The sequence below is a fragment of the Tachypleus tridentatus genome, chromosome 11 (assembly GCF_004210375.1).
Source record: "Tachypleus tridentatus isolate NWPU-2018 chromosome 11, ASM421037v1, whole genome shotgun sequence".
NCBI lineage: Eukaryota > Metazoa > Arthropoda > Merostomata > Xiphosura > Limulidae > Tachypleus > Tachypleus tridentatus.
This window is the reverse complement of record NC_134835.1, coordinates 60,490,061-60,552,198: the sequence shown is the minus strand read 5'-3', so window position 1 is coordinate 60,552,198 and position 62,138 is coordinate 60,490,061. Positions and strand designations below refer to the sequence as shown.

The 62,138-nt window shown below is 31.9% G+C and overlaps 1 protein-coding gene and 1 long non-coding RNA gene across 3 annotated transcripts; one reads left to right on the top strand and one right to left on the bottom strand.

The window, feature by feature from the left end:
* Window positions 1-2,302: 2,302 nt before the first annotated feature.
* Window positions 2,303-19,305, top strand: LOC143232253 (uncharacterized). The gene is made up of 2 exons (XR_013017466.1): window positions 2,303-2,481; window positions 17,700-19,305. It is a non-coding gene; the product is annotated as an uncharacterized LOC143232253 (long non-coding RNA).
* Window positions 13,291-56,288, bottom strand: IntS6 (integrator complex subunit 6). 2 transcript variants are annotated; one of them, XM_076467419.1, is made up of 14 exons: window positions 56,037-56,288; window positions 44,750-44,827; window positions 41,308-41,538; window positions 39,563-39,743; window positions 36,929-37,069; window positions 25,971-26,191; window positions 23,412-23,564; window positions 22,746-22,878; window positions 21,841-21,935; window positions 21,336-21,446; window positions 17,559-17,907; window positions 16,821-16,957; window positions 15,585-15,836; window positions 13,291-13,430 (listed from the first exon to the last, which is right to left on the bottom strand). In XM_076467419.1, exons 1-14 carry the CDS (start codon window positions 56,151-56,153, stop codon window positions 13,422-13,424), a joined length of 2,208 nt encoding a protein of 735 aa, XP_076323534.1. In that variant the 5' UTR covers window positions 56,154-56,288; the 3' UTR covers window positions 13,291-13,421. The 2 variants fall into 2 exon arrangements, with proteins under 2 accessions (XP_076323534.1, XP_076323535.1); XM_076467420.1 differs by having other exon boundaries at window positions 56,208-56,277.
* Between the last annotated feature and the right edge of the window lie 5,850 nt (window positions 56,289-62,138).

Below are 62,138 nucleotides of genomic sequence, written 5' to 3'. Positions count from 1 at the left end.
AAAATATGAAAATATATATTATCAAAAATATTACAGCAAAGAGAAAGGTTTAACGTATGTGATGTTAAATTTATTACGGTATAAAACATAAATATAAAAATATATTTTATCAAAATATTACAGCAAAGAGAAAGGTTTAACATATGCGATGTTAAATTTATTACTTTAAATATATTGCTTTTCAAATGAATAGTTATCAAATAATTAGCTTTAAGAAAATCAATATTTTCATGACAAACAAAAAATCAACAAATGGACAGAAAAGGAACGTGGAAGTTATCAGACAACTTTACATGTTTAATATATTAATTGTTGTTAATTTTGTATAAGTTTTGTTTTGTGTACTGCAAGGCATCTTAAAGTTAATTGAAAACACAAATACATCAAGTTTGAGAAAGAAGCCAAGATATATTTATATATCACAAAGTGATATGACTTTAAGACATACCTATTGTGGTAAACACTATGTACAAACTGATGTGTTGATTTATTTATACATACTAATATAATTGAGATAATTTACTTTCTCCTAAAATACTAATGGCTAGAAATTAAAAACAATTTCTAAGTAAAGTAAAATGCTAAAAAAAAGTATCTTTCTCCAACATTTATCTTTTACTTAAGTTGAAAAATATTATTCACAAATGGAAAATTTGAACATTATATATATATATATTGCAAAAAAATAAAATTCAGTAACACAATTCTCTGAAAATAAACATTTCCTTTATTTATAAATTGTTGAAATGTTCCACACTATAAAAAACAAACAACAAATGTGTAAATTATCAATACTTATCCTTTATTAGATTTTATTTTGTATCTACCGGGTTCCATTGTTATGCGATGTATCATTACTTATGTTCACAAAATTTTATATATTAACTATCATTTCTATTTCTTTTTATTGATAAAATTACAACTGTATAACATCTGAGTAGTCAGGTGTTAGTAATGTTTACTTGGTTTATTGAGGATGATATGCTAGTAGGATATTACATATTCCACAAATAATATTTAAAAAATTCAGGTCCAGTTACATCACATTATTAGGAACATACAAGAAAGTTTCTTTTTACAAGAAAACAAAAAGGCTATAAAATTCATTGGTATTCACAAAATATATTTTTCTAAATTTCTTTCTTTGCAACATAGGCAATCAGTAATATTTTTTTGTTTGAAGTAAAAAATATATTAGGTAACACTTAGGAACTGCAAATTTTAGTACTACAAACATGAAAATAAACGTTTCAGTTATAAAGCATTTCTTTAAAATGGAAAAAGCCAAAGCATTTTTATGCTACCAATGTTACAAAGGTTAAAAAGTGAAATTAGCAATTTTTTTCAAACATTCAATGAAATTACACCATGAACTTCAATAATACAAGCTGCTATCAACTAGGCTACTTCTGCATAAAATGTGAAACTAGAATACTGTAACATTAACATACATAATCACCTATTAACTAAGCCCATTATGCATTAGTGGTGGGCACATGAGCACATGCCACAATCATTTACATAGTGTCATTCAACAAGCTATTATGTAAATGAAGTGCATTACTAACTATTTATTTTACCCTATAATGCAGATTCAGAGACAGTTTGTGGTAGAGAGGAGAATAGATATACAAGGATACTGAAAGAAGTTGCAGACATGCACCTAAGTTATACAAATACAATATGCAAACTGCACTATGGATAAAATTATCATTACTTTTCACATGATCATCTTGCATTATGACTTGTCAGAATCTGAGTCAGACTGAGATGACAATTCACACACACATCTTAAGCATGAGTACTTTGGTAACACATTTGATATTTTTATGTACAACAGATTTGTACATATTCATAAAAACTGTCACATTTCAAGGAGAGATGTAGTAAATTTGAAATTATAGTCCACATACCTTCTTCAATATGAGATCTGTCCATGGCATATTTGGTTGTTTTTTTTTTCTTCTCTTCATGTTTTTAAATTTCCTTCATACCAACAGGAAACTAACTTCTAAAATGCTATTATTAAATACAGTGAATTCATAAGAAGAACATGTGTCATCTTAATTACATGACAAGTTACCTCATCAGTAATGCACAACATTAATAAAGTGTTTGCAAATAATGATCTTATTCCAATTCAAAACTTGAGCATCATTTAGAATGAAAACAATTTTTACATTACTTATCATAGTAATTTACAAAGATTTAGTCATTTTAATCCTAACTTTAAGGAAATTATAACTCAGTATGTTCTGCAGTTGAGAGAAGCAGTACTAGTTTTCAAATTAATAAAGGGTGTTGAAAAGTCTCACTTTTATTCTCTTAGGATCCTACACACTCTTCTAATCTTAAAACTGAAACCTCTCTAAATTACACAGATTTGATGTAGAGAATTACATCCTGTACAACTGTAATGCTGCACAAAACATGATCAACAACCTGTGATATCAGTGATGCACACTAAAACCAGCTAGAAAGGTAAGACTTATCAAATTGTTTAAAACTTTTGTATCATTTAGTACGTTTTTAAACCTTATTCTGTTATAAAATTGTACCAAACATATATTAAATCTATTATTTTCTAACTATATTTAAACATAATTTACCCACAATACTTGGGCATTATGACATTAAAACTTTCAGAACAACAAAAGAAAAGAATCATTGACACTTGTTCATTTTTCCTTTTCCCACCAACCATACTCAACCAAATTGCAAAAGGTTAAGAAAAACTTGGTATATAGTATTTAGTTTTTGCTTTAAAAATCACATAATTTGTCTTAGTTTTTCTATCATTTTTTATAATGTGAAATGTTTAAACTCATTTTGTGAACATTTTAAAAAATTTAAAATAATTATATAATTTTGTACTTGAATACAATTTTTTTAAATTGTTGATTGGAAAACTTCATCATACATATCTAGTCAATTTCAACTTGTTTGATATTCATCAACACATACCTTTTTTTATACTGCCTGCAATAATAGCCACTTGTGGTTACTAACTGTTAAAAACATTGCAAAAGTTAACAAAAGATTTATCAAAATGACATTAGGTCAGGAGAGATCACAATATTTTTGCTAACAATATTCTTGGTTGAAATCCATTTATAAATAAGTTTCCTTTATTTAATAAATAATAAATTATCTTTTATGTTTGTTATTTGAATTCAACAAGCTTTGCAATAATATTCAATAAACAGAAATTTGATGTTCTGGAGATATTTGCCTAAACCTAACTAGTCATACCTAATGTTTTGTCATAAAGAAAATTTACATACTTTTCAAACAAATATAATTTAACACAAAAACATTTTTTGTACGTTATCAAACTTAAAATCAAGAACTGATATTGTAATAAAATATGGTGACATAGGAGATGTCACTGTAATCTAGGGTTTGCAATTCTTTATAACTGAAGCTGATAAATGTTATCTAATACCACTTTTCCATCTACCCATAACTGATGATAAAACTTAAGTATGTAACTTCAAAGTATTAACACTACAAATTTGTCGAAGAACGAAACCTACCATCTAAAGTTCATATTATCATCCTACACTACCAATTTCTTTTCCTTCCCGAGATTTAAAAACTTGACAGTTCACTAAGAATTATTGAACATATAGCTGCTAAACATAAATGATCTCTAGTTTAATTATTAATTATTGGCATCAGATGTTTTCACAATATAAGCCTTTTATCTATGCATCAGAATCTGTCATTTTTTTTGAAACCTTTGTAATCTACTGCACATTAGTGAGGACTGCAAAAATTTGCAATAGATTTCATAAACATAGAAGGTATATAATCAGTATAAATTTTAACATTTTGATTCCAAATTACTTTTACAACAACAAGCATAATTTGTCAAATCTTAAAATAGTCACTCTGAGGTCTGCACTAATTGTTCACTGCCTGAACAAATGCAAAGAGCAGCAACTTATTCACACATTAAGAATCCTTTTTCATTTGGCTGATGAAAAACCTTCATTTCTGTGATAATTCTTACCCTGTTATGCATTTCCTATCCATAGTTTACGTACTTTAGTTTTTTTATATATAACTCTGTATTTATTTGTACTTGGAATTTTATTTAATAATTCTAGGTAATACTTTTTAAATTAGACTTTACCTATGTTTCCACTTTTTATGTATCTTTATTTCTTGTTCTACAGCACCTCATACTATGTTCTCCCTTTAATACATATGTAGATTACTAACTAAATATTTTAATGTACTTTGGTTCACAACTGTATATGTAAACAACAGTTGATGAAGGGCTTATGTTTGAAACGTTATTAAATAAATCACCTTCTAAATTAACAGATTTCTAATGTTATCATTCTTAAAACTTGGAGTTTTATGTATGTGGTTTTTCTCTTCAGTTTTTTTCAAATGCTATAACTAAAAATACTATATAGACAGGCCAATCTATATCAGTTATGCCAGTAACCACAGAATGTGTCTATAATGTTTGTAAAGATAAATTGTACTTTTCGAGTTGCAATGGTGGTAAACATGGGAGGATTTTTTTTATTATGTTTGATGAATCTTGTCTCAAATTTTCTTTGGTTTCTTTAATATAGAATTCTGGACACTCATTACACACTATTTTAGAAACAACATTGATACTTTGTGATTAAACCTAAGTTTTATTTTGTAAGAACATCATTTTGGGCCAGATTTTCGAGTAAGCTTTAAGTCAACAGAAGTATTATAGCAAGTTTTCCCCAAGTGTGAATTACATTTGAACTGATTTCAGAGATAAATGTTAAACTGTAGTGTAATGTTGTTGTATGGTGTCAATTTTATTCACGAGTTTGAAGTTTTTGTTGTGGTAGTTGTGTGAAATATTTTGAGCAATAGTTGGTGGAAATTCATTATTGTGAATGAAGGATTGCTTTATAAAGTTGACTTCTTTATCTACACAGCCAGTTGATTAAAGACTTAAGCTGTATTTACGAGGTTTATTACTGATTTTTTATTTGGATTTGTGGGCAGAATTCCAAGGGATGTAAAGACCTCTGTGGGCAATTTTTCATGGGAATTTTGGTTTTGAATTGTGTGTTGAATTTAATAATGTTAGTTATGAAAAATTCACTGATTGCTATTTTAACATTCAATTATGAATTTAATGTTCAGATGAATGGAGTTTATGTATTCAGTAAAAGTATCACTGACATACCTGTGCTAGTATAGGAGAAGATAAAGTGCAGAATATATGGTTTGTGGTTTGATATCAGTCATAAATATTAAATTCAACACATAATTCAAAACTAAAATACATTGAAAAATCACATACACACACACACACACACACAGGCCTCTACATCTTGTGGAAGTCTGCCCATGAATCCAAACAAAAATTGAATATACTAAAACACTCTACATAAACACAGCTTCATGACTGCTGTAAATTAATATCGTTACTGAATAAAAATTATATAGAATCATACCAAACCAACATCATTTATAAAATAATGTGGAAAAAACTGTCTAGAATTCTGCATCTGAGAAATCATGAGAAAAATTATGTTCACCAAGTATATAAAAAAACAAAACCTTTATATGTTTATCACCACTGCAACTCAGAAGATTACAGTATACTTAAACAAAATACTGAAATATCAACTGAAGCAAACATCGACAAATGCAAAATAAAAGGTTACCTTAATTAAACAAATTCAGCATAATGGGTTATCAAGAAACCTTTACTAAGCTGTCAAGCAACGCCTGGTCATGTGACCTCTATTATATACTGTATCTACACATTTCTATTAAGAAGTTAGCACACAGGATCACATATGCAAGTTGTAATGGTTTTTAAATGAGACCCAAAAATCAAGCACTTTCAAATAGTTCACTATTCCTTAGAATTATCCTGAAAAAGAATAATGAACTATTCAAGTGTTTTAGGTTTGGGTCTTATTTGAAAAATATCTATATTCACGTCTTTGTAAACTAACTGTACTTGATGATGATGTTAGCTTGTTGAAGCAGTTAGGTTTGTAATAAAGATGTTAGCTTGTTGAAGCAGTTAGGTTTGTAATAAAGTTTTGTTCACTACTTATTTAAGCCATCTCCAAGCTTTATTAAATAGTGGGTTCCTCATTAAAAAAAAAAGGAATTATTATGGCAATTACTTGAAGCCATTACCATCTTAACTCTATTGTACTTTGCAATTATCTTTAAAATTTATGAAATGGATGTAAAAATCCTCAAAAGTAGAAACAATATTTCCTTCCTCAAACAATGCTACCCTGAAAAGTTAATTTCCAACTTTGTAAAAGTCACAATATTCAAACTCCGAGACTAGTTTACTGGCATTAACCAAAACATGCAAAAAAAAACCCACAAAAAAACAACTAAAAACCCTTTCTAAAATTTAATTTGAATTTCAAATATCAAGAACTATTAACTAGAGTATAACCAAGAATTAGAGCACCAACTTGTCTGCTAGCTCAAACCAGATGAGTACAACAATACACAAGGTGTCAACCAAACAAACTGTCTTGAATCAAGAGAAATCTTTACAGATCAGATCAGTCACTACAGTGACACTGAACTACAACTTCTGAACAAAGGCCTCAACTTTACTGTCAATCACAAGACAATTTCCTACCTAAAATCAAAGACTAGGTCAGAAGACTAGTGATTCACAATACATAAAAAAACAAATGAAAACCTCCATTTCAAATAGAATCAAACAACAAAATGAAATCCAGAAACAGACTTTTTTGATATATTATGTTGAGGAATAATTCGTGAGCGTTTTAAAATGATTTCATTCAAGCATTACATGCAAGACTATACAATACTTCAATGCATGAACACATTATACCCAAAACATTTATTATGATACTTTATTTCATGTAATACCTAGGTATATAGTATGCATTGTTTTAAACGAAATTGCAAGAAATTAAATGCAAAAAGCAGATGGTGTCGAAAATGCTCGATTTTGTCCACTTGACATTCCATTTAATGAGCTGAAAATGAAAGCAAAATTAAAGACATATGAAAATCAAACACACCATCTATTAGAGCAAAAAATTATCTACCAAATGACATGAAATATTTTGCAAAAGCATTTCATTTATGAATATATTTTTTTAACTTGAAAAAACGCTCACGAATTATTCCTCAACCCAATATTATGAAATGCAGTTCTTAAATTCCTCAATATTGCAATTTAAAGCAGATGGTGTCGAAAATGCTCGATTTTGTCCACTTGACATTCCATTTAATGAGCTGAAAATGAAAGCAAAAATTAAAGACATATGAAAATCAAACACACCATCTATTAGAGCAAAAGCATTTCATTTATGAATATATTTTTTTAACTTGAAAAAACGCTCACGAATTATTCCTCAACCCAATATTATGAAATGCAGTTCTTAAATTCCTCAATATTGCAATTTAAGCAACTTTAAATAATCTTCTAACAACACCATTAATGTAGTTAACCAAACCCACAAACTATAGGCCAATCTTACAAGCAATGAGATAAAATGCATCTATAATCTAAAAAGAAACACTAACATTAGAATTATAAAAGTTGACAAAGCAAATTTACTGCAATCGTGAATAATACAGAATATATCAATATAATGAATAACATCCTTCCACATACAAAAATTAAAACTCATCCCAAATAACCTGACATATAAATGTATATGAGAAACAATTAAACAGAACCCTGTTACAACTGAATAAAGATAAGTTACTTACTAAAGATCTTTATTTTTATTTGAGGATAACTGATTCATACACACCACAATTCTATGGTATTGCTAAACCACACAAATAGGATTGCTCTATACAACTATGCTCATGGCAGGTACATTGCTTGGGCCCTTATGCCTTACATATATTCTGAAAGTTCCTTTTTTAAAGATGACTCATTTTATAAACACATCAAACCAACTAAACCCTAAAGCCTTAACAGCTAGCTCTAATGTGTTACTTTTCGACAAAGTTCTAGTCAAAGAAGCTTGTAATGTTGTACTCACCCTCTTCTACAATGTTCCCAATCTATAATTCACATCACCAATACATGGTTTCTTTCTTAGAACTTACAACAACAAATATTAAATTTATTTACAATAAGAAAATCTGTCTCCAAATAGGTGGTTTAAGCATGAACAACCCTGTTTCATCTGTTCTAGCCAACATATTTATGACCAAGATTGAAACACATGCCATACAATATGCAATTTATTCTCCCTCATACTGGCACAGATATGTTGATGATACTTTTGATTGTTTCACTTCTATTGAACACAAACTCTATTCACCTGAACATTAAATTCGTTACTAAACATGAAGAAGTTATTTTTTATTCACCTCAATATTATTAGATCTGACATACAGCTCAAAACCAAAATTCACATGAAAAATCATCTACACAGGTCTCTACATACCCTAGAATTCCACCTATGAAACTAAACAAAAGTTAATGTACTAAAAAAACCTCATAAACACAGCTTCAAGTCTTTAATCAACTGGCTATGTATATCAATTTGATAAAGCAATCTTTTATTCACACCAACAAATTTTCACCAACTATTGCTCAATTTTCACAGAACTACCAGAACAAAAACCTCTAAAGTTATCTTAAAAAACAAAACTGACACTAAAATATGAAAAAATATATCATGCACTGGAGTTTACTGTTAAACCCTAAAATCAGTTCAAAAATAATTCACTCCTGAGGAAAACTTGCTATTAAACATAACATTCCTGTTAACTTCATGTTCACTCAAAATGCAGCTGTAACTGTAAGTCATTACCGAATAAAATTATGTAGAAACACACTATACCAATGTCATTTATAAAATAATGTGCAATAGCTTTCCAGAATTCTACATGGGAGAAATCAGAAGAAAAATGAAAACAAGATTCACCAACACAAAAAAAACACCCTCCTATATTTACTTCAACTGGAACTCAAAAAATCAGTTTACCTATACAAAACACCAATTTAGAAAGAAAAGAGCCAAACATAAACAAATGCTAAAATAAAGGAAGCTGTCTGTCTTGATTGAACAAAACAGCCTTACTCTAAACAAATTCAATGTGTAATCAAGATACCTTTACTGAGCTGTTAAGCAATCTTTGTTTACGTAACCTCTTCGACTGTGTGTGTATATATATATATATTGTATGTTCATGTATACTACTTGTACCTGATGATGATGAGAGTTCGTTGAAATGTTTTACACCCCCATAATGTTTCTTTTACTATCCGTTCAAGCTGTCTCTATACTTTACAATCCATACTCTATATAAGCTGACCTCTAAAATGGATAATTTGGCAAAGTATGTTGCAACCAAAGAAAAAGTGTGTACCAAGCAGGAAATAATTTCTTTTTTGTAGATTTTTTTACAAATGTAATATTGCAAATATTACAAAACTATATAGACATAAAAACTGGACACAATTTAATTTGGAAAATCTATAGGTTTGCCATAAAACCAAAAAATCACTTCTCACATAACTTTATTTACTCTATGTACCATCTTATAACCTGCTATGTATAATAGTAGTTAAACTTTACCTACCTTTAAGAGCTGTGAATCTTTAGTGTATTTTTTATTGCAAGCTATGTAAACCAAATATGCAAAACATAAGTCTGTGAAGAGAAAGACAATGATGTAGGAAACCAACACTGACGATCACATTCTCGATGGAAGGTACCTTTCAGCAAATATAAACCAATTCAACAATAATGAAGGATGGTCTACCTTTTCTTAGGTTGTTTAGCTGCTTTAATTCTAATTGATACGTTTAATTTCATTAATAATAAACACTCATATTTCATGCCAGAATACAAAGGAATGAACACTTCGCACAAAACTAATACACAAAACTTCAGAGCTTCACAAAAAATTAGGATATTTTTGTTTTTGAGTAAGATGAAATTGGCATTTCCAGAATGACAGGTTTTGGTATAAATAACAGTTTAGTCTTAAATTTAGGTGTTGCAACTAAAACAAAGTGTAAATCTTAAAACATTACAGCCTCTGAATAAATAAATGCCACACTATCTTGTTACCTTTACATATAACTTGTTTCATACATTGTTGTACAATAATGGTTTAATGCAAAAACCTAAGATATATTTTTCAACAAACCAATTCTAAACAAAGATAACATAAGTACACTGATATTTATATTCTGCAATGAACTAATAAAAATTACTTTTGAACCCTTGTTTTGCCCACTTTTATTTGTATAAATGGACACCTGTGACAGATGAATATCCTATATTGTTGACTAGTTTATTTCAACTTGTCCTAAACAAATAAGATATACTGGCTTTTTAATTTCAACCAACATACTTAAGAAATAACACCTTGCGTTGTCCAACTTAAAATCAAGAACTAATAACATGATAAAATCTGCCAGTGTCTGGAAACATATACATAATCAGGCATACAAGCAGTGCTTTAGTGTTAAATAAAGAAGTGCTGGAACACATTTAACCATATAAGGTGGGTTATTTTCAATATAATGATGGTACAGAACTCTGCTAAACAAAATAAAAGTACAGCAACACTGCATCCACCACAGCAGCTAGCAGTGCTCAAAGCAGCAAACAGATACAAATAGATCTTTTTTATTTCATTATTTGCCTTTATAAAAGTAACTTAATAAACTGAAATTTTAGAAAAGTTGAAAACTGTAAGTAAAATTAAAAATGCAAATTGTCTAATTTACTATATAGAAGCAATCTCTCTGTTTCACAAAAAAATGGCCTTCACAAAATATCAACCAAAATTTCTTTTCATTTAATCAAGACAAATTTTTACTCAGAATTTTTTTTATTTTACATTTCCTTTTATTACCAGCACCCCTACCCCTCATAGAAAATAACAACACTGATTGATGGAAAACAAAATGTTTGACAACAGACATATTGACTAATAGCTTTAACATCTGCTTGACATAAAATAGTTATTGTTCATCTTACTCTTTTAGTAATTAAGTTTTACTAGTTTTCAAGCAAGAATTCTGTAACATGTAGTTCATGTGGCATATATGAATGTGATGAAATCCTGGGTAGGCTAGTAGGATCACTACTAGAAATAACACTTGTGACTATATAAGTTACAACATACATGTTACAAATCACAGTTTAATTATAAATTAAAACAAAATATTGTATGCAAAGTTTTTAGTTGTGTTAGTTTTGTAAGCTCGTCAATACACCTACTTCTCTCATTTAACTGTAAGCATAATATACTCTGAAGGTTACAGGAATTATCTTGATCACCATGATTTACTATAGAAGTAACTGTCACAGCCACCTTTGATCTTCAGTGTCTTCCATGTTCTTTATCTTGCAAACATAGGCCACATTGTGACTTTGTAATATTTATTCTACTCTGTCATTATATTATTTATTTAGCTTAAACTTTAGCAAGTCACCTAGTGTGGCTTAGCTGAGGGATAAACGAACTATTCCTGGAAAATGGAGACGAGATGTTGTATGAAGCAAGCAATGTTCTTTCAAAGTCTTCAAGCAATTTAATTAAACTTTTTCTTTTGAACCTTCCTGCTTCATGAATCACCTCACGCACCATGAAAAGTTTAGTTGGCATACCTACATTGAAGTTATTCAGATGACTAAAGACACCACTAAAATCTGAAAAAAAAACCACAAAGAAGCAAAACACATTTAAATATTACACTTAACAAATAAAAAAATAAGTTTATCTCTAACATCTTGCATAAACAATCTTTTTATTTTATATTCTTTTTGTAATTTCAAACGTTAACTGGTTTCCAACAGATTTAAAATTTAATAAAAAGAGTAAATATATCATTTAATCTCCCTAATAGAACAATATATACTCTTCAAAAAAAGAAATGCAAAAGGCAAAATATGAGACAAATTGTTAAAAATGTTTATTCTGGGTAGTTCTGTATGACATGTGTGAAACTTTGCACATTTACTGCTGAACATCCAAAGTCTGCAAAGGCGAAGTCCACGGTCACTAGGTGAAGTTTAACGTCACTCAACGTCAATAACGAGTATGCCCCCCTTGAGCATCAATAACTGCTTGGCATCTCCTGCCCATGGAAGCGATGAGATGACGAATCACATCCTGTGGAATGGCTGTCCACTCAGCCTGCAAAGCTGCTGCAAGCTGAGGTAGAGTCTGCGGTTGAGATTGTCGCTGTCGCAGACGTCGGTCCAACTCGTCCCAAAGATGTTCGATGGGATTTAAATCTGGTGATCTGGAGAGCCAGGGAAGAACGTTGATGTTGTGGTGTCTCAAGAAGACAGTGGTGAGTCGGGCTGTGTGAGGACGGGCGTTGTCGTGTTGAAAAAGGTCGCTGACGTTCACCATGATGGGTTGCACATAGGGCCTAAGAATCTCGTCGACGGTTGCATACGGTCTGATCGGAAATCCTACGCAGCCCTGGTATGGTTGAGGCAGTAGACGTCGCAGTGGTGGTCCTATCCCGAAGATGACGTAACCGAATGTTGTTGCGATCTTGTGCGGGCGTGGTCACACGAGGTCTGCCAGATCGTGGACGGTCACGAGTTGATCCATGTTGTTGGTGACGATTCCATAGCCTTGTGATGGTGCTTGGGTGAACATTCACAGCTCTGGCAACATCTGATCGATATTCGCCTGCTTCCAAGTGACCAATGGCGTTGTTGCATTGTGCTTCAGTCAGTCTTGGCGTAACTGTATTGTGTGTCGGTGGCTTAACACTGAGCTATGGAAACCGAGAACCCGTCACTTTTATAGGGATTTTGCACATGTTGCACTTGCAGAACATGCAGATCTCTCAAACAAATTTATTGGACATGCATGCGTTTTGGCAAAAAATCCGATGTTTTCCTCTGTTTTCAAAGTGCACAACTTTTATTGTCATTTTGGTCTGACAATCAGTACCTTAACACGTGTAACATCACATACTCTGAGCTTGTAACATTATTACATATATTTCTCTTAAAAATAACAAAAATATCCCTTTTGCGTTTCTTGTTTTGAAGAGTATATATAAATTTCAGAAATGTGTAAAACAAATTAAATCATTGAGGTCATAAATATTTAGAATTCTTAGAGGTCAATTAACAGATCAATATTGATTAGAATAATCAATTTTATATACGATTTACAATTTTATTTTTCTATATCTAAAATAGTCATTCACTGATATTTTTCAATAACAAAATATGTACCTCTTCCAGGTTTTCTAACTTCTTTGAACAACTTAGCTCTTAACAGAGAATTTTTCTCAGCAGTTTTGGTATCATAATAGTTATGAACATTCCCATTCCTTTGACATACTGGGATCTCCTCATTTTCTTTAATACTCATTAGATCGATATGATTTGTAACATAGTTTCTCAGTACTGTCGGTGACTCCTGTGAGACAACAACTTCTTCATCTACAAATACTTTAGTAAAGGAAAAAGTAATATTTACATATAGAAAACCAAAAACATTTTTTTATTCAAACAGATATTAAAATCACTAATGACCACCATAAATGTTGGGACAAAAAACATTGAAACTTGCTATATCAGTAAGGCTGAAACTGCATGCACTTGAATAATGACAGAAAAAAAATTTCCTCAAAAACCTCCCCCAAAATGGGAAAAAAAGTAGAAAAACAAAAGAAAAGTAGCTCCAAGACTTTCTCTACAAGTGTTACATTGAACTAGACAGTTACTCCACACTTCACCTCTGTTTGTGAATACTCTGCTTAAATGACAGTTTTGTCAGACTTTTTTTAAGTAATTGGATTTTCAAAAACTGATTCAACAATTTTAGAGTAAAAAATCTATATCTGTTGATCTTTTACTTTTACTAAACAATTTTCAAATCTGTTAGATATTTTAAAAAATAATATTTGAAAACGTAAGCTCTCAACTGTTTGTATTTTTAAGTTTGATGAACTTCATTTAACAACAGAAATATCAAAAGGTTTTTAATAATACATGATACATCTATGTATCACAGTTTTTCTTCCAAAACGTTTCAATATTATATATATATATATACATATATATATATATTTCTCTGATATGAATATACATGATACATGTTGTAATTCAAAACTGTACACCATAGAAAGATAAAATTAAAACCTGACAGTCACAGCCTCCATTAGGCTAACAATAACTTTGGAAATGCCTTGTCACATTAATTCTTTAAGAACCTAATTTTATCTCCTCTTTACTTATCTTGACATTAATTATACAATTACATAATTTTTGAAATTTTCTGTAACAGTAACTTTAACTGTTAAAAAAAAGTGTAGCCATGGAAAGATATGTTATACTGGTCACATGAGAGTTAGCTGCATTTGGTTTGTTTTGAATTTTGTGCAAAGCTACATGAGGACTACCTGTGCTAGCTGTTCCTAATTTAGGAGTGTAAGACTAGAGAAAAGACAGCTAGTCATCACCATCCAATATCAAATGTTGGCCTACTCTTTTACTAATGAATAGTGGGATTGACCATACCATTATAATGTCCCCACAGCTGAAAGGGTAAGCATTTTTGGTGTGACAGGGTTTCAAACCTGCAACCCTCAGATTACAAGTTGAGTGCCTTAACCACCTGGCCATACTTAGTAATGCAAAGAGTTTAAAAAATATACATAATATTCTTGTACAGAAGTGGTAAACAAATCTCTATGGATTAGTGCTTATAGAGGAAGGGTCATGATTTACACTAATAAGTAGCATTTAGATGTTTATACAATAGTGTTATACTTTTCATTTTCAAATAAACTAATTTAATTATTGCTGTAGCTATTTTAAAAGGTAAGCATCATTAGTTGTTCAAATCACAAAGTTATAAAATAATTGATATAAATAAGAGAAAGACAAGGAAAGCAATTCCTAGGAAATTATAGTTTTAAAGCAAACAAACTTATGGTTTGGTCCAAAAGGGTTATTAAAATATTTATTTCATTTGTAATCTTCCTAAAAAACAGGATAAAGAAATTAACCTGAACCAACTTTGACATTAGTAAATATGGTAACCTTATAAATGTCAAATTACGTGTGCATCATTCAAGTATTAAAAAGCTACAATATAGTGCACATAAAGGGTATTGATTATAATATAAAGTACATATGAACAATAATATTTAAGTTATTTACCACAAGTAATAATGAGAGTTTTAGATTTTCCAACAGAGAAATGTCAAATTTGAATGATCTACAGGAAAAAGCACTTTTATATATAGGTTATATATATTTATAAAAAATACTTGAATGAAATGGGTAAACTATGACATTCCACTACATTAAGAATTTCATTTTACAGTATTCTGTTTACTATTTATTTCACACTTTTTTAACAATGAAAATAAATTAAACACATGGATAATATATATCACATAATGAACCTTCTACACATTTCATAAATATGATACTGCTGTTAATTTGTATTTTAACTGGAAGTGAGAGCCTAACTGAAAAGATACTGTTACTATTATTAAAACATTTTGAAAAAATGTAAACAGTTAATGCAAAATTATTTAAGACATTTCTATCCTAAAATATATTTTTCAAAACAATAAAATCAAACTCGACTACCTTGTTTAATCTCTTGTTTTTGATCTGAAGTTTTCTTTTCATGGGCATCAATGACAGGACTAGCAAAATAATTTCCATACTGCAGTGGTGAAGGACTTTTGGTCGCTTAAAACAAAAATCTTTAGGTAGAGGTCCTGGTTTTCTTTTTGGTTTTGGGGCACCAAATACTCCATCAGTTAGTCGCTTGATTCCTCTAGCTTGTGGGCTTCCACCTCCAACTAGGTCAATGTCAGCTTCATCAACCATCATACGCTATCAAATAAGAGTAACTTTACTGTATGAAATTCTACTTACATTAATATAAGCTTCAACAATTTTTCATTTGCATGTTTTTTTTTTCTTATAGCAAAGCCACATTAGGCTATCTGCTGAGTCCACTGAGGGGAATCAAATCCCTGATTTGAGCATTATAAATCTGTAGGACTTACTGCTGTGCCAGCAGAGGACTTTTCATAGCAAATGAAAGTCAGCAAAACACTGATGAAACATCATTGATCATTACATGCTAAGACAAAAATGCTTGGTGATCACCAATGATTATCATAAACCATAAAACTAAAACAGGAATTATATGTACATGAAGCCTAAAATCTCAACAACAACAACAAAAAAAAAAACACTTTCCTGTCACCTCACTGATCCTATGCAAAAATGACTAATTATAAAGTTTTTCCAATGCCCCACAAATTAATTTCTCAACTGACAACAATGAAAAATTCCTCTTTCAATAATCTTTTTAATTTCATTAAATTATTGCATTAATGTACCACCATAATGTGCAGGGTGAAGGTCTGATTTGTTAGCTGGTGTACCGTGTCAACACTATCAGTGAATCAAAGCTGAGCTTCCATCCAGACAGTGTCATACATTTAATTGTGGTGGCTAAAATGTTGGCTGTTGTCTTTAAACAGCCACAGGCTAAAAGAAATGAGAATATTTATAAATATGATAAAATATGTAAGTCATTAAAAGCATGAAAGCTAATAAGCGTGATTAACAATGATACCCTGTCAGAGAGAAATGCAATAAATATAACATATTATACATCATCAATAACAGAAATACCAATAAGTATGAACAATTATTTACTACCACAGAACAAAAACATGAAAGACCATTTCATGCTATAAGAGGTGAAAAACAATAAACAACCATCATGTTTAATTTCCAAGATCATTTTGAAACGGATTTTCAACATAATAGTTTTTGAGCAGCTTCACATTTATAGCATATCACCTTTTCAATTTTGAAAGGATTTCCAAACATATGTTGTCGGACAGGAGTTGACTCAACTTCTCTTAATGGCGTTGGCATTCTTTTTAAATATTCCTGATAATTCCCCATTTGTCCAACAGGCAAACTGTGTAGTTGATCTGTAAAAATATAAAGCAGTTTAATCTGGCTCAAAGTTGCCCAATGTGGCTTTGCTATGAGAAAAAACACACACTAGCTCAAAGTTATTACACCTATAATTTACAGAATATTAATATTTTTAATACATAACTGACTTGACACATATACAAAAACTCTGGAACAAGAAATGCTTGAATGAGATCAAAAGAAATCAATATTACTCTTACAAATTAAAGTTATTGGAAGATATTCTTGCTCTGAGATTTACAAAAAATTAAGCACCCAGCACAGTTGCTGTAAACATAAAAAATTGAACAAAAAGTACCAAATGGTTTAATGAGTCACTTTCAGTCACTCAACTTCTTAGCAGACATTTAGATTTCAAACACTCACATACATACTTCTTAATAAAATGTATTAACACTCCTACGAAAAGTGGGGCCTAATAGGCCCCACTTTTCGTAGGAGTGTTAAGCAATTATTAAAGACCCACTGGTGCAAACAGTTAATTTTTATTGAACACTATACTACAGTAAGAGTATTTGAAATTTTTCCTTTTATAATGCTCACACAATATGCAAATTAAAATGTAAAGTTTATGTTGAAGTAAACAAAACATACCTGCATCTTGTAATGTCAAACGTGATAATGTAGTCTGAAGGAAATTTCCTCTCATTCGTGTAATTTGGTCAAGCAGACTTATCCGGGAGATGTCAAATGGATTCCTATAACTTTCAGTTTTCATTTCCTTATCTTTTACAGCCAAATTAAAATCAGTGAAATCATTGAGTTCTGAAATCAGACTGGAGAATCTACTTGCTAGACAAGGATTTGATGTTAAGCAAAGATCAGATAGCTTTTGTATATGCGAACTAGGACGATGGATTCCAAGACTGATCCGGACACTTTCTGTGCTGACTTGTTTGTTTGATGCAACCATTAACAATATTTTTTCATATTCTGATTTGGCCTGTTGAAAATATGTTTAATAATGAAACTTGCAATGAGTTTTTTTTCCCTAATTTACTTCCCTTACTTCTTTTCAGATTAATTACAACTGAACTAAAATGATATAATTAACATTCATAGTACAAATAAACTGTACCTATGACGACACAGTACATATTACTGTGATCAGGCATATGTTGTACGAGTTAAACACAACAAAGTTATGAAAAATTATAACTCAAGACTACAGTTACATCCATTGTATATATAAGCAAATTTCAATGTTGACCTTCTTTAGTGGAAAAAAACAGTTTAAAATTTAGAAAGAGCAAGTTGTTTAGTTTTAATAACTATAATATTTTCTATGTGAATATCAACATCTAACAAGTAAGCCACTAAGGTTTAAACTGACCAACAAGAAGGTCCAGGTGTTTTTCTTCTATAAATTTAAAGAGTAGAGATTTTTAAGAAACATTCAGATAAAGACCAATCCTCAAACTGTTTGGAGGTAGGATGTTTTTGTCATTATTTTATATGTTCTGTTTTATGGTTAATTATTAATATTACATTTAATCCTTTCTACTATATGTTTTAAGTTTTTATTAAAGATGTGGTGATACAGCAATACAAGTATTGTTTTGTGAAGCTGTGATATGGTTATATCGATAAGTTGTTCTGATACAGGTTATGCATCTATAAAAAATTTGGCAAGCTTTTAGTAAACGTTATAATTCTTTTGTACAGAGAAAATCTGAACTTCTAACAAAGTAGTTTTGTTAATGGCACTTGAAATTATTTTAGAAAAAAATCAAAGTAAATAAATCCAAGATTTTTTTTCCAGCTATATTTTTGTGTTGCAGCAATAATAAGCATGGGGTGAACATATACTCAATTAGATTTTATTTAGATCTCTACCAGTCTACCCTCAAGTTCTAATTCTTTAAGCAAGGATTAAAGTACCTTAATCTACAAGACCTTGGGCAAGATCAAATACATCAATCAAAGTACAAAACTGTAATTAGATCTGGAATCAGTCAAGAGGTGACAGAGCTATGAACCACTATGACACAGCTGGAATGTTAAAGCAACACCAAGCATTTTGAAAGTCTTTAAAAATAGTTTTTTTCTTGGTATCTTGACCCACAGAAACTTTATTATCTATTAGAAGGGCTTATTCTCTAAATATTCTGGACTAGAATGAATACAACATTTTTTATATATATGCTCTCTTCCTATATCCAGTCGTGAAAACGTTTAGTATCAAGTCTCTCTCTCTCTTTTTTTTTTTTTTTTTGGTACAAGTTTTAAGTTGTTTCTGGTTTCCTGCACTCAGGAATTACAGAAATATTAAATGTTTCCCAGTAAAGAAGTTATCTTGGGATGCATTCTACTGGTGTATTATAATAAAGAAGTTTTATCCTTTCTTGGACATCTTCTGGTATTACTGTGTGTGTTGTCCTTTGACACTACTCTATCATTGATCACTTCTGACACCATCTTATTGCAGATTAACTTTATGATGATGCCATATTTGCATCTTACTTTTCCTTCAGTGCTAGTTAATTCTATCAGGAATTAAACCATTTAAATATAACAATTTCTTGTTTATTATTATATCAATGATATATAAGAATATTAGAATTAAATTAATTTTGGTTCTTACTGGCAGTATGTTTTCCTATGCTTCTTTGTCTGTTTATTCTTTTCCTCTTGCATATTCCAGTCTGTTTTCATTTTCATTGAGTGCCTTGTCTCTCATGAATCTTTCTATCAGGTCATCCATTAAATATCCAATTTTAGGTTCAGAAAAAGAGAAAGGATTTCAAATACTTTTAATGTTATTTAATCACTACTCTATGTTCCATTATTATTAATTACTTTCTGCCAATGATTCACAAGCTTCTGAATGCCACTTCTATAAAATTCTTGGGGTTTGAAGGAAAAATTGTAGAGAGGGTAGTTTTGACATCTTCATGTGTTCCAAGCTCTTTTCCATCAAGATAGTTCTGCAAACTTCGAAATAGATGGTAATCAGATGGGGCAAGATCTGGAGAATAAGGAGGATCTGGAAGTTTTTCCCAAGTCTAGCTCTTCAATCCTTACAGATGTGATCCTTGCTGTATGGGAACATGCATTACCCTAGTGTAATGCAACACCTCTAAGATTGATCAAAGCAGGCCTCTTTTTTCAGTGCAACATTCAAGCACTCTGTTGACAACAGAAGTTTGATGTAATCATATTATTGAGTAGCAGCAATGCAAAGTGGATCACATCAACAATATCCCACCAAATGCTTAACAAGACTTTCCTGGGATGTAGTTTCTACTGCACTATTGCCTTTTTTAAACTCATAAAGCATTATATGCCTAATGTGCTCCTCAGACACATCCATCTTCATAAGGGTTTATTTGATTAATGAACTAAAAAAGTGGAGTTGGGTTAGTTTATTTTATTTGTCTGAACATTTTTATACATGTCCTACTACATATTTTAATCATTAAAGCCTTCTACAAAGACAGAAATGATGATGCACTTTCTGTATTAAATTTTCAGACATTACTTATGGGATGGCCTCATACAAATCATGCCAAACATAACTGTTTGTTTTCCTTATATCCGATTAAAACATTTCATATTCACCCAAGTTCTTGTAGCTTCCAAGTCCACTGAGTGTGGAAAGGAGACCACTCCTCCAATAATTCTCTAACCACTCAGTGCTGAAATTTCAATCCCAACAGGTTCTTACATCAAACTTCATAGCAAAGTTTTTGTTTGTTTTTTTTATCTTCAAGGCTACCTTTTGATGAGTTGCACTAAAAAAAAAATTTAATATTTTCTAGGTTGCCTTCACTGGGAATCTGACAATAAAGAATTTGGATTATCTTTTAAGATGTTTTCTGTTGGTACATAGCACTAAATGCATCATACTACTTCATGAAATTCCTTCTTCTGTTACACTGCAATGAAGTTTAAATACGGAGTATCTTTTTTTCTTCTTCTACTATAAAGAAACTTTAGTATTTTCTAGTGCGCATACTTTTCATTTATCTAACACTAAGTAATAACTCCAAACATACCTCCTCCTTCTCATATTCTGCACTAAATTTTATTTATTTTTTGGCATGCTCTTATTTAACTGATACCTTATAATAAATGACTTCAAAATCCTTTACCACTTTTATTTTCCTGCCATTTTGCTCACACACAACAAAATGTTTCAACATTGCCTAGCAAGCTTTTCCTTCCAATACTTTACATTAAAAGAATTAGTAATCATTCTAGTATCATTCTTTTCCATGTATCAAACACTAACAAACTTTTTTAAGGAATTCATAGAACACAACATATGAGTGTACTCTTATGAGTTTTGTCTTTTAAGATTCCTCCCATATACTTTTGAAGCAAATTATTATTAATACATAGTAAGTTTAGAGAAAGAAAGTAAGTTACCTGATTTTTAAGTCTCTTCAGGTAATTAAGAATACTGTAACTAAGACAGTTTTCCATGTTTTCTGGAACCAAGCTAGGGGCTCCCATTCGTTGCAATGCCCTCTTTAGTGGCTAAGAATAATTTAACCAATAAACACAGATTTGTTTATTAAAAACACAAAAACATATTAGAAAACACCAGCAAATGTAATCAACTGACTGCAATAAATATATTAAATAAACCAATTTATTAAGTTTCTAATATTGCAAAGCAAAAAGTTTATTCTTAAAACATGCACTGGACCTGTTCCTTAATTTCAAAATGCAGAATGCTGAAATGGTTTGATATTTTAAAGCAATTTATGAACCTTTTGCAAAGCAATATATAGAAAAAACAAAGGAAAAAAAGAACAGTAAAGTGCAATAAAAACTAATAATGAAACAAAAGAACTGCAAATATTAATTACTTAAAATAAATGATAAGAAACATTAGCATAGTCCCAATAAGCAGAGAAACATAACTTACAGCTGCATAATAAAGTGGCATGTCTTTTAAATAGCTTTCAAAATTCTGTTTCCATTCCTTAGGAGCCTTACATCTGTGAACCTTGAAAAATTCATCTAAGAAATTAGAAAAAAAAAATTTTAGCTTAACATTTCAACATTTAGTCTTGCAAATCAAATAATATAATTAAAAAAATGAAATAACTAAGGAAGATCTTTAAATCCAAATTCAGCATTTCTTTCAAATAATTTTAATACAAGCTTATGGAAAACAAACATTTAACTTGGAAATGCAGACATTAACTCTATCACCCACAAGACTTTTATTAGAAAACATACCTGTAGAAAGGAAGTCAATAGCAGTTATTGCATGTAATTCATTAATCAAAATACATAATTTCACATTATGCATATTCATGGTTCTTAACAAAAACAAACCGTTAAGAAAGAAAATTTGATTTACCAATAAAAAAAAATTATGGTGATAATTACCAATAATATACCACACACACACACAGAGAAATATGACAGTCACAGGTAAAGTACTTATAGAACTGGAAAGAAAATAACATATTACATAAACTATTAGATCACCAATATAACTAATCTGCAGATTAAACTGACCAATTTTTTTTTTACAAAAAGCAGTATCTACTAATCACTTTCCTTTTGTATATTAAATTTCACAAAAACTCAATATTTTTACTGTGAAATTTTTTTACACTAAATAATACGATTTTCTAAGTGCAAAGCATAATGTAATGAAATACCAATTTCATGGTTTGGTTGACACACACACACACACACACACACACACACACACACACACACACACACACACACACATGCACTATCAAATTATTATAAAGAATGTTTGAGAAAATTCCTGAAATATAAAGTAATATTGCAATAAATGTTACTTCTTACCTAACAATGGGAGAAGAGTGGGATAGTTATATGGCAGAACAAAGAGATTGACACATGTCAATGTGGTACTGGCTTTTAGATAACCAAAAGTGTGACCAAGCTCACTGCTTTTGTGACTGCCACTTACATACACCTGAAAAGGACCAGAATCAGAAGTCAATATAAAACAGGCTAGGATAACTTTATTACCAGTAATTCACATTTTTAGTGGTTCATACATATAATCTAAATTTCAACTATGAGAGGTAATTTAAACTGAAAACTTAGAATTAACTAAAGTTAATACATCTGTAACATAACCATACTTACTAACAACTAAGCTAAAACACGTTTAATATTTTGAATTCGGCAGGTTAAAATACAAAAACGTTCCAGTTCAATGAAATTACATTAATGTTTATCTTTCGAAAATAAATTTTAAAAATTACATTTAAGTATATTTAATGTGTATCATATATACATTTATTTTTTGTATTGTATGAAGACTTTGTACAAAATTATTTATACAAAATAGGAACAAAAGGCACTCATTATTTGAATACTTTCTTACACATAAAACAATACGGTGAACTAAAATATTCAGTTTAACATTTGGCAATAACTGTCATATTTATATATAAATGTTTATATTTAGCCCACTTTTTAATAATGATAAGCACTGCTAACCTGCCATGCAACAGTTGGTTGTTTTCTGGAGAGTATGAACTGAGTTAAAGGACTAGGTTCAAGTTCATATTTATCAAATGGAAGGTTGTCAATGACCATTGGTTCTGAATTTGTACATGTAAATTTGAAGACTGGATGAGCTGTCCTTGGAGGCTGAAGGAAACAATTATAAAAATCAATGCTGCATTAATGATCGTATTGTTTCTTGTGTGTGAAACTAATGTTTAATATAAGCATTCAAACAGTGATATAATTGGTTATCAGGGCGTAACTCTTATTTTAAAACAATTTTCCAGGACATTCCATCCACTTAAATGTTATAATCTTGCATCCTCTCCCTTATGTCTACCCCATCTTCATATTGCTTCATTTTTAAAATTATATTTAACTTAAAACATTTCAATTAAGTTAGTTGCTCAATAAAGTAGTTTAAGGTTATTAAATCAGATAAGGCATTTCATAAAGTCACAGTTTTCCATGATATTTCAAGGCCTGGAAGTTATAATTTTCTTGTACTGAAAAGGTATTTCCAACAGGTACTTAATTCCTTTCACAAAATTAGCTATTGTTCACTGCTGCTATCTGTATGCAATTTTGTTTTTCACATGCCACAAGTTTGGGTTTAACTGTGTTATGCATGCAAATCATCATGTGACATTCCTTCACCAATGGCAGTGTGAGACACCCTCCTGATGCATGTGAATCTCTATTTGATTCTACTCAACTATCACTAAGTTTGGGTAGAATGTGGAAGCACCAGTTTTCAGTGGGAAGAAAGGGTGGAAAGTGTAAGTAGAGATAAGTGCCTATTGGAAAATTGTAACTGCCAGTACAGTACATTAAATAGATGGAGAGACCAGTGCGAGAGAAAGAAAGAAACATTTGAAGAACACAATAAAAGAGCAGATCCTCACAGTAGGGGGATCATATTTGGAACACTGCACCAATTCTGTACCAGGTATCTCCAGTATGAAAAAGAGGTGTCACAAACATGAGCAGAAACTGGGGAAACATCCAAAAGGGAAAGAACAATAGTTGGAAAGGGATCCAAACTGCACACACCATTAGAATCTCAATCCAATATTGTCCCTTAATGTGGGTGAGAGTAAAAGGATATGCTTTTAGGTGTAGAGTGAGTGTAGCATGATGAATCATACATGGCTAATCAAATGCATCTAAAATCCAGCTGCCAGGAACCAACATTCACACAGGGAGGATGATCATATTTCCAGTAAATCAACTACAATATAAAACCCAGCAACTGACAACTGAAATATATGTGGGAGTAGAAAAGAGGATCATATGGCTTTTACCTCAAGTTCAGTTGATTGGAGATTTTCAGGGAATGAAACAGCAGAAAAAGAACCAACAATGAGAAGCCATGAATGCAATTAAGACAGCTTAGAGCAGGTATGGGACCTATAACACCAACCAGATCCAACTGGGATTAAAGAGAGGAGATGGAAGGAAATTAAAAGCAAAAAAAATGAAGAACCTGCCCCATAAACCATCAAAGTAGAGGATAGGGAAAAAAAAAATTGATCAAGGACAAAAAGGACAGATTGAGCTGAAGCAGATAAGAAAAAAAAAATTGTATCAGCCAAAAAGGATCATTCAGAAAAACCTGGCACAGAGTAGCAAGGATTAATGAAATCACTTAAGAAAGATGGTGAAAGGGATGAGAAAAAAAATGGTATTTTCAGGTCTCAGTCTGGTCTGAATGTATTGACAGCCAAGAAAAGCAAATGAGGAACTGAAAACAGACATAAAGAACTGAAACAAGCTCAAAGAGCAAGGCACAAAATTAGTACCCAATCCCCATAGTGAACAAACTTAAGACAGTATCATGAAGGAGAAAAATAGGAACTTGGACATAAGGTAGCAAAATGTGAACTGTTGGTATCCTCAGTTCCAGAGAAAAATCCCACCATAGTAAGACCAAAGACAATATAAAGATAATAGAAAGAACCAGCAAGTGACTAAGGTTGAACAAATCAATCACAGAACTCTAATCTGTATTGAAAATACACAAATAATGAAAGATTCTGAGATTCATGACAGTTAAATGAAGGAAATATGCAGAATGTTGGAACATGAAAGCAGAATGTGATGCCCAAAGAAATAAACGAGCAATCAAAAAAAGAAAAAGAAAAAGTTAAATGTAGCAATTCAGATAACTCATGTGATGCTAAAGTGACAATTGTAACACCCCATGGTTATAGACACAGGAAACATGTGAAAAAACATATACACTTGTATACAAAAATCCTATACAATTAAGCAAAAAAAACAAAAAAAATGTTTGTTTTCATACTAGATGGGGTTACTGTGTGAATTTAATCAAACAAAACATTTCAAGGTTTTGATAAAAGAGAATGAAATGGTTAGTACATTTAAACAGTTGCCACAAACTAAAAATAACAGCAATAGATAAAGAAATTGAATATTCAACAAAACTGTGTACAATCTTTAAACAATTTTATATATTTCTATTTAAGTCATTTTTGGAGTGGGAACAGGTTAGAAATCCAGCAAATATATATTTTTAAAATTCCTAACCAAAGCTGGACTGTTGAGATCTGGCCAAAATGACTCTGGAATTGGCCAATGACCAACTGAGTAGCCTTTCTGTGCAGAACGCTGGACATAAATCAGTTTATGGCAACTTTGCCAGGCTGTACTTGTAATGGAATGAAGTGTTTGTTGTCCAAACCCATTCTGTCCTACAGCTGGTACCCTATGGTTTGGTGATTCATTTACTTGCTTATCTTCTGTTGTTTCTGAAATGATAATTCAAGAGTTAAATTTAGACTTCAAAATAAATAATGTTAACATTAAAATAAACTACCAATGTGATACACACATCAGATATAAAACATACTTTTATATTCATACATATGTATATAAATTGGAAGAATAAAAACAAACAAACTGGTCATTCAGTAAAAAATGTAAATCATATTCTTTATTCTAAAAGTTTGGGTTAATTATTTTTCTCTGAATATGCTTCTTTACTGAAAATAATTTTAAAACAAAAATATTTTCTGATGACATTCTACTATCCTTCAAGTGCAACAGTGCAAAGAAAATAAAGGATATTTTATACCAAGAAGTAACTAATGTAATGTATTTCATAGACATGCCATTAGTATTGACATTCTCCATGACTGAAAATGTATTTGCACAAGATACTCACCTCTTAATATAGAACAGCTTGATCTTTCATGCAACTGCCTAAAAGATTTGTGAGCCAACCCTCACCTAAGAATCATGTAATATGAAATGTAATGGTGCACGATGACATCATCGTGCAATAATAATCCTCCACCAATGGGTGAGCAGTGTAACCTCCTTGCACAATAACTCCCCCCAAAATACTCACATTCAAAGTAACTTTTTTATTAGATAAGACAAAAAATAAAGTGCACCGGAAGTAGTGAGGACAAGCAACAAGTTGTGCAAAAGTTAATACCTATCAGAAATGCATTTTCATGGAAGGAAAACATTGACTTCTGAGCTGATATCTCACCTCTTGACACAGAATAGCTAAAATCCCTCAATGAAATAGCAGAGGGGCCAGTGTAAACAAAAATGAACTCTCTTCCATTTAACCTAGACTATAACAGCCAATGTAGGGACTCCACAGGGCACACTCATGGCAAACTGCATCTTGGGTGGCCCAGGGCATACTCTTCACCCAGAAATAATAGGAGGGGGTGGGAACAAAAGAGTCCCAGTGGTTGCAGGGATGGGCAGATTTTTTTGCATGGCTAACCAAGCACCTACAACACAAATGGTCAGTGAGCCAAGAAAGGTAGTGTGGATAGGGCACAATCAGACCATACTGTGTATGTCTTACATCCTGCTGTAGGAGGAGAGCACAATAGCTATTTGAGGGTTGACCCAATCTACAAAGAGGGTGCTACAACCATTACCCTACTTCCCATCATATTGTGCTGTACATAATCAGCAAAGAACTCTTCAAGGTTCACCACCCCAGAAGCTAAGAACTAGTACACAACAAGAATCTCCTGTACTCCAACTGAAGAATGGAAAGGGGTAGGATTGATATTAGGAAGATCTGGAGAAGCACCCAGATCCCCATAGGATACTTGCCAGAAAGGTTTTCCACTAAATACAGTTTTGAAAAGCCAGAAAATGAGCAAAAAAGTGGGCAGTCACTTCCTTGATTGCAGATTTTCCACAACAGTCTATGAAATGATACAGCCTGGATTGGGCTGTTCAGTAAGTTTAATAACACCATGAAGAGATCTCTAGTGGACTTATGAATTACTCTATACCAACAATGAGCACTGACAGAGCTAGGGTGGATAGGTTGAATGCTTTCCATTACTTCTGTCTCAATGCAGATTTTAGAAGACAAATATACTCCAAGAGGTTACATCAACCACTTAGTGGGATCCTATAAGAGGAGGGTGATGGAAAAAAATGTTATTGACCTTTCTGAAGACAGTGTGTAGATTAAAGAATAGTGACCAGATACAGTTGAAGTCCTGCAAGATATGAAACAACCAGACTTACAAAAATAATGAAGGATGAATTTATGCAGATTCATTAACATGCCAACATGAAAGATCATGTTCATAGGTTAGCAAAAATGAGACAGTCAACAAATGTGATATGAGGAAGTGTGAAAATGCCTGCAAGCATTAATACTGACAGAAGAACACACCAATTGGAAGAGCTGGTAAATCAGTCCAGAAAGAGTAGGAGGCAATGAGTCCCTAGACAAAGATGGAACTGAAGGCAGTAAAGAAAGAAAAAATGAAAGGAACCCTGAAAAATAGATGCTTATACCAAACAACTCTACACTACCTGAACAAGACACACACAAAAATAACAGAGTCTGAACAAGCATGGAAAGAATAATAACCTTTCTGAGCAGCTGCAGTCTCAGGAAGAAGAGTCTAGTATGGGTAGAAGAGTAAATAAGCAAGATGAAAGAGTGTGTGAGAAGTATTGATAGCAATTGAAAGTAACCTCAGCAACAGGAAGGAAGGATATCTTCAGAGAAAGATGGTATAAAGAATGGGAAGTTAACAGCTCAAACTGAGCATCTAAATCCATATCAAGGTCCAACTCAGACATGGGAGTCAGATAAGGGACAAGTGAAGAAGCAAGGATTTGAATAAAGTGGAGAGTTTAAGAAAAATACACCCAGCAGTAAAGGGAAAGGCAAAATATAGTTGACAAAGGTGCTCAATAACCAGCTAAAGTGGAAACCAACAATCCATGATCAAATAATTATGTACAAAAGGCAGAGAAGTGAGGCACAGTACAAGAGCCCAGAAGAAGGGAGTGATAGATGATCCAACATAAAAACCTTGCCACTTTCATTAATAGATGGACACAAAGTTTAAGGATGACAGGAGTGGAATAAAAAAGAAATGATCATAATGTCTGGCCCAACAGGAAATGGATTGGAATATACCACATATGAAGATGAAAGGATGACATATCTTGGTACAAAAGAGGTATGTGAGGTTTAAGCATGAGAAAGGGGAAATGGGGCAAAAAAGAGGGATATGGATGCCAGTTGACAAAACTGGGGAAATCAGGGCTGTGTAAGCCAAATAAGTACAACCAGAACTTAAAAAGGAGTATGATGATCAAGGTGATAGCACAAGGGAAGAGACAAAGAGGAAGATAGGCACAAAGAAAAAGGGCTAAAAGATGAGAAAATTGGACCATAAGAATGGAAGTTTGGTAGTGAGAGGAGTGGGCAAAGGCATTAATGAGGTATGCCCAACTCAGAGCAAACCCAATGAAAGTCTTGAGGGCAGAGAGACCATTACATGGGTAAGATTTAGCCCAACTGAGAGAAGTAATCTACCACCAAGTTCAGATCTCCCAGCACATGTCAAGCTATGAGATGTACACTGTGTGAATAAGCCCAAATTGCAAAAGAGTTCATAAGAAAAGGGAGGAAATGGGAACTTGTCCATGAAACTGCAAGAAGTTGGAGTATGCTGATGTACATTCAATAGTCCTTTAGAGTCCACATACCTGAAGTCATGTCACTATTTAGAGATGAACCCCTGTTTTAGAGAAGCATCTGTGAAAAGATGCAAATCCAATCTGAGCTGCATACTGTGGTATTGCCACAGTCAAGCCACCAAGGCAAGTTCTTGATGAGAACTAGTAACTACACTATCAAGGGCAATGGATCCCAAGAAATATTCCACTGGAGGAGGTGCATGCAATCATGGCCTACAGGATTGGCATTTTTAGCAAAGTTAGAGTCCTCAAAAGCAAAAGAACTATGCTCACATAGGGCATAAATAATAAGTGTAAATCTTGGTACTAAGACATTTCATAGCTTACAGATAAAGAATGTTAAATCAGACCAAGAAGAGTTGAAGAACATGCCCAGGTGTATCAAATATTGGGTAGGTGAGAAAAGACTTGGAATGCTTGACTATTCATCCCAGCAGAGTAGTATTTTGCAGAAGAATGAAAGTATGAGTAAAGGAGTTCCCATGAAAAAGGGTGAGAAGCTATTCTGTGTGTAAAAGTGAGGCTTTGTCTTGAAATTCAAACATTTTCTTTAAGAATTATCACTGACAAAATGAAAATACAAGATATTAGAAGACTGCTTTTTATTTCAGCAATAAATTATTTTTCACACACAAAAACCTAATGCAATGTGAGTCAAAATTGCATCATGCAACAACTTTGTTGAATTATTATAAAAATGTAAATATAACATGTTACAGGAACAAAGCACAGCCAATTGAGCTTGAGCATCTTTTAATGTTTAAAGTAAAGTATAACCAAGTAAGCAAAACTTCATGTTAGATGAACTTCAAACAAATACAAACATTCAACTGGTGCTTGTAAAAAGTTTCTAAACAACCAATGAATAATGTATTACATAATAAATTCATTATTATAGAAACTTGTATTATAAATATTTAGCCATTTACTGTTAACGTAATTCATGTATGGGTTGTTTGAAAACACTAATAACTTAGTTGTATTGATAATTTTTTTGTACACTTGTACAATAATCAATTAAGATAACAGAATGGTCTAACAGCATTCTCACACTTTCATAAGAATTTTTAGAAGTTTCTAGGAAAACAATACAATATTTCCCATAAATTCTGTGATAAAACTGTTTTCAGCACTACAAATTAAAGAATCAAATTGTATGAAATATTGTAGAATTTACAGCTTTACTGTGGAGATGAAAAATGTCTTTTATAACGTTCTCAAAAGGTTAATAAAAATTATGTGAACTCTAATTCCAAAACACAATTGGAATATTTCACTGGAATGAATCCAGATGTATTTTTATACTAGAAATCTCAATTTATTCTAAATATTCTTTTCATACAAACTAATAATTACAACATTATCCATTTTGCAATCTCTGAAGAGATACAAGATAATGTTTTAAAATTAAAATGCCACCTTGATATTAGGCATTGCTGATTTACATACTGGCATCAATAATACTGCAAATAAATAGTTTTTCTTATTAAATTTTGGCTGCTGTAAATAAAGTTCAGATGATGAAACTAATAATGAAGTAAAAAAAACAAAAAATTTACATAAGCAGAAAATAAAATATAGTCTTCAAATAATATTCTTACACTTCTAATATGAAAACTGTAAGAAAATTTAAAATTTATGCAGTTTATGTGACTTTTTATCACTATTAGAATTAAAGAGATTCTCCTTTCCCAGGAAATGACAGTGAGCAATGCATATCATATTTGTCTTCTAGACAGAGAGAAACTGATGTCAAAGAAAAAATAAAAAACATATTTTTCATAATTCTTTATTCAACAATCAATTTACCAACAATAGTAGCAGCTTTTTTTTTAGCAACAGAACTATCAACATGAAAAAATAATGTTTCTAAATTGTTTTGCCTTTAAAATAACTTCCATTTTAAGCACAACAAAATAGTGGTAGGCCATTATTATATTTGTATTTACTTCAGTGAACCTATCATACAAACTTAGATTTATAAAATGCATATTAAATAAGCAGTTAGCTAAACAATTCAGTTAATGTAGATTTGTAGTACTGAGTTTCACTTATTCTATATTTCTACATCACCTTTACTATATACTGAACTATCAACCAGATATTAAACTTCAGAATAAAACTTTGTGGTAGAATTAGTATTACTAAACAGTATACAACTTCTAGTCCAAAACTGACTTGGATAACATATGAAAAAAATATGACATGGGTAACATTACAGAAAGTGGAAGTATGCCTCCTTATTGAAAATTCAGGGTCTATAGATAGTCTTAACACGTGAATAACCAATCAACACTTTATAATGTTCCCCTAGTGGTTTTCTAAGCTATTTTAATCTGTAAAAAGCTACCACATTTTTTCAAACCAAAATTTTCCAGAAGGTAGGCTGTGTCTTTAGTCTGCTTGTAGTTTCATATTTAAAAAAAAAATCTAAATACATCTTAGTTACTGATCTTAATAAATTATAGAGGAACTTCATGGTATCAGTGTAATTATTTATAATTTTTTGGCTATTCAACTGTGTGTGTGTGTGTGTGTGTGTGTGTGTGTGAGTAAAATTGTTTGATATCCTCCACGTGCAAAATTTTAAAAGGCTTAGCAACCTATGTCCAGCAGCAACTAAAGATCAAAGGTCGTAGCTAGAAGAAATAACTGTTTGCTTTACTTCTTTGTTTATTGTTCTATATTTTAAGAAAAATAAATTTAATAATTTATTTCTAAATAGTAATATATATATATATAAAATGTACAATAATTGAAATGTGACTATATATATATACTAGACTGCTAAAAGACAGGGAAGACTAAAGGTGAGTTTTATATTAATGGATATGTAACATGAGTGCACATGCACATCAATGCAAGTTATGTAATGTTAGCTAGGCATGAATGGAAGATCAATCTAATAAAAAATATATATAGTGTTATGAGACTTAGTATACTTATACTAAATATTTGTATTTTCATGTTATAATATGTAATCATTCTAGCATGAAAAAAAAGCATAATTTATATTTCCTAAAATTTTTATGATGGTTATGAGGTTAAGTGACATGGTTAGAGTAGAGAAAATAACAAAATATAAAGTATTATTGAAAACAAATGTTTGAAATGTATTTAGAACATTTTAGAGATTATGCAAATAAAATTTGAGATTCTTGGGATGAAGTTTTTTAATAACATCAAACCACTTTGCACTCAGACTAATCTGACGATATTTTCACAAACAAGTCTTTAGTAAAAAACTTAATTAAAATATCCAATTTTTTATTTATAAAATACTTGTAATTTTTACTAAAATTATCATATTTTGTGAATACATACATGCTATTTCAAAAGTTATAGTGCAAATACTTAATGTGAGTAAATGTGTAGATGAACTTGCAAATATTGTACTGAGCCCATAGTAAAAGGGTTAATTGAAATGTATTAGAATGAAAAAACATTCTATTTTTTCATTAGTAACAGTGTTATTAATTCATACAGGTTTTTGAGCCTTTATAATAACTTAAACTATGAAAGATGAAAATAAGTACTAGAACCAAAGAACATGTTGTTCTAAAGACCTTTAAGACCTTTTATTCTTTTGTTTGTTTTGGAATTTTGCACAAAGCTACTCGAGGGCTATCTGTGCTAGCCGTCCCTAATTTAGCAGTGTAAGACTAGAGGGAAGGCAGCTAGTCATCACCACCCACCGCCAACTCTTGGGCTACTCTTTTACCAACGAATAATGGGATTGACCGTCACATTATAACGCCCCCACGGCTGGGAGGGCGAGCATGTTTGGCTCGACTCGGGCGCAAACCCGCCACCCTCAGATTACGAAGCGCACGCCTTAACGCTGCTAGGCCATGCCAGGCCCCCTTTTATTCTATCTTGCTGATTTTGGCCTAAACTTAAATTTTAATTTTTGTTCTTGTGCAGATAAAACTGTTGAGCACAGGAACTATCAAACAATGCAACTAAGCACAAGTAGTATAAGAAAAGAGGTTGTGCATGTAAAAACATTGAACAACCAAGTACAAGTGAAGACATTATCACCTCAGCAACTGACTGTGTAACCTGGAACTCTTTTGGACATGTCTGACTAAGTTTTTTAAGCACACAAGACCCATCAGAACAATCACAACTATTGTCCTCAATGTCATTTAGATACTCATCTTATTCTCCCACAATTTTGTGAAAATATGCTCACCTTATCCTAAGTTCAAGTAGTTAGTATAACTACACTGGTAGTTATGTACTGAGTGCAATGCACCTAGAACTATAGTCAAAGAGTAATAAAAGGTTGTTCAGCTTAACAAGTTAAAAGTTACTACTCACAAAAATAATCCACAAATTAAAATTTTTGTTTCCAATTATTACAACTATCTATTTTCATGTGAGAATAATCAATTAATGAGCCCAGGGATTAATTGTTGTGTAAAATCCATTAATTTCCCAACTCCAACAGTAAAGACACAAGCCTTAGAATCTTGGTAAACTTTCAACTTAATTAATGTGACACATAACACTGTTTATTTTTTAAATAACTTTCCAACAATTATAAAACATCAAGTAGATGAATATTATGTTTAATGTAACAAAACTATACCATAACACTATAATATAATTTTCAGACTTTGTATTTTAATGGTACAATTAAATTTTTATATGGAGTCTCAAAGTTTACTATAGACCCTCAGTTTTATTTAGTTTAAACTCCTGGAACTTCCACAGGAAAACGTTTTATAGATTCTCATACTAAACTCACACTTGAAAATGCTGGACACTTTATGTTCTTTAAGTAGATGTCAGCTGAAAGTGTTACTTCTTGCAGGGTGAGTACTATCCTATTTTACAGTTTGTTTTCATGATGTGCTTAACAATATTGGCTATTAGATCATAAAGTTTACAATTTATACTCTAAATCTAGTTACACATGCCTGTCTCAAAGATCACATTAGAAAAACACAACTCCAAAATGTATACTTATTAACATGTGGTTAGAAAATATGTATTTTCATCTCAGCTCAAGATGTACGAACAGTACTTTATCACTGAACTGATGATGAATTTAGGTATTTTAATTTAATAATGGCTTCCTACTTTAGTGAAGAATAATTGCTTCAGCAGTTAATTTTCTGCTCACTAAAACTCACATTTTATAATTCAAGCTCATCATGATTATACATTAGCATTATACTTTAATTTTTTAAACAATAGAGTAAATAAATAGTATATATATATAATATTAAGGTTACCATTATTAATGTTTACAAATGGCCTTTGGAAAGTTCAAGACCAGGTAGAGCAACTTGTGGTAATTATTACTGTCCACATGTACAAAATACAACAACATGTTTTGAATCCTTGGTACAAAAGTATGGAGAAGTGCTCTAAAAATACATTAATAAGTATACATGCACTCACACCATTATACAGCTGTACTTGCAGCTGCATTTATTAGACAAAACAATTCAGCACCGGCAAGAACTTTTCAGTGTTGGTTAACAGGCTGTCAAGAACTGTAATATATATTACCTTTCCCTATGAAAATATTCTCAAGTACTTAAAATTAAACCTATTTAAAAAAATATTCCTTTGAGAAATAAGAAAGAGATAACAGTTCACTAATGTTCTACTTACTAGTTAATTTTATCTGACATAAGATATTAATATGGACAGTGTCCAGTGGAACCACATACAAATAGATTTCATTTTTTAAACAAAGCAAATTTTGTCATGTTTTACTGGTTCTTCAAGGAAAAAGGCACAAAATTACTGATTATTTTCTGCACTACTTATCAGAGCACAAAATTAATTGACATAGTTTTTTGGCAAATTATTAACAACAGAAAAGTAAATATGAGTGATGTTTGGTATTAATGGACATTTAAATTTATGAGGTCATGGTGCATATTAATTAAATAAGAAACTGTCTTTGAAAGTAAAATATTAAGAGGCAGAGAAACATTTCTTGGAAGAAAACTATAGACTAAGATGTTACAATTTGTTTGCTAAATTATCACTAAGTATTCAATTTAGTTAAAGTGATGGTAGTTAAGTTCAAATAATGCTATTATATCTGTAATATTTGGCTCAGCTACTAAATAAACTCTCGTTCACTCCCAACATACCAATATTAATAACATTCCACATATAGACAGTGAAGCAAAATCTATGAAAGGTATTCAGCATTTACTTCAGAAATTTGAAGTTGCAGTTTTTATTGTGAAGCAAAATCTATGAAAGGTATTCAGCATTTACTTCAGAAATTTGAAGTTGCAGTTTTTATTGTGTCATTTTCTTTGTTGCCAAAATTTGGTAAGACTGCAGCAACAACAGTGAATGTATATCATGGTTGGCAACAAAAATAAAGCCTAGATGCATACTTTTGGTGAGTGTTTTTCAGGTGGTGGTCATGTGATGTTAATGCCATTTAGGTGGAATGTAAGGGTTTATTTATTTTTGGTCTGATTAAAACCCAGTATTGGTTACAGTTTATCAAGCAAAATGAATAATTTAAAATTCTGTTTGAATATGCTATGACAAAAGTTTAATGGTACATTTTGAGAAAAATTAAGATAAGTGGTCCATAAAAACATATGGATGAGTTCTCATGATCAATGCAAAACATAATTGCCTAACATAAGAAACATTACAAAATTCACCATCAAATAGGTATTATACAGTATATTATTTTTCAGAATTCTGTGATAAAATTTTATTCACAATGACTTTTCTGACATTACATTAACAGTTAGAAAATACTGTTTATTCTATAATTTTTGCATAAAGCTGTACAAGGGCTACCTGCATAAAATGATTACTAATTTTTAACTGACAGATTAAAAGGAAGAAGGCTAACTAACAGTGTCCACTTTCAACTATTGGGTTATTTGACTGTATATTGGGATTTGGCCTTCACAAAAGGTTGAGCATATTTGTTTTAGTAACAGGATGCAAACCATAAATATCGGGATTCACAGAAATGGCCTCCTACCAAACTAGCCACATCCAGTCACTTAAAAAAAACAAAAAAACTGAATATTTCCATATTTGCAATCAAATGGGGAAAGTATTTGAGCAATTCTTCCAAACTCTAAATAAAAAATAAAAACATAACTACTCATACTATCATACATTAAGTATTAAATATGTTTTTCACAGAAAAACACATTAGTAGTTTTATAACAGGGGTTCCCAACTGGTGGGTTGTGACCCCCCAGGGTGTCGTGAAGCCTTGGCAGGGGGGTTGCAAAGCCTTGTTAGAAGTAGCTTGGGATAACATTAGTTTTATTTCATGAATTACATTTTCATGTCGCGAGTGCCAAAAGGTTGGGAACCCCTGTTTTAGAAGATGGTAATAGCACTTCATAAGCAAAGAATACAAATCCTGTGTTGTCTCAAAACATTGTTATAAATAGATTAATCAAAGCTTAAATTTAGTGAAATTATTTTTCTTTTTTTTCTCTTTTTCCCTTAATACTAACAGCATAAATGATAAATGTGGTTACCTGAATATACTTCATTAATAACAGGAGGGGGATCAGGGCCAATTTTTTCAAAGTTGATGACCACACCACCCTGGATCTTCTGTACCAATGACTCTAAACACTGCATCAGTACTCTATGAGAAGTGACAGCATAAGATCGTCCTGTACAAAACAATACTTCATCACCATTACTGAAATATGCATAAAATAAAACAATAAAAAAAGTTTTTATTTAAAACATACAATGATACTAAACTATCAACATTTTAAATTTCTTAAAAAAAGAAAAAGAAGACTGTTTTGACTTATGCTATTATTTAATATTTCAATACATTTTCCATCCTTCTTTTAACTTTTGAATCAGGCAGGAAGTTTGCTAATATAGTCTGATAAAATATTAAGCAATTTCAACACTGTTAAAATACAAGAAGATTTGCCCTCTTTCACTTTTTCAGTACAGGCTTGGTCCTTGGGACTGACTTCGTAATAATTTTGTGCTATTACTTTTAAATCTGTAAACATATGTTCCTGAAATTTGGCAGATTATCAATAAAAGTGACAATGCTTCAATAAAAAAAAATAATTTGTATATGAAGTCTTAAAGTTTGTTAATCAATGTTTTTCTCAAGCATTTTCTTTCTTTTTTGCATATTGACTATCCAACAAGCAGAGTAACTTTCATTTTAAGATTAAAAATACTTTTAAGCATCAAAAAAATGTCAAATTTCATGTGCAAAATATTTATAATGTCCAGATAGTTATCAAACATTTCTTAAGAAAAAAAAAACTTTATATTTTATCTGTTATTTTCACTTGCAAATCTCTGTACGAGTTCAGTAAAATTGATTAATCTCATAACCACCATAAAAATTAGGAAATAAATATAAATTATGCTTCTTTCATTCTATAATGGCAACACTTTATAACACAAAAATAAATGTTTAGACAAATAGCTTATATCTCATAGCATTATATAATTATCTAAATTTATTATATTTATTACATTGGCCTTTGAGACATGCCTGGCCTACAATATAGAAATTACAATGATGTGGCACACGTGTACTCATGTTACCATATCCAACAGTATACAGCTGACCTTCAGTCTTTACAAAGTAACCCTCTCTTGGCTGAGCTTTAGTAGACAGTATTTTCTAATATATACTCACATTTCAATTATTTATAATCACATTATATTGATTATTACCAGTTAGAATAAGTTATTAAACTTATTTTTCTTAAAATATAGAACAGTAACTAACGAAGTAAAGCAAACAATTAACTCTTCTAGCTACAACCTTTGTACTTGGTTGCTGCTTGATGTAGGTTGCTAAGCCTTTTAAAATTTCACATGGAGGATATGAAAAAAAAAATTAATATTTTAGATTTACAGCTGAATAACTGAAAAATCATAAATCATTGTATCAGTAACCACAGAATTCCACTATAATTTATCATGCTTAGTAACTAAGTTGTATTTATATTTAAAAAACAACTTAGTTACTAAGCATGATAAATTATAGCAGAAATAAGTAGCTTTCCGACACATTAAAATAGTTTAAAACCACTAGAAAGACATTCTAAGCTGTTAAATGGTTATTCATGTCATATATTAAAGTGTATATAAGTGACCATTTCCAAAAATGAAAAGAGGTGAATGGAATCACTCTTTCATTTAGTACACAAGTCATATCTCAGAAAAATGAAAACATACAAGGATCTTATTTCATATATTCTAGCTTTTCAATATTGTTAATTTGAGTTCCTAAGTCAAACATGATGACACAGCCTTTGGACCCTTCTGAAAAGGGTTGAAGACTGAGTAGATAGTGAAACAAAAACTGTTGTTGGCAGCAATAGCAGATAAACGATTTTCTATAACTTTAAAATGTTCTTTTATGTTTAAGTGTGCAAATTATGCAAGGCATGAAGTTAACTTAAGTATCTTCAATCAAGTCAAAATAATGGCCAATCTTTTCTATTATAAATGTTTCTCACTGAAAGAATTTATTCTTTAAACTTGACTTACAATTAAATGTGTTCTCTACTCTGTGCTTTTAAATGTTAGTAGGTTAAGTTTCTAAAGCTTATATTAAGGTTAAATGGGAATTTTATGTGAGCTAATTGGTAAAACAAGTAGCCATGATTGATTAATTATATAAGTTCTTTGTAATAAAATTCATAAACCCAGAATATTATATTCTTTAATACCATGCTTAAAAAATTTAAAGTATTTATCTTAAGGGTAGAAAAATTAAACTACACTTTTGAATAAATTAAAACTTTAGTATGGTATTTTTTATTATATTATACTGCCCTATATTTCTCAGATGTAAAAAAAATATTTTGTCAACAAAATTTTAAGTATCAAATTTAAGACATTTATACAAAGATTTATTTTACCTTACATTAATAAATGTGTGTAATAACAATTAATATGGAAACCTGTAAGAAAAAGAAACTCCACCAGCCTAATGCAAACATATAGTGTATTATATTTTCTAAATACTTTAACTACCATGTTATGTGGTAGGAAGAGACAGAAGTACATGAAGGTCCTGATTATCTATTAAGAATCCAAGACAATGCAGGCTTGGGATTCTAGGTCCTCCAGGACGTGGTCAGCTTCACGCTCTTCTCTTACTAAATACCTACCCCCTGTAACCTCACACATTGCATCAATTGGAGAACTGTCAGGGGGCACTACAGACCCTGAGTCTCGCTCCATGTAAGGGGTTCCAGCCAAACGCAGTACTAACGCAAACAATCTTTGGTCCCATCGGAAAGGCTCCTTGGTTAGCTCAGATCCAGGCATGGAGGACATTGGAAGGTTCAACTAAGAAACATTAATAATATATACAATATATATAGATGATGTCCTTGTAAAGCTTTTTGTTTTATAATAAAATAAATTTAAAATCTAGTTTATTAGCTACAAGAACCTAAAGTGCTAGAGAAATTATTTCAAGATCTCTATAACTGAAGTATTCATTAATAAAGAAATATGTTAGTCTTTCAACTGACTGAAACATTACTGTTTATAGATACTTGCTAATAAACACTGTTTATAGAAGCTTTAATCTTTATCAAGTAATTTATAATTTCATATAAAGAAGCATTTATATTCATTTATAGCTAACATATCCATGCTATTATTTTTCTTAAATATCTTAACCCTATAATTACTAATGGGGTCTGTGGAGCACCAGTTTTTTATCACAATGTTTTATTTTCATAACACCCAATGCCTCCTAAATGAACATCAAAAGCTTTGTGAGGTAAAAGTTTATATTTTGTCTATCCTAACACTAACTGTGGCTACATCCTCAATATCAAGAGATATAACATTTTGAAAATTATGAAACAAATGAGTAATACCTTTCTTCTTTGAAGAAGTTACTTTTTGCCATATTCAACTCTATCCATTTTTTTGATATAAATTTCACTTCAATTTTATAGTTTTATTGCCTGTATTTTACAGTTTTCTTTTTCTGTGTCTGTAGAGCAATACATCATACTGGTAACATCAACAGATTTTGTACACACTGACATACTCATGCATGCAGCTTTGGATTTGGGCACTCTTAGTTACTTAAATGTAATTTTATTTTTTTTGTCTAAGCCTTTGTTGACAGAGAAATTAACTTACTTTCAAATATGTTTTATAAAACACAAAATCCAAAAATATGTTTAATTTAGTTTTCTAACCAATCTATTTAAGGTACAAAACAACAACTACCATTCCAACACATACCTAATCAAATCCTCTAATAGTTTAATGACTATTTAAACAGAATTAGAAAGGTCATTGGCTCATGGGAAGTTGCCACCATTGTCAACAATACTGTCCAATATTAGGGGTAAACCCAGAGAAAAGACATGGTCATAAAGATGGTATGACAGTAAAACATGGGCTATTGTGACTTGAATGTCACAAATACTACACATTGGTGGATCAGACCCAGATAAGAGAGGGAAACAAACTGAAAAACTGTGACCAATGCATAGCTGAGTTAGGACAACTACCTTCTTCAGATTTGAAACTAAGAAACTATAACTTAATTAATATATAAATTTGAATTATGAACTACATTCTAATGCTAATTTTATTAACATACATTGACAATAAAGTTGTTTAACTAAATTTTAAAAATTCACGATATTTGCAGAAGAAACAGGCCTATACTGAGAGAATTATTAAGAACAAAATAATATTTACATATTTTCTAAAGAAGCAATAAGAATTGATTGTTAAATTGTGACTCGAGAATAAACAAAATGTGTTGCAATATTATTGACTGAACAAAAAAAACTTCTGAAATGGAGTGATGTTTATACAGAGGCTCCAAGGATGTTATAAATTTTGTGTAATATGTAATTAAATATTGTATAGAACATACCTGAGAGTCTGAAGAAGAGAGTTTACCACCATCAGTAATGACTACTATAATGGATGGTTCTAAATAAAATGGACATCGACCTTGGCCATATGTATCAATTCCTGTTTGCATACGATTCACATTTAGCAAGTCAAAGGCATTTCTCAGTGCTGGACCCATTGTTGTTACTCCTACAGCATTTAGGTTTTTTAATTCATTCATAAAGGTTGAATGATTTTCTTTCCAACCAGCCTGCAATATAAAACATTATTTAATAACTTATCACAGAAAAATACTTCAGTAAAATAAACTGCCTTCACCAACAGTGAGGAATAACAAGAGCAATGGAAAGTTCTACACGAAGGAAGCATAAAATTCAAACACACAAAAAATATGTAGGGATGTTTCACATTAACAGTTATTTCACACAATTTTCTACTAGCCACTAGCTGCAAAATACAGTGGGTGAGAAGCCTGAAAACCTTGAGTCAATGCCAAGAAGTGACTAATGTCCTAGTTGCATAGACAGATGGCTGAAGAATGGAAAAGGTTAAATGTGAGGCTAATCTGCTAGAGAAATGGGAAATCTAGTTAAGGACCTAACAAAAGCTAGGTGGGAAGATAGAGGATGGACAATGCTTGATGGAATGCCAGTAACTGAGAAGTTGGGATGGAACAGAAGAGGAGGGACTATCTGCAGTTAGAAGAACTGAAGGAACCAAGGGTCAGTGGGCCCAGAAGGAGCAACCAGAATGACAATGGATGGAGAAGCATGGATAAAGAAGACCACCCAAAGAGTAAATGGATGGGAGGGTAAGCAAAGAAACAGATGAGACCAATCATGGCTGGAGGCATCAACAGCCAAGGCTGAAGGATGAGTAACTATGAAACAAAACCAAGGTAATTGCAAAGGCATCAATAAGGGGTATACCCAGGAACCACACCTTGGATAAATGAGATCCAGACAGGAGAGAGAGTAAACCATGAGAAGAAAAGCACTCCATGAATATGATGCATGTGGGTCAAAGAAAGAAGATTTATTGTGTACAAACACGAGGAACAGGATCTTAAGCCCTCCCTGGGTGACTGATAGAAGCCAACTGGTAGAAATGTTAGAGTAGATTATAATCTGCAGGTGGCTGGACAGAGAAGACAAATGATCCCAAGCCTCACAAACAGCTCGGAGTCTGAGAAAATTGATATAAAAAGAAATATCTTTTACAGACCAATGACCTAAACCCTTTGGTGATTGACCTATGCAACCCAGCTCTGAAGGATAGCATCCATAAACAAATGCAACTCAGCTCGCAGAGGAAGAAGTGGGACCTCTTTCAACATATGGGCCTTGTCCATTACCAAAGAAAACTGACAGGGGGAGAGATAAAAAGGAGCATCAAAAAAAAAAAAAAAATCATGTGCAAGGTTCCACTGGTTATGAATGGTCAACTGAAACAAATGCATATGAACCCTACCAAAGGGTACAACAGGTATCAGAAGCAACTACCATTTCAAAAACTATAGAACCTCACTGGTAGGAAGTAAAGAAGCAGACAGGGCAGTCAGAAGAATGGCCAGCTCCATAGAATGGAGTCTGAGAGAAGGTAGAGTCCAACTGAGATTGGTGTTGCAAAATACCCAGATGTACAATGAATTGGGAATGATCAACCATCTCTTCGGAATGATCAACCATCTCTTCAGAATGATCAACCATCTCACCTGCACAGTGTTCACAAGGAGCTCATGAGTAGAATTGGTCAATTGCCCTTTGGAAATGGCAAAAAGAAGCCAGTTGTTCATGTACATGTGGAAACACAGCCTCCAGGGTATGAATATCTTGAGAAAGAGGACAAATACACTTCAAAAACATATGATGTGAAAGCAAGACCATAGGACAAGGACTTAAAAGGTATACCACTCCATGCCCAGCAAACTGACAGTAGTAAAAACCTGTGTGGAGCAGCTAAAATATCTGCTGGGGTAGAAAGACTGCCTCAGACAGATACTGACATGACCTGGGATCCCAAGGAGGAGAAAGGAAAACCATGTATTGTTAAAATGAATAGAAAACAACAATACTGTGGAAAATTGTGACAGACAGGGTCATAAAGTGCAAGATCAGGAAACAGGAACTGCAGCCACATCTGCTGAACACTGGGTCTCTTGCAAGGAAAGGCAGATTTTGGACGGATGCTACACACCACATGGACACAGTAATCATGCCAAACTCAAAAAGTTATAAAAAGTGGGCCATAAGAATGGCCCATATATATGGAACTGGATGATGGGACAGTGAGAATATAGCATCATAGCCCAAAAAAGAAGTAAACTGAGTGTGTAGGGTCATAGCTAAAGAGAACACTTGGCCAACAGTAGAAGGGTGTGCACCTAAGTGGGAACAGATGAGAGATATGCACTTGAGGTGGTAACAGTGAAAATGTATGACAAACACAGGTAAATCAAATGCTTTCACAAAAAGACTGAAATGAAGTTAATTTGAACTAAATTAAACCACTTCTAGGGTTCAAGTGTGTTCAAAAGAAAGATATTTGTACTCGAGCACTACCAAATGAGAAATGATTTGGTGGTGATGGTGCACAGAGGGAGTCATATGTGTCATGTGATAGTAATGCTCTGCTATTAGTGGAGAAATAATGCAAAGTGAATCACGTGAGAAACGAGTTGGAACTTTGTATTCCAACAGAAAGAGCAATGAAGGCTTGTGGCATGTATTCAAGAAATGTTTTAAAAGAGAGAGCAACACAAAATGAAAAAAGATCTTGTGAACAGAGGGAGAGAACCATATTAAAAATGTATTTTTGATGGTGTTCAACTACTCTTTATAGCCATCATTTCCTGTTACTCCACTGACTCATCCTATAGTCATAAAGTAACCTACATCAATATTTTTATTAATTTAAGAACATGCATCTTTAAATAAGTGTACAGGCTATCTATATCATAAATAATGTATATAACAACTTTGATATTTAAGTGACTGTTATAGCTAAAATAAAGATATATAAAATATTTTAAATTTCTTAACTGACTAATTGTCACAAATATACTAGATGCTTATGAACATAAGAGTATATTAAATTTAAACTTTTGACTTTTCCTGATTACTGAAACTCTGCATAATAAACATGAAATAAATGGAAAGACATTATATATGAAGTATTACTTGAGGTAAACAATTTAATTTGCTCTCATGACTGATATGTAGCAATTTATATTTGGTTAAAAAATAAACAACACCAATACTACACATATATCCCTTAAAACATTTACATTAGTCAACTAACTTTACACACACACATACATACAAATTACATGCATGATTCCTGTACTCCTAAGATAGAAGGCTATCAATTTTCCTTGTTAAATACAACTGAAAGTTACACATTTGTTTTGTGCCAGAAACAGCTCAATATAATAAGACAAAACTGTCAATTATACTTTTTACCTTGATGTGTGCAGGCGGTTCTTCAAAAGTGAGCAGCATGTACCTGTCTCCTCTACTAGCAGAGTCTCGCTGTCTTATCTGTGGAATATTATTTATAAGTATTTAGTAAAAAGCTTTTAAATGAATCAGCAGTGTTACCATAAAAAAGTGAGGTCAAGACAAGGTATCATATATCAAAAGCTGCCATGTGACATTTTAAATTGATGACCACAATTTCTAATTTATTAAAAATATTTTAAATGGAGAAGGGCAACATAATAAAATATTTCAACAAGTAAAGCAAAGTTAAAGTGATATTTCTACAAACATTATGCTTGACAACAAATAATCTGTGTTGTAACACAAAGCAGACATAGTTTGAGAGTTGGTTAAAACTAAGAGTGACAATGCCAATTAAGTTGAATAAATATCTTTCTTGAGCATGTCTATATACAACAACCCTTTTTTATTAGAGAGATCTTTAAAACATACTGATGTCTTATAGGATAAGATAATGAAGTAACAACTTGTGTCAAATTAATGTGTATGCCAAGTAACGACAACAGGTTTTGAAATATGTGTTCTCTGTTCCATTTTAACAAAATGAATTTCAGAATAACATGAATGTGTGCGTTCGTGTGTATGCATATACAAAAAAGGAAAACCAAGGCTGAAAACAAAAGAATCTATTAAACTCCTATGTTAATGACCATAAAATGTGTTGAAGTACCCACTTTAAAATGAACATAGTCTGTTTTAAGAGCTCTTTTCAGTTTTATGCAGTAATTTCCCTAAAATGTGCTGACTACAGACAGTGAATAACAGTAGAGATGTACAATATTTAGAGCTCAAGCACTCAGACCTGCTTTTAAAGCTTAAATCTAATTAATTTTTTTTATTCAGGATAGTATGTAAATCCAACAGAAGGTGTATCTTCATTCAAGTGTAGTCTATACTTCTACAGATACAAGGTTCGCAGTAGGATTTTATGGCTAAAGGTAAAATATTCTTTTGGGTCAAAATATACAAGAGTGGAAGCTGAAATCTTGACTTTTACCAATAACAAGGCTACTGATGCAGTGTACTGATAAGAAATTAGTCACTACTATTTCACACTTTTTTTGCACTTTGTTCAGAATTTTAACTTTCTGTTGACTACATTGATAGAAATGCAAAATACAAAATTTTTCTCTGCAACAAGTTCACATATTGTTTGTTAAAAGAATAATTTTACTTACATTTTCAGTTAGACTTAATATCTCATTTTAAGATGATTAACATAAACTAAAGTTAAGAAAATTGGACCACTAACAACTGTCTACTTAAACAACTTAAGGCAACCAGATAATTAAGTCCAGTTAAGTCTTGTTTCATTATTCAAATGTACAAAACCACTAAAGTTAATTACCTGTGATCAATGTTAGAAAATAACTTAAATTTCTTTTTAAACTCCTCGCTATTGTAAGTTAGGCATGCATTTTAGTTTAATTGATTTAGGCAGCACTTAAATATTCTAAACTGAATGGTTTTCATTCACTGCTATTTACCAATTGGACTTAATAGCAGGGTTTGAGCAACATAATGCAAATTGGCTAGCAGTAAAAGTACTTGACAGATACCTCTTTATACTAGCCAGTTCAAAGATCCTTAGGGTTAATAGAAAAGATCAGAAGTTGTATGTGTGTGAAAAACACTCTTTAGAAGCAAATTTAATGCATGAAATTAACTTCAAGCAAGAAACATCAGAATTCCTGGATTACTGAGATTTCCAATTTAACAGTAAAAACAAAATATATCTTATAACTCCTATGATGGAGTTTGTACTTTGGTGTTATTTGGTTTTCCTTTTCATATTTTCTAAAATTATTTTATCAAACTGTTAGTAAAGGTTTATTTCCAATTAAATTTATAATTATTAAACTTAAGTTTTGTCAGAAATAATCCCATAATTATACAAAATAGCCTGTTCACTTTTACATTTGTATGAATTAAAATATAAAATATTTTACTTTTATGCCAAGAAAACTATAAAAATAAACCTGGTTTACTAATATTATTTTCAAATTACAAGTTCTTACTGTTAATCATTCAAGAAAACAGAAATTTAAAATTCAAAGCATGGGAATATATAAGACTTGTATGAAAACTGTACAAGTTTGAAAGAAATAATGTTTGTTCCCTCATTTACTCCATTTCACAAGCACCTTCTTAAAAAATTGAAACAGAAATTATCTAACTCTTTGATTTTTTCAAGGTAATCATACTGTAATATAATAAATGTATATTAGCTAATGAACTAAGTTTAACTAGGACTTACTATTTTACGAGAAAAAGACTTTCTCCAAAAGTACAAGAAAATAATTTTCAGCAAAATACAGGAACAGTACCAAAGATAAAAAACACAGAAATGTTATACACACAGTAAATTTAAAAAATACAAGAAAAATTCCACAAAATACGATTAATTTTCCTTTCTCATGCCATATCCAGGGGTTCAATTTGTTATCTTACAATGAATTTGGAGCCTTATCATGTCATTAAACTTCATGGCATCACATCTGGTCATAGTCTATCAGACAAAAGTGCATCTTCATAATAGCCCTGTAACGTGGTTTTCAATGCAAAAGGCTCCAAAAACATATCCCCTCCTCCATGTCACATTTCATAATATATCTAGTCTATGAGAATAACAGTTTCCATTTCAATGTTGTGACCACACACATATAACACTGGCTGCATCTGGTGACCTGATCAGTACGTCTGTGTATGGAATAGTACAAAAACCCATTTCATTCTTCAGCTGCTTATGGTATGTGATAGTTCAACTCGTACGTATGTGTTTTCTTATAGCAAAGCCACATCAGGCTATCTTCTGAGTCCATCAAAGGGAATCAAACCCTTGGTTTTAGCATTGTATATCCACAGACTCACTGCTGTACTAGTGGTGGACATGCGTGTTATGAAAGTAACATGTGTATATGTATATTCTGTTGTTTTTTCAGAGAAAGATTTTTCTCGATTATGCTCTGTACTGCTGCTTGGGAAAGGTGAATAGTTTCAGTCACTTAACTTTTTATTCTTGGACTATCTTTTATAAAATGCTGCACTTTCCTAACCACAGCTAGACAACAGTTTATTCCACATCTTTTTCTGGATGGTTTTGGTGATACAAGTTTGCTCATATTCCTTTGTTTTCCAATGCCATTAAGTAAAACGTATATACCAATCTTGTAAATTCAAAAGTTAACTCTTTCCTTATCAGAAAATGTATTATCAACAGATACCTCCTTTTACAAACAACTATGCTCCCTAGAAAATAGACATTTGTATGCCACTAGCTTTTAAATAACTCCCACCTAACCTCACAAGTTATCTCATGAATTGCACAACTGCATAATGTTATTTTTCAGCAAAAGCCCTCCACCAATAGGAGGATGACACATCCCCCTCTATGTTTTTGCACTGGACAATTTCAAGCTGTAAGAGGACGTTACAGCCTTGTAATGTGCTTGCCCTAACTCTACTGAGGAAATACAGTCTGTAGGTGGAAGGCACAGCAACATATGATGTAGGTATAATTATACGAGGAGTAACCAGCATTATAGTAACATTGTCACCACTACCCCCACTTTTCATTGTGTAGTAATCCTTATTCTAACTTCACTGGTTAGGTTTCAATCAGAGAGAATTCTACATGGTCCACTACCCCTAAGACTAGAAACTGTTAAGTGATAATGGGGGTATTAGCAGTTGGGAGACCCATAGAAAATAACTGAAATCTTTCAGTCCTATTTCACCTTGAAAGGCCTTTCACTGAAGACAGGGAATAGATGGTTGCATAAACTTATTTTGAAAATCCAGCAAGTACAAGTTTGCAAAGCATGTATGTCACCCTCTAGTGTTGACTTTTTCCATGATAGTCCATGGAATAGGTAAGGTCTGGATCAGATAGTAGTCAGATATCAGTGGTTTCACAAAACAACTCCATCTAAACAGTGATCATGTACAGAGCCAGCACAGGTGGTATGAGTGTTTTCCATTAACTCAGCACAATGCAGAATTTTAGAAAACAAGTGAATCCTGGAAGGCACCACCAGTCATCTGGTGAGATTCTGTAAGCAAATGCCATAATCAGAAGGTGAATACACTCACTTGTCTAATGATGGGGGATAGACTAGAGAAGAGTAAATGGAAACAGGCAGTAAGTAATCTTCAGGAAATGAGACAACCAGATAATGAAAAGAGTGGGCAACAAATTTATGCATGGTAGTTTACATGCAAGCTTAAAGGCCCTCACTCAAAAGCCAACACAAATGAGCAGCAAGGGAATGAGGTAAGTGACAAATCTGATGGGGTGAAATTTAGACTACCTGCAAGCAACAACACCCTATGAGGAGTAGAATGAACATAAAAATTGATGGACCATTCTTATAAAGGCAGAAGGAGAATTGTCCCTGAAGGAATTGGATTCTCAGGGAATGTAGAGTTGCAGATGGATACTTTAAAAGCAAGAGGTATGAGTTAAGTAGCAACAAACAGGACTCAAAATTCAGTCTGAGTTCAAACAATCAAAGAAAAGTGAAATCGAAGGAAGAAAGGAGAAATGGATCAGTTTTGTCCCCAAGATGCTGAAGACTTAGCAAGAAAATATTTGTCTGGAGAAATAAGAATATAAGAATGACAGAAAGATGTATGGGATGATGTGATAGCATAATGAGTTGAAAAATGGTGATCACAGGCAGGAAGAACAAGGAATATATCTGAAGAGAAAAGTGAAAGAAGCTGCAGGTTGCCAACAGCTCAAAGGTTCATGGGTAAGAATGTGCAGGATGACATTTGAGTCCCAATCAGGCGTAGGAACAGAGCAAATGTGTTTACAGATAAGGAAATGCCTTGCATTGTTGAGAAAAATGAAATAAAGACAAGACTGCTTGATAACTAGCAATGGTGGGGCATTCAGGAGGAAGATGATGATGAAAACAGCTGAACTCTGTCAAATTATCAAATAAAAGGAAGGAAAAAGTCTAATAATAGGATGTTTAGGAGGAAGGTGACGACAGATGGACCAATGTTAGAAGCCATGCTCCTTACACAGGTAGATGCATCAAGTAGAAAAACATCCAGAATTGGAAAAGTTTATCAGTTTAGAAAGTCTGGTTCAACAGGCAATGGACCAGACAAATCCAAACATAAATGTTGAAGGACAAGATCAGTTGAGAAAAAGGAAATACGAAAGGATGAAGCAATCATATGTAACTGGTAGGGGAAGAAGGAACCAAGGTTAAACCAGCCACAGGGCTACCACCAAGAGGACATGATGAGGAGTTTCCAAGTGAAAGGCAAAGCTCAAGCTAAAAGATGGAAAGGTGAATGAGCATTATGACAAGTATAAGACCAGACCTGGTGTAAGGCAGCAACAGCCAGGGCCAAGGGACTATGAGGGGGGGGGGTCTCTAAGAGAACACCATTAACAGAAAAACTGGGGAAGAAAAGAACATTCTGTTCACATTTGTGCAAATTGAGACAGCAGAACTCCCCATAGAATCAGAGTCAAAAAATGGCAACAGAAAAAAAATACTCTTAAGACCTATTATGGCTAGATCTCAAAATTGGATGGCAACAAAAGGGCAATCAAAAGGAGAAGGAGGAGCACATAAAACCATATATGATGAAAAACTGGGTGCAGCAACAAAATCCCAAAGATGAGAAATCAAAGTAAGAGCAGATGACCACTGATAAACTTCATCAGCTCAAGATGCCAAAATAGAAGAAATACTCCCTCAAAAGCCACAATACCAAGAAAGGGTACAAAATAAAAAGGCATGGAGAGAAGAATGAGGGAAGCTAATGTCACAAAATAAGGCAACCTGACAAAGTACATACCATAAACAAAGAAACCAAGTTAACTCTAACAAAACAGAAAACAACTGTAGGCAATGTGGAAAACAGTTACATGCACGTTGCTCCAATAAAGCTGATAGAGTCATGATATAAAGCCAGAGAAAAGGAGAGCATAAAAATGAAATGAAGTTGAGTAGAAGAGAGGAAGTAGATGAAGTGAAAGAGAAAAAATAAGGAAGGAAAACAGAATACTTTTAAAGTAAAAGAAGAGATTCAAATGACAGACTCATCCAACAAAAGGTATCTGAGATTCAGCAAAAATAGTTAGAGAAAGAGAAACCAAAAGACAAAATGTTGTGGAATCCTAGAATTGGATGATGAAGGTGAGACTACTCGATTGTCAACAGGAATAGGGATTTAGAAGTAAAAGCAGTTGGAAAGACAACAGTGGTTTAACGTATTACTGTATAGGCAAGCTCAACTGAAGTAGCAGAAGCAACAGGTTGGAAATCTTGGATCTAAAATCAGAATGAAACCAACCACATGGTGCACAGTGATAACAATCATTTACCATCAATGTGTAATTAGTCAACACCTATGCAGAAGTGTCAAAAAAACTTTGAGATACTAGCAACATTAATGCATAATTCAGAGGATTCATAAAACTTATTTTGTAAATTATAAGGAATGTCACAAAATCAAAAAATTTTTTTTTGAGAAATAAAATTAGCTTAGTGTGATGAAAATGTAAAAGACCAATGAACATGAAGAGTGCAGGAATAAATCAATATTAGGTAAACAATATGATGCATGTCCCAAAAGTACAATTATGAGTAAGAGAAGATCAAAATGAAAATAATGCAAATCAAAATTCTGACTGAAAAAGTTTAAAGTGTGGGATCATTCTTACATATATTCAAGAAAATTAAGAAAGGAAACTACATTACAAATGGAAATAAAAGTTTAAAATGTAATAAGTATGACCATTCTTGTAATTCCTTATGAAAAGAAAATGTGAAGAAAAGTAGTGGTGCTGAGAAACAAACAAATATGTCTGCTGTGTACAATAAATATCAATTTTTTAAAAGTATTTTTACTGTACATCTGTCTGAATTCACAAAGACTTTACTGAGCCAGTTTGAGTGAATGAAAGTCGATTTTTATTCCAAGAATAAAAATTCTTTTTTTCACCTTACAGTTTTCAAATTTCATTTGTACCACCTCTTACGGGAATATCAAAATCAAATGTTTTATTTATATGAAATTTTACACTTTATTTCTTATTTCCTCTACCCTAATGTTAACCTAACTGTAAATCATCAATGACATTAAAGTTGAAAAATGCAAAATAAAATAAAAAACATACATTTTTTCTGGTATGACAGCAGATCGTAATAGACAATTAAGATTACTTATCTCAAGAGCTTCTACTTTCTAATCTACTAACATCTGCTTTACTGTAATTTTTGTGGTTTTAATATTATTCTCTAGATGGTCTCACATTTACTTAAAAATTGATATGCATACTTATAATTCAAGGACAATAAGGGACTTGTTGATCCATTTACCAAAATAAATATAAAATAAAACACTCAAAGCCAGCCCTTATCATTCAAATATTTATCAAGCTTCCCCTTGAACTGTTAAATTAAATGCATCTACCACATTAGAAGGCAATCCACTCCAAAGGTCAACTACCTCATTAAAAAAAAAAAAGTCTTAGCTGAAAATGGCTCCTAGTCTGCCAAATATGATATTTGTATCTCCTATTCCTACCATTATCACAATTAAGTATACAAAATATGATGGATCGACATTATCAATCACACAATCTTAAACATTTCAATCAGTTTTTTTTTTTTTTTCAGGAGAAAACATTCTGAGAGATCATAACCTGTCCTTATATGACAATCTCTCCATTCCAAGTATTATACTAGTAGCCCTTCTCTGAAACCTTTCCATCAATTCAATGTCCTTCCTAAAGGAAGATACTCAAGATTGAATATATTATTTTAAATGTGGCCTAATTAATGATACATCTGATTAAATTATAACCTCTTTAAATTTGTATTTGACATTTCTCTAGATACACCTTAAAATCCTATTTCTTCTGCCACTAGTAATAGCACATTGACTGGATGGTTAAAAAGATGGACCAACTAAAATACCAACATATCACAGTTCAACAATTTGGAGTAAACAAATAGACCAAATCATGTGATTCAATCTCCCACTACATAAATTATATGAGCCAAGCATGAGATCACAAATTTTTTACTTCTTTCCATTTAAGATTTATATCTAATCTAGAAAGTTTCTCATTTTTACATTTTCATTACTTTTGTTAAAAATATATACTAAATACAAAATATATATGAACAGCAAATTTACCACTAACTTTAGTCATTTATAATCAAAAATATACTTTGATAATACTACTTTTCACACTATGTTGGTTGCCCACAAATTATTAAATTGTGCTTTCAAATATACATTTTAGAACACAAAACATATATCAAATATATATAAAATGTCTCAAAATTGCTATAATACAACTGATTTTTTTTAGCCGAGCTAAAAAAAAAAAAATCCCAAAGTTCCTCTCAGAGCCAACTTCATACAATATTTTTTTCTCTGAAACTGCTCTCTCTCCTGCTAAAACAAAAACATGTAACAGGGAAGTACCATGAACCTTTCTATAGTTATAAACATGTCCAATAGCAATGTCAAAGAAATTTAGATACATTTTAAAAAGTGATGGAAGGAAATATTCATGTTGGTGTCACATATACAGTGATATCTCAGTAAAGCAAGATGACAACTAGATATTCAATTTTAATATGCTTGCTTGCAAGTATCCATAGTATGAGTGTAATGAGTTGAATACTATAAAAGCCATACAATGGTAGAAAGAAAAACTAAAATGCAGAGTTCAAGGTTCACATACATTGTGTGGTACAGGCAAATGGAGATCATGAATCTTTTTTAATATTTTAATAGAAAATTACAAAATTAAAGCTTAGATAATATAAAATATTTGAATTTTAAACTACGTTTTGATGCAAAGTTTACTGACATATCAACAAGTGAAGTTTTAGTTTAATTTTGAATATAATTCTGTAAAGAAGGTCATAACATGCATATTTTGATCCTTCCATCAGCATAGAGTTTAGAATGCAGTTAAGAAAAACATCCAAGTTTCTGGGTACAAATACCATATTCAAAAATTGCTTGAGTAATGAGACATTTAAAAAATAATAATTTGGTAACCCATATAAAATACTCCAATGATAACATACTGGTCTAATATTTTTATATATTTTATCACTAGTTGCATCATACTTTTATCATTTTAAGAAATATCTGTTAAATTTTGTTTGTGGGACCAAAATCCAGTTTTATAACTTCAGTTTCATTTAATATTACTAAAACTACTTTATTTATTTAGTCTTTTGTAACATATGTCATTCATCTATCTGGTTTAACTGCAACTTGAGTGATTAATTGATTCAATTTAGTTCAACAGAATTAAAAATAATTTAAGACCAACATTCATATCTCTTTATGATACTAACAATATTGTTTCTATTTTTTCTATAAACAGAATTATCATTTAGACATTCTTCAAAACACAGAAGATTGTTATAACAGTCAAGTTTTTCTGGTGATACTGAAAACTTTAATCCTCTAAATAACACTTTATTTTCATTTCTGTAAGGTTATAAAAGATAAATTATGGATAACTTTACCAAGCTTATCGATTAATGATTTAACAATGTCCTCTTTTCAAGTCAATTTTTTTAACTTCATGTGCATGGACAGGAGTCAATGCATGAAAGCTTTGTACAGAATACCATTCAATATGGCATTATGAATTTGACAGAGTTAACATTTCCTATTACTTAATATTTTTGATTTCACAAAAGCTTGTTTTATGAGAAAATATCAAATATGATATACAGGGATATTGAAAAAAACTTGGGTTTGTACTTAGCAGGTTGTAGAGCTAACATAAATATAATATTCAACTTGCATGATGGACAAAAGCACTTCTGTTCTCCAAATGAATGTTATTATGCACTACAATTTTTCATATCTTGAGTCAGATTGCCTTTGTCATTTTAGAAACATATCTTTAGTACCGAAACTTTACAAGTTATGAAGAATACTTAACTATTCAAAAATACTCAAATTTACAGGTCTTTAAAATCTAACTCAATATGTAATTGAATATGGGTCTTGATAGTCTAATAAAAAATTCTACATAGGCTATTCTTTGTTTTTATATTTTCTATTAATTCTACAGAATAGTGTGCTTCATATATATATATATATATATATATATATCTTACAGCTCTGAAAATATTTTCACTGAAAATATTCAGCTGCCTCTAAAAAATCCAACCAAAAAAAGATATTTAGTAATTATCTTTCTTACCATTACATTTATATAGTGGATTTACTCCAGAATTAGCTTTATAGGAAACAAAAATGAAAATAGTGTGTTAACTGCCTGCCAATGATGGCAGAATTTTACTTAGAGTTTCAATTAATAAAACTAGAATGTTTTAAGGTTAATGACATTTTTGTAACTTTAGAAATGTCACCTACTTAACCTTATTTATCATAATACTTTATAGTTCTGCTATCTTTACAACACAGCACCCATTTTTAATTGCCTAATCCATCAGTTAATAAGCAATTAAACCTGGAAGACTGGGCAGTAAAACCAGATAATATAAATTAAAAAAATTGTAATCTTGATTATGTTGAAAATTACAGTTATATGACCATAACAGTTTATTATACACATTAATCACTGTTAATGTTTGAAGTATGAAGCCACTTTACTTTTGTTTGTATATTTTCTGAAAACTATATATATATATACATGAATCCCAAGTTGTACAATTTGGATATGACTGATGGTGTTAGTAAAATATATCTTTCATAGAATAATTTCTTACAGCAGTTCTAACAGTAACAAATAAGATTATTACATACGAGTTAAAGTGTTTTGTGCAATTCATTATCTAATACAATTAAATAAATTTCATGACTGAGTCAAATTTTCAAATAAAAAAATGTTTAGGACTAAAATTACAGCTACAAAACATTAAGAGCAGTAATAACCTAATATAGTAAGATGTGAAGCTAGTAGTACTATTACAGTATTAGTAATATTATTACCACTCCTTATTAAAAGTTTTATACTTTACAGTAATTTGTATTAATAACAGTACGAACAGCAGTATCAGTAATACTCTACAGTCTAGTCTAAAAAGCATTTTAGAAAAAAAACTATCATTACTTAACATTTGAAACTAAACCTTTGTATCCGTCACGTAAATAAAGTTTCAGTGTTCACCATGCCACAGTAACATCGCTTAGTTTGTCATAGTATTAAACATAGTAACCTAGGTAATTAATGGTAGTGGTACTGTAAGCAAACTCATTACAATGCTACCTTGATGAAACGTTCAACAGCATCTTTTGCTACATCTAAAAGGGTTGGTCTTGCGCCAAGATACGTCCTTTGATTCATCGAAGCACTAGTATCAACTAGAAATAATATGATCGTCATCCTGAAATTCAAATTTATTGGTTATTTGAGGTGTAAATGTTCTTAATAACTTACAACTACTTCCACCCTACTACATAAGGCACTCTAACCGAGCGCCTCCTTCCTTGCTTCACTGTTCTTTGAGGGTTAGCAACGTTTGCAGACCACGTGACATCACTAAAGTACAGCCCTATTACTGGGTCTTTCTTTAAAGAAATGTAGAAAATGATGCACAAAGGAAACAACGAACGCTGTACGTAACGTTTTATGTGACAATTGGAGTTTCAAGTTTTTAAGTGTCTTTACAGTTTCATGTATTTAATAGTTAAAATACATTATATAGCATTATCGATTTTTTCCATACACAGTCACTCTTAATTTATTACTTTTGAATTAGTATTTTGTTGTTATTTCGAGAAAGGTACATTTATAAATCGAATCAAGCTATGAACTAAATAAGTAAGGAAACTCAGTTAAGACAAGTAGAATATATCATTACTTACAAAATAAATAATCTATATAATAACATTCATTATCTATGTGTTTATCTCTTAACCCCTTACCCCTCGCTAGTACAGCGGTAAGTCTACAGATTTACAACGCTAAGAGCAGGGGTTCGATTCTCCTCAGTGGGCTCAGCAAATGGCCCGATGTGGCTTTGCTATTAAAAAAACACACACTTAACCCCTCGTAAAACAAAAAAAAGAAAATGTAACAGGGAAGTACAATGAACCTTTCTCTAGTTATAAACATATCAAATACCTTGAGTTAGTACAAAACGGTTATAAGAAATAACAGCTAAGCTCTTGAATGTCTCTTTTTGTTCTAAGTTGTACCAAATGAATTTTCTCGTTCTCGAGGTATGTACAAATGTAAAATAAAAAAAAAAATCCTTTGGGATTTTGGGGATATCTTCAAAACCCTACTCCTAAACTTCTGGACTTAGTGGCTTCTAAGTTGTACGAAACAATCAGTCTTGGTCCCAAGGTTTGCCGGAACTAAACTGTTATTAACTTCTAACAATAATGCTCCCTTGTCTCTATAAAATTCAGTAATTCTCACCTAATGAGCTGTGACACACTAATGAGCCATGATATGCATAGTTATAGATCTCCTTGGGCCAGGACTAAAATGAATTTCCTAAACTAATGAGCTGTCAAATGCATCATATGTGGGCCTTTACTAAGTAATTAAATGGGTCTTAAGACACAAAATAGTGAGAGACCTTGCTATAGATGTTAGAGATAGCTTCTCGATTGTTACATCATTATTATTAGCACTTTCCTCTTGGACTGTGAAACCCTTGAATAACCCTAATTCACAGGTAAAACATAGCACAAAACTGTCCAGTCATCAAGTCTTTTGACAGTTTTTGTCAAGACCTATGGTATGTAGATTAGATAACCTCTTTTTTCCTTATTATCATTAACTGATTTGTTGTTGGAAGAGTTCTTTCTTAGTAGGTGGTCTAGTGAATCCACTGATGGATCTATCTTTTGTGGTGTTCTGGAAGTAGTCTCGACAGAATTTTTGAGCTCTTCTACAGGTCCAATTTCCACTGACATTTTTTTAGCTACCTAATTGACTGTTCTCTCACAAGCATATTCTTAAAGACGATCTCAGTGGATGACCCTGAATATGGATTGTTAGTTTTTAATTTTTCTTTTCTTTTTATTTTGTAAATCACATTATCCTTTCTACCACCTATTTAACTTTGGTGGCCATTTTTTCTTGCAAAAAGAATTGTTCAACCATACCAATTCACTTCGATGAATTCAAGTTTTATCAACATTAAAACCATCTTGGCTTTTCATTTAACTACAAGCTAATTTAAGACTCTTCCAGGTAAAGTCATGTATAATATCTTTATTATACAGAGCCAAGAGAACTCTTCCAACCATCAAACTCTCAGGGCTGCTGGGATGCTTGGCTCCAATATACACCAGTCACTAAATGAAGATTTATGGTGTGAATATTTCACTTTTCACTGATGCCATGACCATCATTCCCGTTACCATTAGAAGTTCAACTACTGGTTTTGTAACTGTTATGCAGTATGCAGAGATTTTTTGAGTATATACTGTGAAGCTATTTGAAGCTAGCATAACTTTACATCCATGCCTCTGTATGAAATCACTTTCCAATATGCAGTTTTCTTTTATGAAAATTGCCCAGTCGTCACAAGATATTCAGAAGCTTCCTATAGTAAAATCATCTTCCAACTGGAACTTTATCTCAACTTGTTGTTTGCGTCAATCCCTCATTTATCTTCATCACTGAAGGTAATTTCACACCTTTTATCACAAAATTGGTTGAAAAATATTAGCTGTAGAACCACTGTCAATCAAAACACTGCAAGGATCGTCATCAAGAAGTCTATAGACTTATAGATAGTTTTCTTAAAGTAATAAACTTCTTATCTCATTTGTTCTATACATCCAGCTAATTCCTGACTTTTTTATTCCTATTTAAATACTTAATCTACTTCCTTACTTCCTCTCTAAAATCCTTATTATTTTCCTCTTGGTCCTCGTTTAATTCCTTAAAAGATATCTGCGAAGTTATACACAGTGTTGGAAGTTATACAACTACATTTTCTATTGGCAATCAGATATTTTGAGGTTCATGCCTTCATTTGTTCCAGTGAGAATGACTAGTAATTTGGGCAGTGCAATCACTCTGTATTAGTTTCATGTTATTGAGTTTATTAAATAATGCAATGCTAACTCAGTCTGGAACATACCTTGGGTGTGAAACAATTTTGATTGTAGCTCTCCAGTAAAAGGCGACAATCCAATGAATTACACAAATACGTATAATGTTTATGTCGTGTTTGAATAAAGACTGTTTCTTGTGCTTTATTAGAATTACGTGTTCTCTTTTTTCTTTCTTATTAATTCATTTAATTAAAGAACTCAGCATATAAATTTCCATCATTCTATGTATCTATTTTAATTACTGTTGAAGAAAATGGTTTTGCATGTGAATACCAGTGAGTAGACAGGAAGGAGAAAATGTTAATGCTTTAATTACAGGATATGTTATTGCATTGTTTTCTCGTTTTCTGCTGAAATGTGTGTGTTGCCTTGTGCACCAACCCAGGATATTAAGTTTTATCTTGAGAAAATACCGTATTTTAATTAGTAGGATTTATGACCAAGAGGGAAGAGTCAGTCACTGAAGGGAGACAGTTGCCTAACAGAGTTTTCAGATCTAAAAGAAGTTATCTTGGACTTTTACCAATGCTGTAAAGTTTTGTGACTTCTTCCTCATTACAAACAATAACTTGGGAAGGAAATTTAGCAAGTTATGGTGTACCCAGTATAGTTGATTGAGTTCTCTCTTTTAGAATCAACTTCAGTGTGAGGAAATCATGAATGATTAAGGGTCATTGCAGTGATGTGGTGTATTGTGAGTTTGAGACAATATGGGAGGTATTTATAGGATTTAAAGGCTTTGAAAAACTAGAATATTTCTACCAACTTTGTTCAAAGCAACTCTAAGTAGTTTAGAATAATTAAATGTGTCATTGGTGAACACAGTGCAGTAACATGACCTGTTCTAACAAAATGAGAGATGGTGGACACCACATTGTAAATACAGTGAACCACTGGGCAATCATGAACTTCTTTAGAACCAGGGGCATTTTTCCACATTTACCATTATTTATAGGGAAGTCAGGGGTTATAAGATTTGATGGCTAAGCTGTTGAATGCTTCTTATTATTCCGCCACTAAAGAGTTGGAGTCTCTGAGTATGTTTACTACACTACACCCATAACACTGATAATGTCTTTGCTTGAACTCTTAGCTAGAAATTTTAAAAAAGAGGTACTGACCGTAACCATAGTCCCCTGCCAGTGAGGCAAAGCAAATTATGCCACCAATATTCAAAGGTACACAAAAGCAAATCTAGATTACTTTCTCCAGTACTTTTGGATAATATTTGACTGTAGTAACTGGTCTCCAGAACAGGCTAATCAAAACCTGCTCTTGAGTTCAAATGGTCTAGACCTACACTTCATCAAGTATTTGAGTAAGGTTCAACTATAGGACATTGTGAGACAGGTGAAAAATTGGGACACATATCAAGCCAAGTTCAAGGGTTGAAGAATGGATATCATCAGTAATTTGGGAACTAAGCAGATGATCTGTATCATTTGCATGGTAAAGCATATTCTGTAATGGTTTTCACAGATTATGAAGATACTCTGTCAACAAGTTCATGAAAAGCTAGCCAATGACACAAAGAAGTGTCATCTGGTATTCTAACTATTACGGAAGCAGTTTCTGTCATGACAAGGAAGAATTCTGCTGTAGGAGGTACTAGGCTATACCTTTGACAGATTATCATACCCAAGTTTCATCATCATGATGAACTCAAGCAATGCTAAGGGTTCATCAACCATCCACATGTTCTGGTGCTGCAGCACAACCACAAAGGTATTCAGTGAATTGGTTGAGTTTTCCTGGTCCAACCATAATTCGTATGCCACAGCCCATTATGATGATCACTTCACTCTGTTTATAGTTCTTAAAGAGATGAGCAAGTTTTGCATTGCTTGTATAACGTTGAGTTCGTACAAAGTAAGCTGTCCGTATTTTTACATGAAGCAAGGTAAACAAGGCTACCAATTTTGATAGTTTAGATAAGACACTGCAGAATGGAAGGAAGCTACAAAGATTAATATGGTTATAATTTGCTGTTTAATAGCTTCACAGATTTGAACCTCACTGCCTTTCTTAAGATACATTGAGCCACTCTGATTCTTGAATTGGCAGAGCCCATGAATCTATAATAATTGTTTTGTTATGCACAGAACATTGCAGATATTGTCAAATCTGTTTGTGGACTGACCCTCAAGTCTCCTGGGTTCTGGTAGATCACAAAAGCTGCTCTTTAACCCTTATTATTCATGCTGTCAAAAGTAAACTAGCCACAGTGAAATCTACTCCAAAAATACCTGCTACATCACTTGATCCCAACCCTTCAAGTGGTCCAACCCCACATTATTTATCCTCTATAATGTTGGTCCAGGTGTATGAGGGGATAGCTGATTCATTAATAAGATGCCAGTTACAGCTCATGCCATGTCTTGTTGGAGAACGTACTCTACAAATTGATATCTTTGCCAAGTGTGTGCATACCTTCAGTGGAGCTACTATGTCCAGAAGTCAGAAACATCCTTTTCAGAACTAAGGTTTTTTTTTTACAATTGATCAATTGCTCGATGTGTCTTCCCATGCCAGTAGTAGTCACTTCACCAGCAACAAGGGTATTGAATTAGGGTGCCTTGATATTCACTGGGCTCAAAGCATCTCTATCACCCACCTTAGGGACAAAAATTGTTAGAGATCCCTATTGTATATCTTACAACTATCACCAACCATCCAATATGAATGCTAAAACGACAATGCCAAGAATATGCTACCAAACAGCTAGAGGCCTAGGCCTTCTATAACTGAGAAGATAACTAACCATAGAGGCAACTAGAGTAATAGTCCTGCTTAGAGGAAGTAGGAGTAAAGTTGGTTTTTATTTGTAAAGTTTAAGCATAAGTAAAAAACTCATCCAGTTGAAGGCCTACAGCAGCACTGGAGGATCTACTGCTAGGTTTTATTTATGTTTTTGTATTTTGTTCAATTCTTTCTTAATAGAATTTTTCTCTTTATTTGCTTCTGAAATACGAAGAGCTTCTTATGGTCTGGTGGTTAGGGGCTCAATTGGTAACCTGCGAATTGTGGGTTCGATTCCACGTTACTGAAGATGATCCTCCATTTTAGCCGTGAAAGTTTTATAATGTGATTGCCAATCTCACTATTTGTTGGTAAAAAAGCAGCTCAAGAGTTGACAACGAGTACTGTTGACCAGCTGCTAAATTAGGGAATGCTAGCAGACATAGCCCTATAATAGCTTTGCACGAAATTCAAAACGAAACAAGGAAATCTAAAATATGTTATTTTTTATTTGTTTATTTCAATATTTATTTTTTTATTTTTTTTTCTG

Coding starts and splice junctions, on each gene's coding strand:
- IntS6 (XM_076467419.1), bottom strand. CDS start 56,153: ATGACGATCATATTATTTCTAGTTGATACTAGTGCTTCGATGAATCAA. Junction 37,070..39,562: donor AATGTGTGAGGTTACAGGGG/GTAGGTATTTAG, acceptor TGTTTTGTACAG/GACGATCTTATGCTGTCACT. Junction 17,908..21,335: donor TGAAGAGACTTAAAAATCAG/GTAACTTACTTT, acceptor TATTTTCAACAG/GCCAAATCAGAATATGAAAA.